Source organism: Nicotiana tabacum, chromosome 8 (assembly GCF_000715075.1).
Source record: "Nicotiana tabacum cultivar K326 chromosome 8, ASM71507v2, whole genome shotgun sequence".
Taxonomy (NCBI): domain Eukaryota; kingdom Viridiplantae; phylum Streptophyta; class Magnoliopsida; order Solanales; family Solanaceae; genus Nicotiana; species Nicotiana tabacum.
In genome coordinates this window covers 149,602,896-149,674,984 of record NC_134087.1, presented here as the reverse complement: position 1 = coordinate 149,674,984, position 72,089 = coordinate 149,602,896, and the positions used below count along the sequence as shown (strand labels likewise).

Here is a 72,089-nt window from a genome sequence, read left to right as displayed (position 1 = left end):
CTTAAACACAATCAAAAGGATATTAAACATATCATAGGAAGTATATACAATTCAAACCCTAAGATTAAATTAGCTCACCATCATCCTTATCCACCTCACAACACCATAGAGAGGTAATTCTTCACCTTTGGCTATTTTTGATATTGGATTATAGTGTATATTTTTTGGAATTTGCTTGGAACCATGGGGGAACTATTTGGGAGAGATTGGAGAGTGTTAGGATGGAATACGGAGGAAAAAGGAGAAAATCTCATCCCAAAAACGATATAAAAATAGGTGAAGGTTGGCCACCATAGGGGCTGCCTGCGTAGTCTCGGGAAAATACGAATATCTCTCTACTCTTATGTCATATCGACGAACAATTTAATACATCCTAAAATAGACTCGTATCAATTTAGTGGGTGGATCACCCCTCAAAGTACACTGGGAAGAAAATCTTAGTGACATTAGACCCAAATTTTAGTAGAATTATGAACATAACTTGCGATAACTTTCGCCTGTTTTTATTTTACAACTTATTTTACTTATAAACGTAACATACGAATATTATATGACTAAAATACCTCATAAAATAAACTTCTTATCATTTTAAGCACCATAGTCTCACCCTAAAAGTACAGGTTATAACATTCCCAACTTGTCGACTTTTGACGAAACTTATTTTGTTCAATTCATTTAGATTCTAAACCTTCCAACCCTCTTGGTACTTGTGTTCATGATCTTAAATATTTTTTACCTCTAAGGTAACATGATTGTGTTACTTTATACACTTTCAAAGATGATCTCATTTCCGAGCTTACATCAATTGACTTACGACGTACTTTTAAGCATGAAAACATGGGATATAACAGGTTGTTATTAGGGGTTTGTTGATTAGAGAGAGGTGGAGAGAGAGGGGAGGAATGAGAGGCAGCGGTTCAGTGGGTAAATAAGGGATTAGAGTTTGGGTCTTAGATAAAAAGGGTTTTAATGGTCGGGTGAAAGGAATTCGTTGATCATTTTTTATCAACAATTGAGGTTTTCTGGAAAAGAATATATATAGATTTTGATATGTGAGATTAATTTAGGGACGTTGAATAATTTTGATCCAACAGTTGGGATTAAGTATGAAGGAAAGGGGGTAAGAGGATCGATCAGGACCGTCCGATGGAGTTAATCAACAAACCTTCCAACCCTCTTGGTACTTGTGTTCATCATCTTAAATATTTTTTACCTCCAAGGTAACATGATTAACTTACTTTATATACTTTCAAAGATGATCTCATTTTTGAGCTTATATAGGTTGACTTACGACATACTTTTACGCAGGAAAACATGGGGTGTAATAGGTCGATATCAGGGTTTGTTGGTTAGAGAGTGGGGGAACGAGAGGCAGAGATTTGGTGGGTAAATAAGGGATTAGGATTTGGATATTAGATAAAAAGAGTCTAATGACCGGGTGAAAGGAGATCCGTTGATCATTTTTTATCAACGATTGAGGTTTTATGGTGAAAAATATATATAGATTTTGATATGTGAGATTAATTGAGGGAAGTTGGATCATTTTGATCCAACAATTGGGATTAAGTTTGAAGGAAAGGGGGTAAGCGGATTGATTCGGACCGTCCGATGGAGTAAATCAACAGTCCCAATGAAGTATATTTTCTTTCTGAAAGGCTGATATATTATTTCTTTGACAGAGATTGATGCAATGAAGACCTTGATTGGTAGAGAGTGAGACACCATGATTGCTAAGTGGGATTGGGGATCGGGTTTCGGACCGGGTCAGGGGTTTGGATCGATTTTCTTTGGGCCTTTTTTGGCTGAAATTTGAATTTAAGATTTGGCCTTTTACTTGAACAATTGAAGCATTTGCTGGGATAGCCCATTTCGTGATTAGCCCCTTCTAATATAATTAGTTTAATTAACTTTCTCAATCTTAATAATTTGAAATAAATTATACTATTATTTTGTAAACATAAAATTAGTAATTTACTATTTATGCAATTATTTATTGTAATGACCTGGCCGGTCGTTTCATAAATTACCGCTCCGTTTCCCCCATTTCTGCTTCTTTATGTCTTGTTCAGCTGTATTATGTGGTATCGGGTTGGTTGGTTCGGGTTCGGAGTGGTTTTGTAGAGAAATGAGACACTTAGTCTCTTTTGAGTAAGCATGAGTTGGAAAAGTCAATCAGATATTGACTTATGTGAAAAAGGTCTCGGATGTGAATTCCAATGGTTCGGATAGATTCGTTAGGTGATTTGGGACTTAAGAGCGTGATCAGAATGTATTTTGGAGGCCTATGGTAGATTTAGGCTTGAATTGGCGAAATATGAAATTTTGGCGCTTTCCGGTTGGTAGTTGAAATTTTGATATATGGGTCGAAATGGAATTCTAAAAATTGGAGTAGGTCTGTTGCGTCATTTGTGACATGTGTGCAAAATTTTAGGTCATTCTGACAAGGTTTGATAGACTTTTTGATCAAAAGCGGAATTTGGAGGTTTTGGAAACCTTAGGCTTGAATCCGAGGGTGTTTTGATGATTCGGTGTTGTTTTGAGTGTTCTGAATGTTGGTAAAAGTTTGAATAGTGTTATGTGACTTGTTCGTACTTTTGGTGGAGGTACGGGGGGCCTTGGGATGAATTCAAAAGATTTTCAGAAAGTTGGCTTTGGAAATGAGCAGCTAAAGTTGCTGCCCCTGTCATAACCGCACCTGCGGATTGGGGACCGCAGGTGCGTGATCGCAAAAGCATTGGGGAAACCGTAGAAGCAGCCAGCGGCTAGAGGACCAGAAGTCGCAGGTGCGAGAGCTTGAGCGCACCTGCGAGACCGCAGGTGCGGAAGGAGAGGCGCAGATGCGGTCCCTAGAACTTAAGTGAAAACTGCATAAGCGGTTGGTTTGACCGCAGAAGCGTAAAGAGGACCGCAAGTGCGAAATCCCTGGGTCAGAAAGTATATAAGGTTTCCTTCACGAATTTTTGCTAAGTTCTCCATTTTTCAAGACGGGAAGTGAGCTAGGGCAGTGATTTTCAAGGGAAAATCGAGGATTATCAGTTGGGTAAGCTACCTAAGCTTCATTACTTATGTTTATGACCATTTTTCCATTGTTTAATCATGGTGTTAGTGGAAATTAAGGAAGAAAAGTGAGGGATTAGGGCTTGATATTGGAGAGCTTTGAGTGGGGATTTGAGGGGCCATTTGAGGTCCGATTTTGATGCTTTTGGTATGAATAGACTCGTGGGAGGATAAGGATTCTATGATGTGATTTTTTATCGGATTCCAAAACGTGGGCTTGGGGGTTGGGTTGGACCAATTTCGGGATTTTTGATATAATTTGATTATTTTCGCATGGGCCTCGTTCCCTTAGCATATATTGACGTTATGATTCTGATTTTGGATAGATTCGACGCGAGTTGAGGCTGGGTCGAGAGGCAAGGGTGTCGCGGAGTAGTATTTCATCCGGTTTAAGGTAAGTAACCATTGTAAATCTGGACCTGAGGGTATGAAACCCTAGTATTTTTTATTGTTTTGATAAATGAGGTGACACACATGCTAGGTGATGAGTGTGTGGGCATGCACCGGTAGAGATTGTGACTTGGTTCGTCTCGTAGCTAATATTAAACCGTGTATTTGAATTGAAATCCTATGATATCCCACATTTTAGAGATTTATGCTATATATTGGGTTGTACGCAATGTTTGGGCCCTTATGCCGACCTGTTTATACCCTTAGGGGTGTTTTTACTACTTTCCTCACTCTATTTGATTTGAAAGCATATCCTCAGTCATGTTTTACCTGTTTATTGTTTGAATCTGGTTTCATTACCCTACTTCTTAATACATGAAAACTGTTTGGGCTGAGTTTTCCTGATTTTTCACTGATATGCCCTAGTGGTCATGAGGTTGATGATTGAGAGAGGTTGAGGACCTAATGGTGAGGATTATATATATATACTATGGATCTAGCTATTAGCCGCATCGATATTATATACATATAGATTGGGTTGCATGCCACAGTGATATACATATGGATCGGACTGCACGCCGCAGTAATATATATTGGATTGGGCTGCATGCCTCAGCAATATAACGCTTGTGTTGTAGGAGGCCCTCCGGATTATTATTATTATGAGATATTATTGAGCCTGAGTGCTGAGTGCGAGTGATGTTTGACGAGAGTTGAGTCACGAGTGACTAAGAGGCCATACTTATGAGTGATACCTTACCCGAGGGGCTTGTTTATGACTTTTGTTGCTTTCACTCTTTCTTTTTACTGAGCCTCTGTTGAAAATGCTGAATAAATGTATTTCAAAGGTTTTGAATTGAAACTGGCTATCAAACTGTTGATTTTGACTTGGTATTTCTGTTGAAAATTCTTATATGATTTTAATTGCTCGTCACCATACTCAGACCTTATTTACTTTAGTTACTTACTGAGTTGGCGTACTCACGTTACTTCCTTCACCTTCTGTGCAGATCCAGGTGCCCGAGCATCAGAGTGAGAGCTTCCAGCCCCCTCAGAGCTTTACCGGAGATCGCAAGGTAGCTGCACGGCGTTCGCATCCCTGTTTTCCTCCTTTCTATCTTAGTATTGTGTCTTTTAGACTTATTTTGTATTATTTTGACAGTGTTTTGGTTGTATTTAGAGGCTCATGACTAGTGACATCAGACTCGGGCTGTGGTAGTGTATTCCATACTGCTTAACCAGTTTTAGAAAATGATTTTTAAAAGGAATTCGATGTGATAAGTGTTGGTTTGGCTTGCCTAGTACTGTGATAGGAGCCATCACGACCGGGGTATTTGGGGTCGTGACAAGTTAGTATCAGAGCCTAGGTTACATAGGTCTCACGGGTCATGAGCCGGTTTAGTAGAGTCTCGCGGATCGGTACGGAGACGTCTGTACTTATCCTTGGGAGGCTACAGAACCTTTAGGAAAAACTTCACATTCTTAAAATTCCTGTCGTGCGGATCTGTTGATTCTGATACTAAACTTTTGTATTCTATTCTCTCATAGATGGTGAGGACACGTGTTACCGGTCAGGACGGACGATCACCAGTACCACTAGTTAGGGCCACTAGAGGCTGAGGTCACAGTCGAGGTCGTGGTAGAGGCAAGGGTGTTACCCGCACAGCAGCTAGGGAAGCACATGTAGATCCACCAGCTGCCCCAGTTCAGGATTAGGTCCTAGTTGCGGACGCTCCAGCAGCACCAGCTTAGGCACCGGCTGTGCCTATTGTGATTTCAGGCCTTTAGGAGGCTCTAGCTAAGATTTTGTCAGTGTGCACTAGCTTGGCTCAGGTAGTCTTAGTTACTATGGCTGCAGCTACTTCTCAGGCCGGGGGAGGCACTCAGACTCCCGTTGCTCGCACACCTGAGTAGGTTGTGTAGGGACATCAGACACCGGGGGCACCTCCAGCCCAGCCGGTTGCACCAACTTAGGATTATGTGGTACCAGTTATGCCTGATGACGAGCAACGTCGATTGGAGAGGTTTGGTAGATTTCAGCCTCCGACTTTTAGTGGTATAGAGGGCGAGGATGCCCAGGGTTTCTTGGACAAGTATCAGAGGATTCTTCGTACAACGGGTATTCTGGAGACCAGCGGGGTAGAATTTACTACTTTTCAGTTCTCTGGAGCTGCCTTTACTTGGTGGGATGCTTATGAGAGGCGTAGGCCTGTTAATGCATCGCCCCTTACCTGGCAGCAGTTCTCCATTCTCTTTTTGGAGAAGTATGTGCCACAGTCTTGCAAAGAGGAGCTACGTAGGTAGTTCGAGCAGTTACATCAGGGAGATATGACTGTGATGCAGTATGAGATGAGGTTCTCGGAGTTAGCTCATCATGCTATTTTGTTGGCTCCTATGGATAGAAAGAGGATTCGGAGGTTTATTGATGGCCTCACGTATTAGCTTCGGATTCTCATGACCAGGGAGAGGGTGTCAGGTGCTACTTTTGGGGAGGTGGTTGACATTGCCCACGAGATTGAGTTAGTTCATTGTCAGGAGCGAGATAAGAGGGAGGACAAGAGGCCTCGGGGATCTGGTAGTTTTGGTCGTGCTCTTTCGAGATGTCAGTTTCAGCACGGTAGAGGCCATCCATTCAGGCATGCTTAGTCAGCTCGCCCAGTTCATCGTGGGGCATCATTGGGCCATGGTTCTCACAGCGCACATCAGGGCTATTCATCACTCAGTGCCCTACCAGCCTAAAGTTCGTCTCGTGCTCCATCGGTTTAGGGTTCTTCCATGTCAGGTCCTTCTGTTGGTCATTCCGATGCCAGGGGTTCCCTTTAGTCCCCGTTTCCTGCACCAAGGAGTTGTTACGAGTGTAGAGAGTTTGGACATATGAGGAGGCAGTGCCCTTGTCTTCTTGAGAGCCCATCTCAGTAGAGGAGTCAACCCTCGACTTCAGCTCCAGTTACTTTACCACCCGCTCAGGCAGCTCGGGGTGAAGGTCAGTCAGCTAGGGGTTGCCCTAGAGGGGGAGGTCGATCAGGTGGTGGTCAGACCCGTTTCTATGCACTCCCAACCAGACCATATGTTATTGCTTCAGATACTGTGATTACATGTATTGTCTTAGTCTGCCATAGATATGCCTCAATATTATTTGATCCTAGTTCCATTTTTTCATATGTGTCACCATGCTTTGCTCATTATTTGGATATGCCCCGTGAGTCTCTTGTTTCATCTATTCGTGTATCTACTCCGATGGGTGATACTATAGTTGTGGACCGTGTATACCGGTCATGTGTGCTGACTATTGGGGGTCTGGAGACCCGAGTGGACCTATTGTTACTTTGTATGGTGGACTTTGATATGATATTGGGCATGGATTGGTTATCTCCGTATCATGCTATATTGGACTGTCATGCTAAGACAGTGACATTGGCTATGCCTGGTGTGCCACGGATTGAGTGGCGAGGTTCGACTAATTTTGTCCCTAGTAGGGTGATTTCATTTCTGAAGGCCCAGTGGATGGTTGGGAAGGGTTGTCTTTCATACTTAGCCTTTGTGAAGGATGTCAGTGTAGAGACTTCTAGTATTGATTATGTTCCTGTTGTGAGGGATTTTCCCGATTTGTTTCCTACAAACCTACCGGGATCGGACATGGATATTTATTTTGGTATTGATTTGGTGCCGGCACTCAACCCATTTCCATTCCATCGTATCGTATGGCACTGACAGAGTTGAAAGAGTTGAAGGAGCAGCTTCACGAACTCCTTAATAAAGGGTTTATGCGGCCTAGTGTGTCACCGTGGGGTGCGTCCGTTCTATTTGTAAAGAAAAAAGATGGCACGATGAGGATGTGCATTGACTACAGGCAGTTGAACAAAGTTACAATCAAGAACAAGTATCTTTTTCCCTGTATTGATGATTTATTTGACCATCTTCAGGGAGCAAGAGTGTTCTCCAAGATTGATCTCCGTTCAGGGTATCACCAGTTGAAGATTAGGGACTCGGATATTCTTAAGACGACTTTCAGGACCCGTTATGGTCATTATGAGTTCCTTGTGATGTCTTTTGGGTTGACCAATGCCCTAGCAGTGTTCATGCATTTGATGAACAACATGCTTCGGCCTTATCTCGACTCGTTCGTGATTGTTTTCATTGATGATATTCTGGTGTACTCGCGTAGTCAAGAGGAGCATGCGAAGCATTTGAGAGTTATCTTGCAGAGATTGAAGGAGGAGAAGCTTTATGCAAAGTTCTCCAAGTGTGAGTTTTGGGCTCAGTTCAGTAGCATTCTTGGGCATGTGGTTTACAGTGAGGGTATTCAGGTTGATCCGAAGAAGATATAGGCGGTTCAGGGTTGGCCCAGGCCATCCTCAGCCACATAGATTCGCAGCTTTCTTGGTTTAGCGGGCTATTACTGTCGGTTCGTTCAGGGATTTTCATCTATTGCATCATCCTTGACCAAATTGACTCAAAAGGGTGCTTTATTCAGGTGGTCGGATGAGTGCGAGGCAAGCTTTTAGAAGCTCAAGACTGCCTTGACCACAACTCCAGTATTAGTTCTGCCATCAGCTTCAGGTTCATATACAGTGTATTGTGATGCTTCAAGAGTTGGTATTGGGTGTGTTGATGCAGAAGTGTAGATTTATTGCTTACGCTTCTTGTCAGTTGAAGCCCCACGAGAAGAACTACCCCGTTCATGATCTAGAGTTGGCTTCCACTGTTCACACGTTGAAGATTTGGAGGCATTATTTGTATGGTGTGTCTTGTAATGTGTATACTGATCATTGTAGCCTCCATCACTTGTTCAAATAGAAGGATCTCAATTTGAGGCAGCGGAGATGGTTGGAGCTGCTAAAGAATTATGATATTACTATCTTGTACCATCTGGGAAAGACCAATGTGGTGGTCGATACCTTGAGTAGGAAGGCGGTAAGTATGGGGAGTTTGGCGTATATTCATGTTGGGTAGAGACCTATTGCAGTTGATGTTCAGGCCTTGGCCAATCAGTTTGTGAGGTTGGATATTTCGGAGCCAGTCGGGTATTGGCTTGTGTGATTTCTTGGTCTTCTTTATTTGATCGCATCAAAGAGTGCCAGTATGATGATCCTTATTTGCTTGTCCTTAAGGACAAAATTCAGCACGATGATGCCAGAGATGTGACTATTGGTGATGATGGGGTATTGAGGATGCATGGCCAGATATGTGTGGCCAATATAGATGGGCTTCGGGAGATGATCTTAGAGGAGGCCCATAGCTCGTAGTATTCCATCCATTCAGGGTGCCGCCAAGATGTATCAGGATTTGAGACAACATTATTGGTGGAGGAGAATGAAGAAGGACATTGTGGGATTTGTAGCTCGGTGTCTCAATTGTTAGCAGGTGAAATATGAGCATCAGAGACCGGGTGGCTTGCTTCAGCAGATGGATATTCTAGAGTGGAAGTGGGAGCGGATCACCATGGACTTTGTAGTTGGGCTCCCACGGACTTTGAAGAAGTTCGATGCTATTTGGGTGATTATGGATCAGCTGACCAAGTCCGCGCACTTCATTCCTGTGTGTACTGCCTATTCCTCAGAATGGTTAGTAGAGATTTATATCCGAGATGTTGTTCGCCTGCATGGGGTTCCAGTTTCCATCATTTCAGACAGAGGTACTCAGTTTACTTCACAGTTTTGGCGGGCCGTGCAGCGAGAGTTGGGTACTCAGGTTGAGTTGAGCACAACTTTTCACCCTCAGACAGACAGGCAGTTCGAGCGCACTATTCAGATATTGGAGGACATGTTGCGCGCTTATGTCATTGATTTTGGAGGGTCATGGGATCAGTTTCTACTGCTCGCGGAGTTTGCTTACAACAACAATTATCGGTCGAGTATTCAGATGGCTCCATATGAGGCTTTATATGAGAGACGGTGTAGATCTCCAGTTAGTTGGTTTGAGTCGGGAGAGGCTAGGCTTTTGGGTATAGTCTTGGTGTAGGATGCTTTAGACAAGGTGAAGGTGATTCACGAGCGGCTTCGTACAGCGCAGTCGAGACAAAAGAGTTATGCCAACAGGAAGGTCCGTGATGTGTCTTACATGGTTGGGGAGAAGGTTCTACTGAAGGTTTCACCCATGAAGGGTGTTATGAGATTTGGGAAGAAGGTAAATTGAGTCCTCGGTTCATTGGGCCTTTTGAGGTGCTTCGGAGGATAGGGGAGATGGCTTATGAGCTTGCTTTGCCACCTAGCTTGTCGAGTGTGCATCCGGTATTTCATGTTGCTATGCTCCGGAAGTATATTGGCGATCCGTCTCATGTTTTGGATTTCAGCACGGTTCAGTTAGAGGGAGATTTGACTTATGATGTGGAGCTAGTGGCTATTTTGGAGCATCAGGTTCAAAAGTTGAGATCAAAGGATATAGTTTCAGTGAAAGTGCAGTGGAGAGGTCGGCCCGTGGAGGAGGCTAACTGGGAGACCGGACGGGAGATGCAGAGCAGATATCCTCACCTATTTGAGGCTTTAGGTATGTTTCTTGACTCGTTCGAGGACAAATGTTTGTTTAAAAAGGGGAGGATGTAACGATCCGGCCGGTCGTTTCATGAACTACCGCTCTGTTTCCCCCATTTTTGCTTCTTTATGCCTTGTTCAGCTATATTATATAGTATCGGGTTGGTTGGTTTGGGTTCGGAGTGGTTTTGTAGAGAAATGAGACACTTAGTCTCTTTTAAGTAAGCTTGAGTTGGAAAAGTCAACTAGATATTGACTTATGTGAAAAAAGTCTCGGATGTGAATTCTGATGGTTCGGATAGCTTCGTTAGGTGATTTGGTACTTAGGAGCGTGATCGGAATATATTTTGGAGGCATGTGGTTGATTTAGGCTTGAATTGGCGATATATTGACGTTATGATTCTGATTTTGGATAGATTCGACGTGAGTTGAGGCCGAGTCGATTGGCAAGGGCGTCGCTGAGTAGCATTTCATTCGGTTTTGAGGTAAGAAACCATTGTAAATCTGGACCTGAGGGTATGAAACCCTGGTATTTAGTATTGTTTTGATAAATGAGGTGATGCACATGCTAGGTGACGAGCATGTGGGCGTGCACCGGTAGGGATTGTGACTTGGTCCATTCTGTAGCGACTATTAAACCGTGTATTTGAATTGAAATCCTATGATATCCCACATTTTAGAGATTTATACTATATTTTGGGTTGTACGCCATGTTTGGGGCCTTGTGCCGACCTGTTTAGACCCTTAGGGGTGTTTTTACTACTTTCCTCACTCTATTTGATTTGAAAGCATATCCTCAGTCATGTTTTACCTGTTTAATGTTTGAATCCGGTTTCATTACTCTACTTCTTAATACATGAAAACTGTTTGGGCTGAGTTTCCCTGGTTTTTCACTGATATGCCCCAGTGGCCGTGAGGTTGATGACTGAGAGAGGTTGAGGATATATATATTATGGATCGGGTTGCACGTCACAGAGATATTATATACATATGGATCGGGCTGCACGCCGCAACAATATGACGCTCGGGTTGTAGGAGCCCCTCCGGAGTCTGCACACACTCAGTGAGCGTAGTCGACTATAAAGTATGGATCGGACTGCACGCTGCAGCAGTTATTATGATTATTATTATTATGAGATATTATTGAGCTGGAGTGCTGAGTGTGAGTACTTGTTTGACGAGAGCTGAGTCATGAGTGACTGAGAGGCTTGCCCGAGAGGCCATACTTATGAGTGATACCTTGTCCGATGGGCTTGTTTATGACTTTTGTTGCTTTCACTCTTCCTTTATACTAAGCCTCTATTGAAAAATGCTGAATAAATGTTTTTCAAAGGTATTGAATTGAAACTGGCTATCGAACTGCTGATTTTGACTTGGTATTTCTGTTGAAAATTCTTATATGATTTTAATTGCTCGTCACTGCGCTCAGACCTTATTTATTTTAGTTACTTACTTAGTTGGCGTACTCACGTTATTCCCTGCATCTTGTGTGCAGATCCAGGTACCCAAGCATCAGAGTGAGAGCTTTACCGGAGATCGCAAGGTAGCTGCACGACGTTCGCAGCCCTGCTTTCCTCCTTTCTATCTTAGTATTGTGTCTTTCAGACTTATTTTGTATTATTCTGACAGTGTTTTGGTTGCATTTAGAGACTCATGACTAGTGACACCGGATTCGGGCTGTGTTAGTGTATTCCATACTGTTTTCCGCATATTTCTGTTGATTTTTATTCTACTTATGAAAGCTTTGAGACTTAACCGGTTTTAGAAAATGATTTTTAAAAGGAATTCGATGTGATAAGTGTTGGGTTGGCTTGCCTAGTACTGTGATAGGTGCCATCGCGACCGGAGTATTTGGTATCGTGACATTTATGGACGAACTTTATAACCTTAATAGAATTAATGATATAAATGTATTAAAATTGCCAAATGAGTAATTATTTAAAAAATAATGGTGATATAACCATATTTACCAAATCTTATCTTGAATAATTTTTTAATATTAATATCAGTACTTTTTGAAAAAAATACAATGATCTTCTTTTACATATTTATTAAAAATAGGTTACATATAATTTATTAAATTATTATCAACTAGGAAGCATAATAAATTAGTTGAGAAAAGGGAGGACTAAAATTGATCGTCAACAACATGGAAGCTGGAATCTTCAAGATTCAAAAGCTTGGTTTGAGACTTGATTTTTAGTTGTGGTATTTTTCTTTGTATTTTGAGTATTTGGATAAATTCATAGGGGATATTTAGACTAGTTGGGATAGCTTGGAGGAGTCTTGAGGCCTTGAGTGAGGTTTAGGTTTTACATGGTTAATTTTGGGAAAAAGATGTACCAGATAAAAGCTGGGCGCATCTCGGTTAGGAAGGCACTAGACCGAGTGTGCTTGGAGGTGCGACGCATCTCGGGTCGCGCCTGGCCTATGTGATGTATCAGTCGCAGCGCACCTGGATGTTACAATGTGAATTTTGACCTGTCCTATATGTATATACCCATGTGAAGATATAAGTGCTATGCATAATGATTTTGAGTAAGAATATGTTAATTCTATGTCCAAAAGTGACTTACAAGACATTTGAGGACTAAATGTTTCTAATTGAGGGAGAATGCAATGATCCAAAGGAATTTCACAAACTTTTAAGTCATTAAGTATGCTAAACGGTTTTGGATACATTATTTGTACAAAAACAATGGCTATGGATGAGAATGATATTATTTGAATAAATGAATATGGTTATAACATGGTTTGGAAGGTCATAAGGATACTAAACTGTGTGGAGTAATAGCTTGGAGTGGTTTGGAAAGAGGTAAAGGAAATGAATGTTCAAATAAAACAAGACCTGCTTTTAGAGGAGTATTGCTCCCAACCTTAAGGAATTTGGATGTGGTATTAGGATGAAAGTTGTAGTTTTTGATTCGAATTTTCATCAGTTTAAATCGTTCATCATTTGAATATTTGAACAAGGACTTACAACATTATGGATTACCTATATATGTTAGATCATATGATTTTATGGATTAGTCATACACCGTTCATATGTATACTCTCCTACAAATATAATTCACATTGATATGTGTCGTTTGGCATGTGAGTTGTCTGTATGAATTCAGATATACGTTTTGATTTGTCCAAGTTTTGATGATTGAGCTTAAGGCTCCGATATGGTGTGTGGATTAAATATGCCTCTCATGATTCACTATTACCCGATTATCACAACCATTGTACGTGTAGGTTTATGATGTTGCGATTGCTGATTTATGGTTAAAGTTTGAATCATTATCATGCATTTGATTTATGTATTCTTGTCGATACATTTTATATAAATAATGTACTTATGCATATTTAAATATGTTGTTTCTACGCTTTTGTTACTATTATTGTCATATAAATATTGCACAACTTTATGCAAGTAAGTATTTTCAATACAACATTCTCCACTACTTTGTAAAAAACGATCAATGGAACTTACTGGGCACTTCCCGTACTCACGCCATATTTCTATATTGTGTGTACAGATTCGGACCCGAATACCAATGTTCCTCGCAAAGGATTTTAGGAAATCGTCTACTGGTAAGCTGCTTACTTAACTCATAGTAGCTTGGAGACTCTTTTATCCTTTATTATTATACTTCATTCAAAATAATGATGTATTATTTTAAGACAATTGTATTAATTCTTTCTTAGTTCACTCATAACTTGTATCACCAAATCATATGATAGTGTTGCCTTTAGACTTTCACAATATGTTAGATATTTTATTACAATTTACGATATTGCCTTACTAGACTTGATATCTTTTTGGCTTTTGAGGATTAATGATTTATAGTCGGTTTGTTTAATAAGTATTTGGGTGCCATCACGGCCTTATGTGATCTGGATCGTGACGGAGCTCATTAGAAAAACTACAATTGAAGGGACCAAGTTAAGTACATCGTCCAAAAGAAACTATGGACAGCATGCTCCTTGATTTGGACAAGTCAAGGATGCAAAATACAAAATCATGTAATTTAACTTTAACAATAAATAATTAGAGTGAGAATACATATCACTTTTATGCTTAAGTATTCAATATACATGTATTGCCAATGGCAAACCTATGTTATAGGTTATGAGTGCTCAAGCACATATTATTTTGGGAGCCAAATCTTATTATTTATAATAAAAAATAGTAATTCGTGCAAATATATTAACTGAGCATGCAATCTTGGTAATAACTTAACAATAATAGTAATTAATCACCCATAATTTAGGTCCATCATTATATCTTGTATTTATTCGTTTGATTTTAAAAATCAAGGTAATAAATTTTTATCCCCTCCCTAGGCTCTTCAATTGGCAAGTCAAAGTCACATTGATTGTAATATTGATTAACAACTACTTGTTTAGAAAAAAGAAAAATGAAAAAAAGAAAAAAACTAAATGACACAATCACAAAGAAAAAATTTGGGGGTGTGTTTGGTATGAAGGAAAATATTTTCATCATGGAACATAAGCGGTTTTATCACTTATTTTTCCTTGTTTGGTTGGTGAGTGAAAAATATTTTTCGGAAAAGGAGTTTTGAAAAATATTTTCCCTTTTCTTGATACGGAAAATATTTTTCTCCAATTAAAGGAAAATAAGTTTATGAGAAAAATATTGAAAATTAAAAAATATTTTTTTTCCTTCGTACCAAACACACCCTTAATTTTTAAAAAAGTAAATATCTAGGCAAGTGATTTATTTATTTTTCGGAAACTTTTCTTGATTATCAGTTTTATTTTGCCTGCTTTGTTTGTCACTCAAGGGGGGGAAAAAGAGTACTTGCAAAGATTAAAGAAGAGAAGGCCGAGTAGAGACTTCAGTGTGTGCGACTCCCAGTGAGAGAGAAACAAGAGGATGTTAGGAAAAGAAGAATCGAACACGGTGTTGACGTTGCTCAAAGCCGGAGATCATCGGCCCTTCGATCAGATCGTCGCCGACTTCGCCTCCAGCTTCCCTCCCCCTCGCCAATTTTCTGCTTGCATCTCTCTCGCCTTAATCCTTGACGTAAATCTCCCTCTCTCTCTATGTGCGTGTGTGTTTCTCTATCTATATATCTTTCTAAATGACTAGAAGAGCAGTTCAATTGAAAAATTAGGGTTTTGAATATGCTAGACTAGGTTTTTTGCTGCCCATTTTAGGGTTTTTTCATAGTTGGTGTATGTGGTGAGTATATTTTGACATCCCCATTTCTGTAAAGTTGAATATAACAATTCATGCATTTCGAGCTAAGAATGGGTTTTCGATTTGGAGAAGAGGAGGCAATAAATTTTTGACCTTCAGAGCAATTCAGTTTTTCAATTACCAATTACAAGTTTTGAATTTGCTTGAATCTAGCTGCTCTTTTCTTGAAACAGAAAGGAAAAAGAGCAAAAATAATATTACTATTAGATTTGTGGTTTATCAAAATAAAAGGGCTGCTATTCTGATAGATTTGTGTGATTTGCAAGGTTTTTAAAAGCAAAAATAATTAATTTTTCTTAGATTTGTGTAAGGAATTTAAGTATTCAACTTTTTGAAGAAATTGCCATCACGATCCCCCCGACGGGTGACCTAGTGGTCGAGAGTTAAAATAACAACCTTTGAATCCTAGCAGAAGCTAAAGTACATGAATCCATCCCATATGCCTAAGCGCTGGTGGAGAGAGTTTTCTGGTATCTGTGCTAGCAAAAAGTAGTAGGTAACTAGTGGATTAGTCGAGATGCCCACAAGCTGCCTTGTACAATGTACACCAGTGTGCAAGGCAAGGGGTTTGACTTGGATATAGGATTTCCGAAAAGACATTGCAATCAAGGTTTTTCTTGTTGGAGGGAATTGTCTTCCATTCTTTGGAACCTGGAAAAAGCAAGGGGTTTGATTCGGATATAGGATTTCCTATGGTCCTTGTTTTCCACATTCAGAAAAAGTTACTTCATACTTTTTTTTTGGGTTCTTGAAGTGATAATCAAAAGTTGCTTTGAGTATCTTTGTATTTCCTCTGTAACTTATCAACAAAAAAAAAAAAAGAAAAAGAAAATCCGTGTAGTTCCTTGTACCTTAGTCTCTCTCATCACACCTAGAAGTTTTCTTATATTGGACATCTATATCTCGTAGATGAGAAAAGTTTCGCAACTTGCAGCTATTAACAGCCCGGTATACCATCTTCTCTGCAGGGAAAACTTCTTAAACCAGCACAGAGATTAGTTGCTTTTGCAATTCTTCAGCAGGTTTATTCCTCGCAGGAGCCTTCATCAAACCCGTTCATTTCGTTGCTAGTAAATGTAAGTGCAGGTTATTAATGTTCATCATGATTCCATTTGCTATTATTTTGTGTCCTGCAAATTGAATGGCTGTGAAGTCCTGTAACATGCAAAATGTATTCAATGCAATATTAAAATATGTTCTCTGAAAAATTTTTCAATTTCAAAAAAAAAAATGTTCTCTGAAAGATTTGTGCTAAGATTTCTCCTTTTTTCTTGTGGAATTTAATAAATTATAGAACTGTACTCATGCTCGACTTTGTAATGTTAGGATGTCCAACAGTGTATAGTGTCTCATGCATTTACTTCTTCAGCACTTTTGGTTGCTGCTCGTGGTTCTTTTTCTTAATTAAGCAGAACTATAGTAGAAACTGCTTTCTAGTTTCTGCAAACTAAGGTTTGTACATCATGGTGATGGAAGGTATCGAGTTGAAAAAAATAGGTAGTTGCAGGTCGGAAGAAATTTAGAGGTTCCCTTACTTTTAGGTATATCTTGAGGGAGGTGCATGATGGGGCTACAAAGTTATTTATAGACATTACTAAGAGATGGCAGAAAGGCATTCATGAAGAAAAGGAACTAAAGGGAAGTGTAGTGAACGTGAAATAAGTTGAAAAGTAAAGTGCAGCAAGTAGAAATGGTGAGGATGGCAAAGAGAGTGCAAGTGAAAGGGAAAGCCGTTGTAACTTCCGACTCTAGCTTCTGATCTGGATTTAAATAGAATAATACTCCTTTTGCCTCTTGTTTTTTGTAGCCTCTATAACTGTCTAAATCCTAGAAAACCAACTCTAGCATGATGCTTTCCAGCAAAAAAAGAAAATCTGCAATAAGCTGATGCTTTCAACCTTTAGCGCAAGAAAGTGATGGAAGAAAACCCAAGAATTATTGCAGCGCTGTAAAACATATAAGATCTATCATGCATACAGGTAGAGTGCATCATTAATGCTTAGCTGAGTGTAAAGAAAACCTTTTTATGTGTGTATCCATATGTAGACTATCTGCGATAGACAATTGGGAAGTTCTCAATGTTCTTCGAACACATAAAAGCAGACATAAAAACTCTTAAGGCAGATTGAGACAGTTATGGAGACTTTATGGTAAAAGCAGGATCAGTTTATGAATTTCGAGAAAATTAGCGGGATCAGTACCTTAGATTGTTGGACGAACAAAATGGTTAATCAAGCGTAGTTGCTGGTGAGATAGTACAAAGAGAGGTATATGCTTAGAAGCTGAGCAGATTCAGGATTTTTATTCTAACCAGCCTTTGGACTCATTAAATTTTTTATTATGATTTGGATTAGGTGCATGCAACTTGTTAACAGTGTTCAAGGGAAGGGGTAGTATAAATAGTTATATGTGGGGGTAAATTTTAATTGTAAGACTGGAAATTTTAAGTCTCCTGACTTGAAAAAAAGCAAAAATAACACGACTTTCTGTGAGCTGTGCACGAGTACAGAGAGACTTATACTGCTTTGGTAGCTGATCTTTTGTAGTATTCACGAACTATCTATCTCATATTACTCTCTCCCTTCACATGCACCTCAAACCACACACTTAATGTTCAATGAGCTTTCATTCACTATGAATTTAGTATATCACGTTCTTTACCTTTAAGTGATAAGCTCTTAAAAGTGATTTATATGACACATTCTACTTAAATTCCTTGATAGTTGTGATTAGATGACCTTTATGTCTTCACTATGATTATTTGTTTTGCTTATTTGCAGGCAGCCTGTGACGAAGAAGCTGAACCATGTGAAAGAGCTTTTATTCTTCAGTTGTTGGGCTCAGCCAGCTCAACCAGTAGCAGAGAGGTTTAACTATTGGTTTCCTGTGTGTGTATAATGGTCATGTTTAGAGGGTAAAAAGGCCCTGGTTTTGTGCTCTTGCTTCTGACGTTTAAAGCTTAAAGCAAACCGTATTTTGTGTAAGATCAGTTGTAAATTAAGGGCTATAGTTGTCTGTGATGGACTTACTCAATCACAAGACAATATAATACTAACTATTTCAACTTGTTATGATGATAAAATTTGTTATTTACTTTTTTTAAAAAGAGAATAGGTCCATTGCTGCAGAATAACTGTTCATCCACCCAGATGGCTTACTGGGTATTGTGGTCACCTGTATGATAGATTGCTAAATAGAGTTTATTGTGTAGGCGAAGTAGAGCTTTTTGTCATGGTCCTTTGAGTAGTACAACAGCTGCATTGCTCTGATGGAAATGTTTCATCATTGAGATGGGGGAAAGACAGAATAGCCAAACCTTACTATACCTGCAGTATTAAAGTGCAATTCCGTTCTAAGATGTAAAAGACACTTTGAATATGCTATATCAACATAATTTTTCTGTCTTCGCATCTTTCCAATTTTAAGCTTGTCAGAAGTCAGGAATGCATTCTATGCCCTGTCCCGCTCAACCCCCAGACCAGGAAAGGGAAAAAAGTATATTAAGTCTGGGCAGGGTTATTTGGTTTATAATTCTGCTCAGTATGTTTTAAAGCATCTTAGTTTGTAACTCTAGTCAAAATTATTTGGTTTCCTTTACCCCGAGTGCTTATTTTTGAAGTTATGCCATATTAGAACTGTTTCAGAAGTAATGCCTCATTGCAGGTTCTTAAGCAATCAGCAACAGATTACATGAAAATGTTTGATCCTTCACAACATGTAAGTGACCAATATTCTCATATCATCTTTTTCATTACTGGTGGTTACATGTACGTAAACTTATCCTCTTTCATCTCAATTTTGAACTTCACTAGTCTTTCCCCCAACGAGAGCAGTTGCAACAGCAATATGGTAGCAAAGCTCTACCAGAACAGCTTCATTGCTTGTTCAGGAACAATTACGTGAAAAATAGCATTCCTGACCCTGATGTACCTCGTGGCTGTGATAGCAATTCATCAGAGTATGACTCCATGCTTTTATTTCTTGGTATTCTGTTTAGGTTACTACTTTATCACCAAAAAGTCCAGTTCCCCTTCTTTGTTTCCCCTTCACAGACCCACCATTGGAGAAGTTTTTTTTTTCCTGTGAATTTTCCATCCTGGTATCTTAGTCTTGCATTGATAACTCAAGTTGGTCAATGATTTCTTATTCTTGGACATTATTTAATATTTAGCATTGGCAAATTTCAGGTTTGATCTCCCTGGATCTAAACCTAAGATTGGATCTGGGGATGTTGATGAGACGATAACTGGATTGTTATCAAATTTGTCATTGGAAGGATTAGGACCTCAATGGATCAGGCCTTATCCTCCCAGGCTTCCTGTATTAGATGGAGAGGTAAGGACTATGTGCTGTTATGTCAAGGGAATAAATTGATCAATTTCTGGAGTATGTTAGATAACCCTCATATCTGCTGCAGCTAGTGTGGCTAAACCCTGATTACAATTATGAGCTTCTATGGGATCATGGGATGTGTGCCGATACTAGCAGAGGAGCTGCAGTCAGGGATTTGATTGCAAAAGCCCTAAAAGGTCCACTTGCACCTGCTCAACAAGAGGTGCATATGCTTCCTGTTGGATATTCCACTACATACTTGCTCAAGTTCTATTGTTATTATTATCTAAATGACTGATTCACAAAATAAAGGCTTTTTTCCTGATAAATAGGTCAATCTTGGCCTTTTTTCTTGGATTTCTATGGCCATTCCTTGTGGATATAATTTCATGATGGACCTTTATGAGAAAAATGTAGGGTTGCATGCCAATGGAAAAAGTGACAAGGTGGAACATATCCAAAGAAGGTCAAGTTTGCCTATTCGTATTTATTGAACCTCGGTTTTCTGGTTCTACTTCTCCACGTAACCCAAAAAAAAACAAACAAAGAAAAAAAGATTTGGTGGTTCAACTATATACCTGGTGGAATGTTGTCTAGACTATGTTAGTTTTGCAATTGACCATGCCGACTTTGAATGTTGGCAACGCCGGGCAAATAGCTGCTCTAGTAGATCCTAAGTAGGATAGATAATATTATCTTTTTTTGTCATTAAATGTAAATTTTAGTTATAAAGACCGGTACTAAGTTGGAGCTGCAGTATATAATTCTCTAAGGAACTGATGAAGTCTCATAGATGTTCAGCCTAATCTACATGCTCATCCTACACCAGAAAGTAAGCAAAAGTATACTAGTGCATTTGATCTTCAAATTGAGTCAGCTTTATGTTCAAAAACGTATGTAATTCTTTTCTTCTGTAATGTCCACCAGATGCATGCTGGGATAGTATTCCATATTCTTCTTTGGTTTCACTCAGACCTTTCCTGTTCTAGCTCCTAGGTGGTTCTTGGCATGACCAATCTGAGACCCAAAAGTTTTAGACAATACGCCATAACTGGGATTCTGGGCCAACACAAAATAAGAATAGGGCTGTTCCCTTCAGCCTCTTCCCTATGTGTGTAGCTTCTGCTGCAGATTTGCAATCCTTGTTCAGAAGATTGTCTTGTCAAACAGGTTTCATAAGCCATTGCGAAGAGTTAAACCATCTTATATGGTGCTTTTTTAGAGATTCGCTTTTCAGCTCTAGGATGAGAGATTTCTGACCATATCCTGCTAGCAAGAAGAGAGTTGTAGCAAGATTCACAGTGAAGACCCTATTGCTCTGGGCTGTCCAATTCAGCCTGTCTGCTTTGAGGCGAGACCGTGAAAGCCAGTAAATTGAGAAACTATACTATCCTTCCAATTCTCAATCACTCCTGAAGACAATGTTCCTGCCATTTTTACTTCTGCAATAGCCAACTCTATTTCTGTATTCTGGAAAACGGTCAAAGGATCACTGAATCGTTGTTTGAGCTCCAGTTATCATGCCAGAAGGTATCCTGCAGCATCACCTGCCTTGCAGCAGATTCTGTCAACTAAACCGTTCCCATTTCCTTGATATGTTTACATACCCCTAACTGATGAGGAGTTGTCACTCCAAGCATTCTGCATCCCATACTTTTCTTTCATTACTTTCTTCAATATGGCCTATTTAAAGACTATCTCCCGACAACCACTTTCTGGGAGCCTTGGGCTATTCCTTCTCATTGGCTGTGACAGAGCTCCACCTCATCAGCTGATATGTCCTCTTGTTCCTTACTAGAACCAGATGTCTCCTAAGGTTATCCAGTCTCCTCTATTTTTTGCTGGCATAAGGAACAAGAACATGACATATGTTGGCAGGTAGTCTAGTACACTGTTGATAAGGATCAGTCGACCCACCAAAGAAAAGTATTGCCTCTTCCAACATGCCAGCTTCCTTTCACATTTCTGCCCCATCTCTTGCCATATGCCTCCAGATTTGTGCTTTTATCCCGAAGGGAGGCCTAAAGATGTTGCAGGTGAGCTTCCTTACAAGTTACAACCAAGTACTTTAGCCAGGTCCCTAATGTTTGGGAGTATCATTAGCTGATTATGTTATGCTCTTTATCCAGCTGTTTTTAGTATGCATCGTACCTAAAAACAACTAATATCAACCTTAGATATCTCAGCTGCTCTACTATAACACATAGAATCAATGTGTTGAAATGGCTAAGGTGTCCTGCCCATCACAAGTAGGTTTAAAAATCTTATCTTCATGCAGTACCAGTTTGATCATTCTTCTAAATCTTGCATAACAAATATGAACAAGAAAGGAAATACAGGTTTCCCCTGTCTCTGTCCCTTTATGAAGAAAGAAAAAAAACCCTTTAGGTCACTCATTAGTAAAGAAAGAGAATGACATTGTGATGATATAGAAACTTATCCAATTAATCCGCGTTTCGTCAATTCCCATATCTCAGCATATTCATAAAAAACTCCAAATTTACATGACCATATGCTTTTTGTATGTGTAGCTAGGAAATAGGCCAAATTTTTTCTCCTTCTGTCAAGACATTCGTTTGCTACTAAAATTGCATTCATGATTTCTATCTCCCTTCTGTATGCAATTTCTGTTTTAGTTTCTAATTTATTGACAACCCTTTTTAACCTCTGTGTGTGTTGCTTTAATTGATATTGTAAAGCTCTCAACCTAGCTTTTTGATCTGAAATTCTTTTAAAATCCATGGAAATATGAGATGCATTTAAGCTTTTCTCGAGAACCTCACGAAGATGGAAATCATTTATGGCCTCGTTATGTCATCCTTCAACACTTTCTAGCAACTCTAAACGAAACTCATTTAGTACCCATCTGGACTAGGAGTTCCTTCATCAGTTTCTTAGCAATATTTATATTATGAAGCAGTACGAAAAGAAAAAGATTTTTTCCTTATATGATTGGATTAAAAAGTAACTTTGGGATTGTTGAATCACGGAGAAAAAAGAAAGAGAAAAATAAACATATAACGCAATGAAACCGTCAATTGTATTTTTTTTAACTACTCCGAAAGGAAGGATGGCAATTTGATCCTTTACCCATTTGTGTAATTTTGATGATTTTAAGAAAAGAAGAACTTGTATTTCTATGCGTCTATTTATATCTCAAGAACAAGCTGCTTATACAAGGTTCCTATGACCTATTCAAATCAAGTAAAGATCTAATCTATGGCTTATTCAAATGTATAAGTCAAGCTGTTACAGATAACAGAAAACAAGGAAACAATATATAGCTTATTCAAAGCTGTAAATATATGACCTATTTGGGAAACATTATTCCTAAAAGTTCTCCTACAATCAACATTCCTCCTAAAGTTGGTGCAAAGATGTCACACATGGCCAACTTGCAAACTAGTGTTTGAAAGGATTTTTTGTTGACCCCTTTCGTAAACAGATCTGCTAGTTGTTTCTTTGATGACACATGAAGCAAGTCAAGACACCACTTTTGATCTATCAATTTCAACATGTCTCATCTAGTCTATGTTGAACAGGATTATGAGTTATATTGATTGTAGTCTTGTTATTATAATACAAAGAAAAGTTTACCTTTTTTAGACAATCTCAATTCCTTTAGTAGCTTTGTAACCACAGAAGTTCATAAATACCCTGGGCCAAAGCTCTATATTCTGCCTTTCCACTTAATCTAGCAACTAAACTTTGCTTCTCCAAGCAAGTAAGTTCTCTCCTACGAGTGTATAGTAACCAGATGTAGATTTTTCGTCAGTTAGAGATCCATCCTAGTCCGCATCTGAATAGGTTTCTACTTGGAGGTGGCCATGTTTGGAGAAAAGGAGACCTTTGCCTAGAGCAGATTTCAAACCGTAAAATGTGAAAACATCTTGCATATGAGAATCCCGAGATCATGCATTAACTGATTCACCAAGCTGACTGAATAAGCTATATTTGGTCTAGTGTGGGAGAGATAATGAGTCTTCCAACCAATCTTTGAGATCTCTCTTTATTAACCGACTCTCCAGTTCTGCTTTGTAACTTCTGATTGCTTCCAATGGGCGGTTTTGCCAGTTTGCAACATGTCGTACCAGTTTCTTTCAAGAGATCTAAAATATATTTCCTTTGAGAAATAAAGGTTCCTCTTTTTTATCTAGCAACCTCAATTCCCAGGAAGTACTGCAATTATACTAGATACTTATTTTAAATTCTTGTGCCAACGGCTTCTTTAATCGGGTCATCTCCTCTTTGTCATCTCGTCATTACTATGTTATCAACATAAACTATGAGGAGTGAGTTTACCCTTTTGATGTCTTATAAAGAGGGTGTGATCAACATTGCTTTGTTTGTTGCCGAAGGAGATCATTCCTTTGTAGAATCTGTCAAACCAAGCTCTAGGGGATTGCTTCAGTTCATACACGGCTTTCTTCCGTTTGCGTACCCTTCCTTGACTTTGTTCAACATCAAATCCAAGAGGAATCTCCATATACACCTCTTCTTCTACATCAAACTGTTGTAAGTCCCAGTCAAGATTAGCTGCACAAGAGAAAAGAATTTTGATACCGTTCATTTTAGCAACATGGGCAAATGTCTCTTGATAATCCACTCCACAAGCAATCTTGCTTTGAATCTTTCGATTGAGCCATCGTCTTTGTGTTTCACATTGAAGATCCATTTGCAGCCAACTAACTTCTTGTCTGGTGGTGAAGTGATAAGTTCCCAAATTGTATTTTTTGACGAGGCCTTCATTTCTTGAATCATAGCTTGCTTTCATTTAGGATTTGCAAAAGCTTCCTACCAATTCTAGGGAAGAGACACAAAAGAAATAGACAACGTAAAGGCCCTATAGGAGGAAGCAGAATTATAGGAGACTAAATTAGATAAAGGGTGTTTAGTGATGCAAGATCTGACTCCTTTTCTGTTAGCAATGGGAAAATCCGATTCATTAAGAAATGTAAATAACTAACCAATATAAGAAGGTTCAGCTTCGGTAGATCGCATGATGGTTTCTTTTTATTTCTCTGAGTAAGGTTTCAAATCAGGCTTATCCACAACGTATCCTAGGAAGAATCTCCCAGAAAAAATTACCGAAATGTGGTCTAGTCGCCGACGCGTGAGGCTGACGGTTGCCGGAGTTGGACTTATGGAGGCGCATGAGGCCGTCTTTGCCGAAGCTGCTTGTTGGGGTTTTGTTGCCGTAGAGAGAGAGAGGGGGAGCCTGTGGTGGTATTAGTTTCCCCACAGGCCACAACACAATAGAAAGCTTGAAAATTATTGTGATGGTAGGCGATGGAGAGAAACTCGACCTCTTTTTTCAAAAAAATAGAACCCTAGTGCTGCAAGGGAGAAAAACTCACCTCAAAAGGCAACAATGGCTCTGATATCATGAAGATTTTAAGAAAAGAAAAAGAACTTGTAGTTCTGGTGTCTATTTACATCTCAAGAACAAGCTACTTAAACAAGGTCCAACTGACCTATTCAAATCAAGTAAAAATCTAATCTAATGCTTATTCAAATGAATAAGTCGAAGCTGTTACAAATAACAGGCAACAAGGAAACACTATAGGACTCTGTTAATCTATGACTTATGCAGGAAACAATATTCCTATAAATCCTCCTACAATTAACAAATTTTGCCTCGAAGGGTTTTTGAAGTTGTTCGCTTTCATCTTCAGTTATCTTTGGAGTGTCTTCTATATAAATATACAGTCTCCACTTTGATTCTGTTTGTATATAGTTCTGTAGAATTCTACTATCGTCTGTCTTAATGTCATCTTGATCCTCCTTAATTATTTGATTCACTTGTAACTTTTGTTTATCATCTGTCTTAATGTTTATTACTCATCCTTAGATATAATTTAGGTTTTTTCCTTTCTAATGAAAGATATGTAGAAGTTTGTCTCTGCGAATTGGCTTTCTCGCACTTGGCAATCTCCTTCAATCTATCTGCAGATTTGGCTTTGGCTTTAGGAGTTATTTGTCTGCAAGTTCTCTTTTCTTCTTTACTTTATCTAGATTTAGGATTTGTCGTATTAGGTCTGATTTTCTCTTTTCTCAGTTGCAAAGGGACGTGTGCTCCATTCCTTCAGCTTGAGAAGCATTTTAATTTTTTTTCTTTTTTCTTTTTTGCCTGAACATAATCTGGTATCCTTGGTTCCCTTCTACCTCAAAAATGCTCTGCCAACTTTGGACCATGTGTATGAAACTCTAAACCTTCATTCACAGGTTTACCAACTTGAATTAGGAGCTAATGTTTTCCTGGTGATAACAGTGAGCATAGGGGCAGTGTGATCTGATGATAGTCCGATGGAGCTGATTTTTTAATTTAAATTCATCATCCCACTTAGTGGAAAAAGAAATCTGTCAATCCTTGACGCTACTCTTGCATTGTCTCCTTTTTGTTAGGTAAATTTTCCACCAGATAAAGAAGGGTCAATCAATTCCATTCTTCTACCATTTAGAGAATTCAGCCATTGTGCTGTATGTCCTATTGTTGTTGTTTCTTTCCGTTGCCTACTTGGTGGTATTATTACTGAGGTCCAACACAACCCCTGGCATTTGACATCTCAAATAAAAAATCCACCCTCTTTTTTCTAATAATATTAGAAGGTAGAACTATATACTCTAGTGTCAACATTCTGGAAAAAGCTCGACAACATAACACTAATGCTTCAGTGGCCACTTGCCATAATTTCACCTGCGTATTCTATTTTATGCCATAAAAAAATTTAACATCTCGGCCTACTTGATGCACCAAGATTACATGCCCCACCCATTTGCATGCGAATTTGTCTAGCTGCTATCTCAGTAGATCTTCAAGTTTCCTTTTTCACAAGCAGCATATGTCTTGCTCTCCACTTATGGCCAAACAATTTTCTCTGTCTATGTTTTCCCTTACTGTTCAAGCCCCTTATATTCCAAGTTATGATCCTCGACTTCATTTTCGTCCATCCATCGACAGTCTTGGCCTGCTCAGTCTCCTGGTTGACTTAGAATTCTTGGTTTTTGAGCTCTCTTTATCCGTTTTACCTTAGAGTCGCTTGAATTGCTTGCGGTGACAACACCCTTTTCTTGGTGGTATATATCAATAACAAGAAAAAAGTTCAGTGCTTTGTCCTCAGTTTAGAAAATCGATCTTGGGTCTAATTCAACCCCGAAAGCTAACTCGAGATGAGGATTGTCCAAGATCATACAAGGAGGTAATATCTCATTCCCTTAGCCAGTGTGAAACACTTAAACACACACTGCATGCCCATGGCTAAACATTTAATGCAGGGACAGTATAAGGGCCCCATATCAGTAAACGAAGAATTGGAATGAGTTGAAAATGGACTTTGGGCCTAACACAACTCCAAAATTTTAGCTCGTGAGGTGAGGGTTCCCAAGACCACCTAAGGAAAACAACATTACATTTCCTCTACCAATATGGGAAGTTTAACATCCTCAAAGCCTTCAAAGTTAGCACCTAGCTGCTTGCGTAGTCTATGGTATTCTCAAATCCAAGATGATGTTTCCATCTCCATTGGGTGTTTCTAGAAAACGTGGTTGACCTTTGTCCCTTGATAATGCTAGTAATGGGACTTTGTCACATGTCTCAATTGTGGAAGACTTCCTCTGGGAGCAATTTCTCCATTCTAAGGCTTCTTTCTCACTTTAATGACCATTAATCCCCTGAATTTGATTCCTCTGTTTCATGCTGCCCAAGGTACCTTGTCGGTTTTGCCATTTGGCTTTCCTCCTCTCCTTTTATTAGGTCAAAGTATTTCGAGATTTTAGTCGGTTAGTAAGATATGACCAAAACTTTAATTATTACTAAATTGAACATCAATGTTTCTATTGGCCGCTTTGAGGCCCACCTATGAGGACCTATAAATGAAATTCTCTGGCTTCACTTTGTGTTTTGCACCTTCTTAGACCGTCCTCCTTGTGTGCTTGCTGTAGGCCCATTATTCTTGTCGATCATGTCTTCATGTCCACCTTACATTTGCCGAGTCCTTGACCATTTTCTCCTTTTCCATGTGAGTACCTCTCATTTGAATGACCAAATCTGAATTATGGAACTTCCCAGAACAGGTGTGCTATCTCCTTGTTGCCTCAACTAATTATATCAACCTGTAATTCATCCCCAACGACTCCTTTTTGACCAATCCAAAGATATATACATTGTCCGTCACTGTATGACGGGAAGGAACCCGAAATTGAAGCACTCACAAAGTTCTTAAAACCTTCTTTTTCAATATGGCTAAAAGGTTGCTCATTAAGAATTATCATTTTAGCTAAAGCCCTTCTGCAAAGTTTTTTATCAAATTTCCAAGAGACGGGCATTCCCATATCCTTTTTACCACCTGAAATTGGTTGAAAGCCTATCAAACTTTGATTTGTTTCAACATTATAGGGAAATTTCACACACTTGCTCATATGACCTTTCAATCCCGACGTTCCATTTTTGATATTAAAATCTTCTTTCGTAAAATCACAGTATTTACATTTTACAATTGTTACCCCATTAGGACCATCAACCAGCTTTTGAAAGTGTTCCTACACAACATATCTTTCTTGAATGCCTTTCCTTTTATTGCTTAAAACTGAATCAACTTCACTTGTAGCCGTGGTTTCATTTGAACCCCCCATTTTCACCTATTTTACTTTTTGGTATATCATTCCTCAGTCTTTTGTCTAGTCTATGTTTCTATTTTGATTCTTGTGTTGGTCTGTGCCTAAATGGAAACTTTACTCCAGCTCCTCTAAGACGTCTTGTGAATTTCTAAATAGTGTCTTGATCACTTGGACGAGTCCATCGGAGTTGGTTTTCAAACTAGTTGCTTAGTCTATCTCCAACCAACCACTGCTCTCACTGACTGTCGCCCATAGATTTGTCTCCAGCCGCAAATATAGCGCAACCCAAACAGTCTTATCCATACTCGTTTTAGTTTATAGATATGTTGGGAAACAGCCAGCTGCCACTGTCCACCATTTCAATATCATTTCTTTCCGGACCATTCCCTAATTTAATTTTGTCTCTTTTCTCAATTCCCTGATTTTTAATTTAATTTTTCTGGACCATTCCCTGATTTGTAGTCCATTCATTTCATAAACTTGGCCCTTGCTGTGTGCTGTCACCATCTGTTTGCTCAGAATCCACCTTTGAATATTAGAGCTTAATGGATCTAGCTTCAATTCTTCTGACTAGCCTAGTCGTCTGCTGTCGTAACTCGGAAGTCTTTTCTCGATCATTCTTTGCCTATTAATCCATCCCCCGATCCATTACTCATCTTCTCTGTTTTACCATCTCAGTAACTATATGTTACTGAGAATCTCAGAAAAGTTTTTCTTATGCGTTGGCTTTTTCTACAATTTTTTTGGACTTTTATAGCTGTCTTTCCTGAGGTGTTGTCCGTAATTTCTGGCTTAATAATAACATCACTTATAGCCCTCAGTTGCAACTATGCCTACATACCTCCCATAGATGTTAAAGTTTTGCAAGATAATATTCCCACCTCAGTCTGGACAAGTTTTCAGTTCCTTCTGATTCTCTAGGTGAAGTATGTTACAATAAGATCAATCTGCTACCAATTGTGTTGCGGCTAATGAAGTTTCTGCTCCTTGCCACCTATTAGTACTTTTGAAAGAATTAAACTTGCAACTCAAAACCCAAGACAATGGATTGGATTACCCAAAAACCTGATCTCTTGTATAGGGATGACAAACGGGCGGTGCGGGTTTGGGGCGGTGCGGGGCGGGTTAAAATACTTTTCATAGAAATTGATGCGGGGCGGGTTGCGGGTCTATGCAGGTTTATGCGGGTGAAGAATTTATGGGGTCATTTTGCCTTTTAAGTCTTGATCTCCAATAGGTAATGCTGATCAGACCCTGTATCCTTATTTAGTAACAACAAGCTCTTTGATTCTGTTGGTGTGTGGAGTGGACGAGATGAATCAGGAACATTCGTGACTCGTTTTGTCCGTAGGAATAGTGGTAATAATTTTAAACTACTTTATAATTCAATTTTGTAGATTATCGTTTCAGTTTTAAAAACTAAAACTGGATGTACTATGTTGACATTTTCCAGTGTCACTTTCAAGAGAAATTAAGAAGCTAAACATAAAAAATTGTTGTTTTAAGATACTGCTGCGTCATACTTCTTGTTGTTGTGTTAATTAGAGGCCTTCGGTTAAGTAGAAGTGCATTGTATCCTTTAGAGGGCAAAAACAAAGGCAGAAACAAAGAAGGCAAGAGAAACACATAATGTTAATTACAACCAATTTTGCTTTTGAAAGTTTGATCATATTCGTTTGCCATTTAATCTAATCTTCTTTGCTGAGGAAACAGACTGATTGGTTAACAAGAAAGTAAAATAAGTAAACAAAATGAAAAAAAAAACTTATGCGGGTGCGGGGCGGGGCGGGTGGACGCGGGTCAGTGTGGGGGTGGGTGGACGCGGGTGAAAATGCTATGCGGGGCAGGGCGGGTTGAGATCTTCGCGGGTGTATGTGGGTTTGCCCTGCAACCGCACCGCACCACTTGCCATCCCTACTCTTGTAAAATCTTATATATTCCATGTTGGACAACCATATAGCTCAACATCCTGGTTTTGGGATTCACATCTGATTACGTATGGAGTGACATCGTCATTTATTTTTATTTTGTGTAATATTGTCCTGAGCTTAAATAGAATGACATTGCCGATGTGAATTCATATAGCCAGCTTCTAACTTGTTTGGGATTGAGGCATAGTTGCTTTACTTGTGATGACGATCTTACTAGTGAGAATGAGCTTAAAAATGTCTGCTTTGATACCATGGGGAAGAATTTGAGCATCGAACAAAAATCTTAACGTAAATGGTAGAGTAGCTAAGATCTTGGAAGTTCTCATTTAACCAGGTGGGACAAATATAGCCTGTGATGTTTTCATAGTGATAGCGTATGATTTTTACCAGAAAATGGTAGGTTTTCCTTTCCATTCCCCAACTGAAATATAAATCAACTTATCACTTTTCACATCACCTTATTGTAGCCTTAAGTTACCATGTTCGGTTCGAAAATGGATGGTTTTGTTGTAGTTGTTTGATAGTTGCTCGCTGTTTGAATCAATTTTCGAGAGAGAATGGAGAAGCTTTGCACCCTAGGTTCATCATTGGTTGGATAGTATTCCTTCAAATTTTCATTACAAGTTGTTTATTCCTGCTTCTTCAAAATAATTCTTTAATAGGAAGCTTTAGTTTAGCAAAGCAAATTCATTATTTCTTATGACTACCGAGAGAGTAATGATCGAGAAAGCTCATTCACTTATTCTTTTCATCTTGTGACTTTTGGTGTATTCATTAGCAACTTCTTGAAAGTGTTTCTCTTACTCTTGACCAGCAAGTACTATTGGAGTTGGCAAATGACCCAAAGCTTGTCTACCATTGTGGGTTGACACCAAGGAAGCTTCCAGTATGAGTTCTGCAACCCTTTGTATTATGAGTTCCTACTAACTAACGGCTTTCCTGATTCTGAAGATATTATGTTCTCTTTTCAGGAACTTGTGGAGAACAATCCTATTATTGCAGTTGAAGTTCTGGTTAAGCTGGTCAATTCACCAGAGATTGCAGAGTATGTCCTTGTTCCTTGATCCCTTGTTTATTGATTAACATTCGTGATGCCCTTTTGTTCATGATTTCAAAGCCTTATATGCTAATTCCGAGATTGCAAGTGTCAGTTAAGTGGTTTAGTTGAACTGTCTTTCTTTATTGAAGGTTGTAGAACTACCATTCCGTATTTTGTATGGACGTTGCACTGAATTTCATCACACATTCTGAGATTCTGCAGTTTATATCTTGTTGCAGATATTTTACCGTTCTTGTTAATATGGAGATGAGTCTTCATTCAATGGAAGTTGTTAACAGGCTCACTCAAGCAGTTGAATTGCCAACCGAATTCATACATATGTACATCACCAATTGTATATCTTCCTGCGAGAACATCAAGGTCCTCTATCTGCACAACTTCTTTTCTATTAGTTGAACTTTCCATTGACTTGAAGCGGCTCAATTTATTGAACCGGGCAATTATTAGGTTACTCGGAGTGTGACTTATTCAAACTCTTAACTGACCAGGAGGCAGGAGTTACTTGGGTTACCATGCTATTCTTGAATTGGTTTGTCACCCATTTATCGTCCCAATTTCAGATTGGTGTTGTGATGGAGGAAACTTGGTATTTCTGTAGGTTCCTTGATGATGTTCCTTATCATAAAGCATGTGGGGTGAAATACTATTAATTTGGGAAAACAGTGTTACTTGCCTGCAACTATCCTGCTTCTGGAGATTATAAGACCTTTGCATCTCATTCTATTTCGATCATGTAGTTCTTTTCGGTTACATTTTTTGTTATAGCTGGTAAAGAATAGATGTCACAAGTTAGTGAATCAGTGAACTGATACTTAGTATAATAACGGAAAGGGTGTGAATCTGTTTCACTTGGAAGTGGGCTCCAAATCTCTAATGTAGGAAGGAAAGGGTCTGTGACATATGAATTGTGTGTCATAAACGCTCATTGATTTCCTTTTGCTGACATTCCTAGAATCTACAATGTTATTCTCATTTGTTGCGTGGTTAACATACTTCTTTTCCAAAATTTCAGGATAGATATATGCAAAACCGACTTGTAAGACTTGTCTGTGTTTTCCTACAGAGCTTGATCCGGAATAAGATCATAAATGGTAAGTGTCTATTATCATCGTTTTAGTGTATTCCATTAATTAAATAGCATGCAATACAACATATATTCATACATCTTATGATGAGTATTTTGAGAATTCAACAAGAAACAAGCAGCTAGATGGAGCGCAAGTGCCAATTTATCTGTGGGGTTGGGACAGAGGAAGAATGAGAGAATAATAACGAGACTAGATGCATTAAACCAAGATGCACACCTTTAATGCTCGGGTTGATGTTTGCTTATCTGTCACTGAAATTTTGGTATTTCAGCTTGCAGTAACTTTCTGAGCCTAGTCTTGGCAAATGCTGTTAAGTGCATAATGTGTGGACTATATGGCCTACCCTTGCTTTTAAGTTAGTACCATGCATTGATGTACGTCTGTATTTCTTAATTAAAAATGTACGTCTGCATTTTATTGGGGAGTGGTTACTGGTTGTTCTTTGTTCGATTTGTGAGAAAACCACAAAAGACATCTGTGGGATACCAGGATGCTAAAAGATATACTTGTTGACTGAATACTTGGTGTTTCTTTTGTTCTCTGCAGTCCATGATCTCTTCATTGAAGTACAAGCATTTTGTATTGAGTTCTCAAGGATTAGAGAGGCCGCAGGGCTGTTTAGGCTTCTGAAGACTTTGGAGTAGAAGCTTGCCTTATTCACCCAATTCCTTAGATAAAGTTTTATTTGATGTAACATGTGTACATGTGTTTTGATTTTTTTTTTTCTCTTGTTTCTATTCCGTTCTTCCTGAATAGTTAGCACCCAAATGTGGGTCATTGTATCCTTGGATCAGAAAAGTTATCATTATAAAGTTTATTTCGCATTTAGCACATTCATTTTTCCCAAATTTAAAAATGAAAAAGAGTAATCCCTTGTTTTCATTGTGGTTCCTGGAAAGAAACGTTTTGATTGCTGATTAGTCACTACCATGGACCGTTCTTTGATGGCTATTCTGATAGTACAAAGTAATATTAGAGTTGCCTACAAATTGCCCAGTGGAAAAAACGGATACCATAATTGGTAAAACGGGTTGTAAAAAAAAAAAAGGAAAACATAATAATTTGGTTAAAGCATGAAAAGAAAGAGCGTTATGCTGAAGACTGGCAAAGATTGCCCAATGTTTTATGTAGTGACTAGTATCACTTATGGAAATCAATAAGAAGTCAAATTAAAATTAAAAGTCGAACTAAAAGTAAAATTGTAAAGTTGGCAATTCCTTATGCTTCAAGTTGGGATTCGGAAAGTTGGCAAGTTTGCAACTCCTTATACTTAACGTTTTCCCATCATTCAAGATTTCACTTAATGTTTTTTTTTTGTTTAACCATTGCGTATTCGGAACTCAGTGGTTTGACTATTTTGGATTCGGGTTGAGTGAACCCATTAAGGAGTGATATATCAAAAAGTTCTCCATTCTTGAGCTTGAGCCTGAAATTGTTATTTGGGATCAAACAATTTAAAAGGATATAGATCGGAATGATTACAAAAGGGCTGGTGTTTAAATAGTGCCTCCGTTTTTTAAAGTATTTAGAAAATGATGTCCCACACACACTTATTGCTTGTCAGAGATATTTTTTACCGGATTAATAGATTTTGTGTCATATTTACTCCACGTATATTAATCATTCTTCACAAGTTTTACTCGGTTGGCGTGACTTTATGATTGTTCAATTGTTCACCAAACTCTCATATTGTCATTACTTTGTGTTAACCGCATTTGGCCTATTTGTAAGATTGTTCACAAATTCGACCTAGTTGGCATAATTTTGTGCTTGATCAATTATTCACCAAATCGTACCAAATTGGAATGACTTTATGTTATCTACAACTGACCTATCTGCTAAATTGTTCAAACACTACAGTTGACCTCTCAGTGTATAAACTAAAAATTTACGCACAAATTATCAACATTCAAACAAGGCAGAATACCTAGACGGCTACCTAAACTTGGCTCACTCTTTCAATTTGCTACCTCAATTTGGCTCTGTACCTATTGACTACCTGTCTTTATTGACTTATGTGTCTATTAAATACTGCTCACTTACCTGGCATAAAACGTGAGTGCCACCTATATTGAGCGCGTGAACTTTTCATTTTTAGGCTAACATGGCTTTTCAATGGTACAAAACAATAATTTTATCTCAACCCCTTTTATAAACCCACCAACATATAATCCTAAATTCATTTTTTCTCTTTCTTTTCTCTTCGAACATTGCTAAAGAAAGAGCCCTAACTTATCTCATATTCTCTTTTTATAAATCTGTCATAGTAGACCTATTCCCGGCATAAAGTCTTGTTCTTTCCCTATCAAAGCCCTAATTTTTCTCATCTTGTACTCTCTTCTTAGACAACAATTATAGAGCTCAAATCCTACAATCAGATTGGTAAAAAATGGTGTATTTCTGTCGATGTGGGCGTGTTGCATTGTTTTAAACATCATGGACTGATAAAAACCCAGGTCGTAGGTTCTATTGCGGCCAATTAGGCAAAGTAAGTGTATTTTGTCTATTTTTATGATAGCCTAAATCTTCAGACCCTCCTCAAATTGCAATGCGAATCTATTCTTTTGATAACCTAAATCTATTCTTTATTGCAGGCTCCTGGTGCATGCGAATTCTTTAGGTGGCACGATGATCAAATGCTGGAGCAAATAAGGAGATTGATTTCTGGTCTTTTGAGGAAAGTTAATACATATGAAAAAGAGAGGGTTCAGTCAAAGTGGATAATTGTTGTACTTGTTGTTTACATAATCTGGACTTGGTTTAGGGATTCTATTTAGTTTATTATAGAGTATTGGTATGTATTATGGAATGGTGCTAAGGCAATGTACTTAGGGTCAATGTAATATGCAATTTTACCTTCAATTGTGTACTGCTTAAATGCATCATTAATATGAATATTCGGGTTAAATTTTATGCTCTATTTTGACAGAAGTTTTCAGCTTGTATTGGCTTTGTAATTTTTGATAGCGATAACCTCCAATAACAATGATAATGAATCATGACGAATACCAATCACAATTACTCAATGACAAATGCAGTAGATATATAGCTCATTATAATGAGCTCCCAAGTTAAACTAGTCAGCCAAGGCAGAATACATAGACACAAAAAACTAGTCAGCCAAGTATGTTACATAGACAAAATAAAAGTTTAATTGGCCTACTAAGTCCGGCTATTTTAAACACCTAACAACATCCAAAATATTGACTAAAACAAAGAATTTCCTATACAAACTACTTGTCACTTGTTCTTTCATGAAGGTGTTGTTGTGTTGCTTCTTCTAGTTGACATTCTCATCTGTTGTAGCTGGGCAGTTGTTATTGCCTTTCTTCCCTTCCATTTCAGGCCATGTGGTTTAAAGCCAATGTCAATATTGGTACCAGATGCACTCGTAAAAGAAGTTCCACCCATGATAAGTCTTTCACCACTTGTACCAGGCTGAAATTACCCAAATAATTATACTTAATCAATACCAATTGTAAGCATCACATTCTCGTAAATTAAAAAGGTCATGGTTTACTTACATTGAGTATTGTCCTTGATGTTTCATAGTCTACATATAACCTAAATCCAGTTTGATTTTTTTGTCCTCTAACTCCTCCTCCAACATCAGTTGGTTCTGTTGGTTCTCTTACTGGAATACATGGCCCCCTGTATCCATCTTCAGAAGCACTTTCCCTTCCTCTCTTTATTCTAGCAGTAGTACCCCTCCCTATTCCTCTACCTCTTCCTCCAGCAGTAGTACCCCTCCCCATTCCCCTACCTCTTCCTCTAACAGTAGTATCCCTCTCCTATTCCCCTGCCTATTCCTCCAGTTGTAGTACTACCCCTCTTTGTTCCCCTGCCTCTTCCTTTCGCATTTCTTCTTACTGCTGATGTGTCATGGCATACAGATGTTGGGACAGTATTTGAAGCACGTTGGCTTGATTGAGTTTGTTGGCTTGACTGATCTTGTTGGCTTTTGTACAAATTATATATATATATATATATATATATATATATATATATATATATATATATATATATATATATATATGTACATATAATAATTATGGCGTAACAAAGCATAAGTGTACTTACCACTCCTGGACAATGAGTTTTGTTATGTCCTTGTTGTTGACATTTCGAGCAAGTAATTTTTACTCCTTTCTTGGACCACTTTCCCCACTTCTTTTTAGGTTCATCTTTAAATTTTCTTCTATAACTTTTTAGTTTTCTTGGCATCACCTTTGGAACTAGAGGTTTAATTTTGATATTACTAGTAACATGCCACATGTTCATGCTGGTATTGGTTGAATAACATACTTATAGGCCCTGAGAAAATAATCCTTTCTATACCAATTTCTACATGCTCGCCAGGTTCTTCATTTATATATCTATAAGAACATACAACATGGGGACATGATATTCCTCTCAACATCCAAGATCTACATGTACATGTTTTATTTACTGTGTCAACAATGAATGTGAGATTTTCCTCCCCAATCTCAAACATTGTATCACCATTAAATAGAACATAGCATCTTCTTGAAAGTTCTTTACTGTCTTCTAATAGTAGTCTAGCCATTGGTGAGATATCTGAAATCCATGTAATAGCAAAATTTCTCATATCTACATGCCTTGTAATAATCTTATGTCTAATCTCTTCCAATATGCTAATGATTGATTTGTGTCTAAGCCCTAGTATTCAAGAATTGAATGTCTCACACGTATTATTCTCAACTACATCACACTTAGCATGCTCACTAAAATATGCCCTACACCAATAATCCTTGTTATAGCACAATAAATCTTCACATATTCTTTCCCCAGCCTGCATAATGAAGCTAACTCTGATTTAAATTTTACCTCAGAAGATGACTTTGCACATCTCCAAAATTATTTTCTTCTTTCCTCTCCTTTTCACTTCTTAGACCAATTTGACCAAATATGCCTGACACACATTTTGTGTTCAGCACAAGGGAGCAGCTCACTAATGCTTGGTACAAGTCCCTGCAAAATAGTATATGCAAAAGCAATTAAAAGCAAGAACAAAATAAATAAAACCAGTAGAAACACAAAAAGAGTATATGTGGATTCCTTCAGCATATTTGACATGACAGTTAATCCTTCTCCATTGCCTAACTCTAGATCTGTAATCAAATGGTCAATGAACCAACTCCAAGAATGCTTAGTTTCTGTGTCTACAACAACCCAAGTTATTGGATATATCTGTTAGTTGCCATTCTTCCCAATTGCAACCAACAATTATCCTTTACAAGCTCCTTTCAAGAAGCAACCATCAAATCTTATTATTCTCCTGCACCCCTCAAGCTATCCCTTTTTTAAAGCATCAAAGCATACATAAAAGTACACAAACAGATTCTTCCAAAGTTCTGTTTTCCTATCAGTCCTAATCCAACACGAGCTTCTAGGATTTGTTTGTTTAATCATTTCAGCATAATCACATAGTCTTGATAATTCCTCTTTCTAATTACCCATAAATTGTCTAATAACTCTCATTTTAGCAGATCTTCTAGCATAAAACCCCAATTTATCCCTCACTAAATTCTGAATTTCCAGTATTGAAATTCTAGGGTGGGATGTGATTCTGTCCTTAAATTTATTGGAAATAAATTCGAAAGTGCACAACTTGTTCTTACTATATATGGGGCACTTATGAACAGGGTAATAGTTCTTGACAATAAAATAACCAGAAGTAGAATCAATACTAGCAAACAATAACCATTTACATTTCTTGCCTTACACTTTACCCTAATTCTTCTTGAATCTTTAGGCCTTAATTTTAACTACACTTTATATTCAACTGTGTATTTGGCTACAACTTTTCTAAATACATCTGCATTTTCAAATACCATGCCAAGTTCAAATATGGCAACTTCACAGTTTGGATCATACCTTACCTTGTTTCTTTTCCTTCTTTTAGGAAAATAAACATCTTCCTCAGCATTTGGATCTAATTCATCTTGGCTATCATCACTACCTATGTCTGAACTATCAATGTGTTCTTCATCCCCTCCTAATTTACCAACATACCTGGCAGCTTTGTTCTTTCCAATGTCCTAAAATCTTCTATCTATTCCAGCTTCCCCCAAAATAACCTCTTCAACATCTGCAATTTTCTTTCTTCTTTGCTCATCATTCTTGGCATCCTTTCTCTTCTCATTAAATTGGGTATTCTTGGCAGTCTTTTTAGATCTTCTTTCATCTCTAAAAGTCCTCAATTCATCATTAGCATCAGTGTCATCCTCTTCAGGAAGAGCCTCCAATTGTGAGTCACTTTCAAGATCAAAATCAGTCCATTCTATATTTAGATCTTCAAAGGTATCAACAGGAAGTTCCTGAAGTTATGCCCCATATATGTCTGCCCCTTCCACTATTCCAACATCTTCTAGGTATCCCAAATCCCACCTTGGACCACTTTCTATATAAAAGGGCTCACTAGTTGTCACGACCCTAAACCCAGACCTGATCGTGATGACGCCTCTCATGAAGACAAGGCCAGCCGACATACTCCCAGTTCATTTTTAAGTAATTAAATAATAAAATCTAATTCTTAAACATAATAATAAAAATCCCAAAATAAGGTGAATACTACAGTTGCAGAATAGACATAGCCCGACATCGAGGTGTCACCAGTCATGAACATCTTTCATAAAAACTACAAGTCTGAAAGAGTCTACACAACTATTACATAACTAAAACAGAAGAAAATAAGATAGAGGGAGAAGCACTGGGCTGCGAAAGCCGGGAAGCTACCTAGTAAATCTCCGGAATCTGCGGGAAGCTCTCTCAACCCTCGCAAGCAGGACCTGAAACGCCTGAATCTGCACACGGGGTACAGGGAGTAAAGTGAGTACTCTAACTCAGTAAGTAATAATAATAAATGAAGACTGAGCGATAAGAAATCACATAAAGGCACATCAACAGGCTATAAAGAAGCAGTAAGATCCCGTAAAAATAATGAAACAGTGGAAACATGTAAAAACACTTAGTTCAGAAGAAGCTTCTTTAAAACACCATTTTAATAGTTAAATAGTTAAAGAGGAAGCAGCTAGAACAGATAAACACAAAAAAATCCGCCCCTCGGGCACACTGTCAACAGAATCCGCCCCTTGGGCAATATCATGGAACAACACCAGCCCCTCGGGCTATATTACATATCACAATGGGTACCCGCGCTCACTGGAGGTGTACAGACTCTGGGAGGGACCCCTTACGGCCCAAGCACAATATCAAGCCATCTCGTGACATAATAAGTAGGCTCTCGGCCTCATATCATCAAGCCAACTCGTGGCGTACAAATCTCAGGCCCTCGGCCTCATAATCATGAATCGGTGTATCCTCACAACACAGGCCCTCGACTTTACTTAGTCAGAATCTCATAAGCCACTCGGGCAACGGTAAAACATGATGCTCAACTCAAATTATCATTTAGAATATCATTTAATGTCTTAAAATAGAGTAAACATGGCTGAGTTATGAAAATAATAGAATATAGCATGACTAAGTATAAGTATAAAGTCAAAATAGTGAGGAAATATCAGTAAAAATCCCCTAAGGGTTCAAATAGTTGGCACGAGGCCCAAATATGGCTTTTAGCCCAAAACATGATGATATAAAACAGTTTTCAGTCAAATACGCGGTAAAACAGTCATTCGGGATGGACTAAGTCACAATCCCCAACGGTGCATGACCCCACGCTCGTCATCTAGAGTGTACATCACCTCAATATAGTACAACGATGTGCAATTCGGGGTTTCATACCCTCAGGACAACTTTTACAATCATTACTCACCTCAATCCGGTCCAAATCTCTAGCTCGCGATGCCTTTGCCCCTCGAATCAGCCTCCGGATGCTCCAAATCTAACCAAAATCAGTGCAAAACCATCAAAATATGCTAAGGGAATAAAGCTCACTCGAAAGAAATCAAATTACAACACAAATCCCAAAATTGGCCAAACCCGATCCCCGGGCCCACATCTCGGATTCCGATAAAAATTACATCAATAGACTCCTTATCACTCCCCAAGTTCATTCATATCAAAAGCATCAAAATCCAACCACAAACGACCCCTCAAATCCCAAATTCTAGGTCTCCAATTACAAGCCCTACTTCTTAAATATTAGGCTTAAATTCCATGATTAATTAGGTAGAAATCATATAAGAATCGAGTATTAAGTCCATAAATCTTACCTCCAAGTGTTTTCCCTTGAATCCCTCTTTAATCCTCTTCAAAAAGCTCCAAAATCGCCCAAAAATGGTGGAAGTTAACCCCAAAATCGCGGACAAATGGCTATTTAAACATTCTGCCCAGGCATCCAATCCTTCTTCGCGAACGCGGTCAACGCCTCGCGTTCGCGAAGCACAAACTGACTTTGACCAAATTTCCTTCATTGCGATCGCGACTCCAAGCTCTCGAATGTGAAGACCTAGCTCCCTTACTCACCGCGAACGTGACTCCCCTTCCGCAAACGCGAAGAACAAATCCACCTGAACCCAACTGCTCAACTTTCCTCTACGCGAACGCGATGCACAAGACCCCAGCCCTTCGCGAACGTGGAGCCTCCTTCGCGAACGTGAAGGCTAATTCCTCAGCCTCACCTGCTAATCCTTCGCGAACGCGAAGGTCAATTTTTCTGCAACACTTCAGCAGATTTTCTGCAATTCTCAACATCTAGAAATGATCTGATTGACCACCCGTAACTCACCCGAGGCCCCTGGGACCTCAACTAAACATGCCAACATATCGCATAACATCATTCAAACTTGTTCCAACATTCGGAACGTTCAAAACAACATCAAAGCACCAAATCCGCATCGGATTCAAGCCTAAGACACAACGGAACTACTACAACTTCCGGAATTCCATTCTGACCCCTATATCAAAATCACACCTATCAACCGGAAAACACCAAAATTCCAATTTCGCCAATTCAAGCCTAAATCTACTCCGGACCTCCAAAATACATTCTGATCACGCTCCTAAGTCCTAAATCACCTCCTGAAGCTATCTAAACCATCAAAACTCACATCCGAGCCCTTTAACACCTAAGTCAACATCCAGTTGACTTTTCCAACTTAAACTTCCTCAAAAGAGACTAAGTGTCTCAAACCTTACCAAAACCTCTCCGAACCCGAACCAACCAACCCGACAATACAAAATACAGCTGAACAAGGTAATAAGAAGCAGAAATGGGGAAAACAGAGCGGTAACTCATGAGACGACTGGCCGGGTCGTCACATCCTCTCCCTCTTAAACAAACGTTCATCCTCGAACGAGTCAATAAACATACCTGAAGCCTCAAACAGGTGAGGATATCTGCTCCGCATCTCCCGCTCGGTCTCCCAGGTAGCCTCCTCCACGGGACGACCTCTCCACTGTACTTTTACTGAAGCTATATCCTTTGATCTCAACTTTCGAACTTGACGCTACAAAATAGATGCTGGCTCCACATCATAAGTCAAATCATCATCTAACTGAACCGTGCTGAAATCCAGAACATGAGACGGATCCCCAATATACTTTTGGAGCATAGAAATATGAAATACCGGATGCATACTAGACAAGTTGGGTGGCAAAGCAAGCTCATAAGCCACCTCCCCAATCCTCCGAAGCACCTCAAAAGGCCCAATGAATCGAGGACTCAATTTACCCTTCTTCCCAAATCTCATAACACCCTTCATGGGCGAAACCTTTAACAGAACCTTCTCACCAACCATATAGGACACATCTCGAACCTTTCTGTCAGCATAACTCTTTTGTCTCGACTGCATTGTAGCCTAGCCTCACCCGGGTCAAACCATCCAACTGGAGATCTAGCAAACCATGTAGGACACATCTCGAACCTTCCTGCACCAAGTCTGTCCCCAATATCCTACACCGCCTCCCATACAAAGCCTCATATGGAGCCATCTGAATACTCGACTGGTAGCTGTTGTTATAAGCAAACTCTACAAGCGGTAGAAACTGATCCCATGACCCTCCCGAAATCAATAACACAAGCACACAACATGTCCTCCAATATCTGAATAGTGCGCTCGGACTATCCGTCTGTCTGAGGGTGAAAATCTGTGCTCAACTCAACCTGAGTACCCAACTCTCGCTGCACAGACCTCCAAAACTGCAAAGTAAACTGAGTGCCCCTATCTGAAATGATGGAAACTGGGACACCATGCAAATGAACAATCTCCCGGATATAGATCTCTGCCAACTGCTCTGAAGAATAGGTAGTACACACAGGAATGAAGTGCGCGGACTTGGTTAGCCGATCCACAATCACCCAAATAGCATCGAACTTCTTCATAGTCCGTGGGAGCCCAACTACGAAGTCCATGGTGATCCGCTCCCACTTCCACTATGGAATATCCATCTGCTGAAGCAAGCCACCCGGTCTCTGATGCTCATATTTCACCTACTGACAATTGAGACATCGAGCTACAAATCCCACAATGTCCTTCTTCATTCTCCTCTACCAATAATGCTGTCTCAGATCCTGATACATCTTCGTGGCACCCGGATGAATGGAATACCATGAGCTATGGGCCTCCTCCAGAATCAACTCCCAAAGCCCATCTACATTGGACACACATACTCGGCCCTACATCCTCAACACCCCATCTTCACCATTATTCACATCTCTAGCATCATCATGTTGAACTCTGTCCTTAAGGAAAATCAAGTGAGGATCATCATACTGGCGCTCTCTGATGCGATCATATAAGGAAGACCGAGAAATAACACAAGCCAAAACCCGATTGGGCTCCAAAATATCTAACCTCACGAACCGATTGGCCAAGGCCTAAACATCAACTGCAAGAGGTCTCTCCCCAACTGGAATATATGCCAAACTCCCCATACTCACCGCCTTTAGGCTCAAAGAATTGGCCACCACATTGGCCTTCCCCGGATGATACAATATAGTAATATCATAATCCTTTAGCAACTCCAACCACCTCCGTTGCCTCAAATTGAGATCCTTCCGCTTGAACAGGTGTTGGATGCTGCGATGATCAGTAAACACCTCATAAGACACACCATACAAGTAATGCCTCCAAACCTTCAACGCGTGAACAATGGCAGCCAACTCCAAATCATGAACAAGGTAGTTCTTCTCATGGGGCTTCAACTGACGAGAATCATAAGCAATAACTCTACCCTCCTGCATCAATACACACCCAATACCAACTCTCGAAGCATCACAATACACGGTATAAGGACCTGAAGCTAATGGCAAAACTAACACTGGAGCTATGGTCAAGGCTGTCTTGAGCTTTTGAAAGCTCTCCCCACACTCATCCGACCATACAAATGAAGCACCCTTCTGAGTCAACTTGGTCAAGAGCGATGCGATAGATGAGAATCCCTGAACAAACCGACGATAATAACCCGCCAAACCAAGAAAGCTGCGAATCTCTATGGCTGAGGATGGTCTGAGCCAGCTCTGAGATAAAACTCACACTTGGAGAATTTTGCATAAAACCTCTCCTCCCTCAATCTCTGCAACATAACTCTCAAATGCTCCGCGTGCTTCTCCTGACTATGTGAATACACCAGGATATCATCAATGAAAACTATGACAAATGAGTCGAGATAAGGTTGGAAAACACTGTTCATCAAATGCATGAATGATGCTGGGGCATTGGTCAGCCCAAAAGACATCACCAAGAACTCATGTGACCATATCGGGTCCTAAAAGCTATCTTAAGAATATTCGAGTCCCTGATCTTCAACTGGTGATAACCTGAACGGAGATCAATCTTGGATAACACTCCCGCTCCCTAAAGCTGGTCAAATAAATCATCAATGCGAGGCAAGGATACTTGTTCTTAATCATTACCTTATTCAACTGTCCATCCTTCTTCTTCACAAATAGAACCGGCGCACCCCAAGACGACACACTAGGCCAAATGAACCCCTTATCGAGGAGTTCCTGAAGCTACTCCTTTAACTCCTTCAACTCCTTTGGTACCATACGATAGGGTAGAATAGAAATGGGCTGAGTGCCCGGCACCAGGTCAATACCAAAATCAATATCCCTGTCTGGTGGCATACCCGACAGGTCTGCAGGAAACACATCAGGAAACTCCCTCACAACTGGGACAAAATCAATACTCGGAGTCTCTGCACCGACATCCCTCACAAAGGCTAGATACGAAAGACAATCCTTCCCAACCATACACTGGGCCTTCAAGAATGAGATTACCCTACTGGGAACATAATCAGTCAAACCTCGCCACTCAATCCGTGGCACACCCGGTATAGCCAATGTCACTGTCTTAGCATGACAGTCTAGAATAGTACGATATGGAGATAGCCAATCCATGCCCAAAATAACATCAAAATTCACCATACATAATAATAAAAGATCCACTCGGGTCTCCAGACCCCCAATTGTCACCACACACGATAGGTACACATGGTCTACAATAACAATATCGCCCACCGGAGTAGATACATGAACATGCGAAATAAGAGACTCACGGGGCATATCCAAATAACAAGCAAAGTATGATGACATATAAGAAAAGGTGGAACCGGGATCAAATAATACAGAAGCATCTCTGTGGCAGACTGAGACAATACTTGTAATAACAACATCGAAAACAATAACATCGGGTCTAGCTGGAAGTGCATAAAAACGGGCCTGACCGTCACCAGATCGACCTCCCCCTCTAGGGCGACCCCTAGCTGACTGGCCTCTACCCCTAGCTGGGTGGGTGGGTGGTGGTGAAGTAACTGGTGCTGAACCCGATGGCTGACTCCTCTACAGAGATGAACCCGCAAGACGACGAGGAAACTGCCTCCACATATGACCCATTTCTCCACACTCATAGCAACTCCCGAGTGCTAGAGATGGGGACTGAAGGGAACCCCGAGCACCGGAATGACTAGCAGATGCGCCTGGAATAGAAGAGCCCTAAACTGATGGAGCACGGGGCAAACTCCGAGCTGGAAGGGCACTAAGTGATGACTGGACCTGATGAGAACTGTGAGAACCATGACCCGTTGATGCCCCACGATAACTTGGGCGAGCTGGCAGAGCATACCTGAATGGACGGCCTCTGCCGTGCTAAAACAAACCTCTCGAAGGAGCACCACCATAACTACCAGATCCTCGAGGCCTCTTGGCCTCCCTCTCATCTAACTCCTGGAGACGAACTGACTCAATCTCACGAGCAATGTCCACAACCTACTCAAAAGTAGCACTAGACACCCTCTCCCTGGTCATGAGAATACGAAACTGATAAGTAAGGCCATCTACAAACCTCTTAATCCTCTCTCTATCTGTCGGAACCAACCAAATAGCATGATGAGCTAACTCGGAGAACCTCATCTCATACTGCGTCACAGTCATCTCCCCCTGATGTAACCACTCAAACTGCCTGCACAATTCCTCTCTACGAGACTGCGGCACATACTTCTCCAGAAAGAGAACGAAGAACTGCTGCCAGGTAAGGGGTGCTACGCCAACAGGCCTACGCCTCTCATACGCCTTCCACCAAGTGAAGGCAGCTCCAAAAAACTAAAAAGTAGTGAAAGCGACCCCGCTGGTCTCCAGAATACCCGCTATGCGAAGAATCCGCTGAAACTTATCCAAGAAACCTTGGGCATCCTCGCCCTCTACACCACTGAAAGTCGGAGGTTGAAGTCTACCAAACCTCTCCAACCTACGCTGCTCGTCCTCTAGCATGGCAGGAGCTACATAGTCCTGAGTAGCTACAACCGGCTGGGTTGGGTGTGCCCCAGTTGTCTGAAGTCCCTGCACGACCTGCTCAGGGGTGCAAGCGCGAGAGTCTGAGTGCCTCCCCCGGCCTGAGAAGTAGCTGCAGTAAATGAAACCGCCTGAGCTAGGCTAGTGCATACTAATAGAATCTGAGCCATGGCCTCATGAAGACCCAGAATCACAATGGGCACAGCTGGTGCCTGAGCTGGTGCTGCTGGAGCGTCCACAACTAGGACCTGATCCTGAACTGGGGCGAGTGGTAGATCTGTAGGTGCTTCCCTAGCTGCTGTACGGGTCACACCCCTGCCCCTACCGTAACCACGACCGCATCCTTGACCTCTAGTGGCCACAACTGATGGTACTTGTGGTCGTCCATCCTGACCGGTAGCGCGTGTCCTCACCATCTATGAGAGAATAGAATAATAAAAGTTTAGTACTTGGATCAACAAATTCGCACAACAAGAATTTCAAGAATATGAAGTTTTTCCTAAAGGTTCTGCAGCCTCTCGAGGATAAATACAGACGTCTCCATACCGATCTGCGAGACTCTACTAAACCTGCTTATGACTCGTGAGACCTATGTAACCTAGGCTCTGATACTAACTTGTCACGACCCTAAACCCAGACCCGATTGTGTTGGCACCTCTCATGAAGACAAGGCCAACCGACACACTCCCAATTCATTTTTAAGCAATTAAATAATAAAATCTAATTCTTAAACATAATAATAAAAATCCCAAAATAAGGTAAATACTATAGTTGCGGAATAGACATAGCCCGACATCGGGGTGCCACCAGTCATGAGCATCTATCATAAAAACTACAAGTCCGAAAGAGTCTACACAACTATTACATAACTAAAACAGAAGAAAATAAGATAGAGGGAGAAACACTGGGCTGCGAACGCTGGGCAACTACCTAGTGAATCTCCAGAATCTGCTGAAAGCTCTCTCAACCCTCGCAAGCAGGACCTGAAGCGCCTGAATCTGCACATGGGGTGCAGGGAGTAAAGTGAGTACTCCAACTCAGTGAGTAATAATAATAAATTAAGACTGAGCGATAAGAAAATCACATAAAGGCGCATCAACAGGCTATACAGAAGCAGTAAGATCCAGTAAAAGCAATGAAACAATAGAAACATGTAAAAACACTTAGTTCAAAAGAAGCTTCTTTAAAACACCTTTTTAACAGTTAAACAATTAAAGGAGAAGCAGCTAGAATAGATAAACACATAAAAATCCGCCCCTCGAGCACAATGTCAACAAAATCTGCCCTTCGGGCAATATCATGGAACAACACCAGCCCCTCGGGATATATCTCATATCACAATGGGTACCCGCGCTCACTGGGGGTGTACAGACTCTGGGAGGGGCCCCTTACGACCCAAGTGCAATATCAAGCCATCTCGTGGCATAATCAATAGGCTCTCGGCCTCATATAATCAAGCCACCTCGTGGCATACAAATCTTAGGCCCTCGGTATCATAATCATAAATCAGTGTATCCTCACAATATAGGCCCTCGGCCTTACTCAGTCAGAATCTCATAAGCCACTCGAGCAATGGTAAAATATGATGCTCAGCTCAAATTATCATTTAAAATATCATTTAATGTCTTAAAATAGAGTAAACATGGCTGAGTTATGAAAATAGTAGAATATAGCATGACTGAGTACAAGTATAAAGTCAAAACAGTGAGGAAATATTAGTAAAAATCCCCTAAGGGTTCAAATAATTGGCACGAGGCCCAAATATGGCTTTCAGCCCAAAACATGATGATAGGAAATCGTTTTTAGTCAAATATGCGGTAAAACAATCATTCGGGATGGACTAAGTCACAATCCCCAATGGTGCACGACCCCACGCTCATCATCTAGCGTGTGCGTCACCTCAATATAGCACAACAATGTGCAATCTGGGGCTTCATACCCTCAGGACAACTTTTACAATCATTACTCACCTCAATCCGGTCCAAATCTCTAGCTCGCGATGCCTTTGCCCCTCAAATCAGCCTCCAGATGCTCTAAATCTAACCAAAATCAGTGCAAACCCATCAAAATATGCTAAGGTAACAAAGCCCACTCGAAAGAAATCAAATTACAATACAAATCCCGAAATTGGCCAAACCCGACCCCCGGGCCCACATCTCGGATTTTGATAAAATTACATTAATAGACTCCTTATCACTCCCCGAGTTCATTCATATCAAAAGCATCAAAATCCAACCACAAACACCCCTCAATCCCAAATTCTAGGTCTCCAATTACAAGCCCTAGTTCTTCAATATTAGGCTTAAATTCCATGATTAATTAGGTAGAAATCACATAAGAATCGAGTATTAAGTCCATAAATCTTACCTCCAAGTATTTCCCCTTGAATCCCTCTTCAAAAAGCTCCAAAATCGCTCAAAAATAGTAGAAGTTAACCCCAAAATCGCGGACAAATGACTATTTAAACATTCTGCCCAGGTATCCAATCCTTCTTCGCGAACGCGGTCAACGCCTCGCGTTCGCGAAGCACAAACTGACTTTAACCCTATAAATATTTACGCTTGAACTAACCAACATATGTTTATATTAAATTTTAACAAGCCAAGCATCTTTCTATGTTATTGTTTTTTACCTTTTTCACCGAGCCACCGCAAATTCTTCTTCATTTTTCATTCTCCATCTTTCAGATTCATATAACATGATGTATAACAATGTATGTATACTTTTATATACTATTATATATTGGAAATACATCCTTATACATTATATATACATGCTATAATCAGTGGCAGATGTAGTGTAGTATCACCAGGTTCAACTGAACCCATAACTTTTGACGCCGAGTAAATATTTATGTATAAAAATTTGTTAAAATTACAGAAACAGTAGATATGAACCCACAACTTTAAAAATCTAATGGGTCATATGCTAAAATTTTAAAAGTTAAACCATAAGATTTAAATCCTGGATCTGCCTTTGGCTATAATTAATATATATGTATACGGTCAAAACCGGGCTTGCCCTTTGTATGAATAATCAAGACTAGAATATGATTGTCCAAGGTTCATCCTCGTGTTATATCGAACCATGGTGCAAAGTTATATCGCCGAGCTTGTGACCCAGAGACCAATCAAGATCGAGATCAGCCAAGATCGAGACCAAGTAAGATAGAGATCTGTCACACCTCCTTTTTACCTACACCCGGGAAGGGTGTATAGGGAGTTTTTCCAATTAAAGGACAATCGAAACGAGATTTATTTTATTAAAATTCAGAGTCGCCACTTGGGAGATTTATAGTGTCCCAAGCCACCGGTTGAATTCCGAATCGAGGAAGACTTGACTCTGCTTAATAGTCCGCGAACCAGAAATCCGAGTAAGGAATTCTGTTAACCCGGGAGGAGGTGTTAGGCATTCCCGAATTCCGTGGTTCTAGCACGGTCGCTCAACTGTCATATTCGGCTTAATTATCTAATTTTAATCAATTATGAACTTATGTGCCGATGTTAGCTTTTTAGCCTCTTTTACTTATTTTAAGGAAGATTTCAACATCATCTGAAACACGTCTTTGGACCACGGCACATGAAATGCACCCGCAGTCCGAGACACATTTTATTTAACGTTGTTGATATTTGGATTTGGGTTACATGAAATGCACACCCGCGTTTAGGAAGGTAAGTTATTAAAATAACGCGCCTAAAGCAACTACGCATTCGCAACTTTATGAGGGCCATGGAAAATTCACTAAATGGCACGCCTCGAACTCTCAAGATAAAATATTACTTGATCGATGGCCATGCTTTTAAAGTTTTATTTGGCGCGACACACCTCGATTCATTCTAACCAAAAGGTTTCTAAACTAACTAAAGAAGGCTTAAAAACTATAATTACTCCTAAGTTAATGCTCAAACTCGGATTAGTAATCCCAGGGCCAGCACTAAGCAAGGTCTAATCTAAATTGTGGTTCAATTTTCATCTTGCTAATCATAAACCCAAGTGTGATGGAAACAAACATTTTAATCACGCGAGACGGATCGAGCCAACTATAGTCCCAATGTTATTTGGATATTTTCAAAGGAAAGCGCAGAGTGGCCAGGCCCGGTCCCAAAACACATGTGTAGTTGCCCCTTACTACTGATTATGCGTGAGAGGTAACTAGGCTCAAAGGGAAGCCCATCTGGGTAGCCTAGTTACGAAACGAAAGGCAATTGTAATTGGCCAATGATGGTGGCCCAAAACATTATTCAACAAATATACTTGAAGCCAATTATCATTCAAGGAAATCCTGGATTTGGACGAGTGCTAACAATCCTTAAACCAAATATAAAACATGTTCATAACTTAGTACATGAATAGAAGCAGGATTACATGATAAGTCATACAATCTTGGATCCAGACCTCAAACTATACAAGAACAAACTTAAACAAGATTGAAAGAGAGCACAACCTGTACCAAATTTGTTAGAACAAAGTCTAGATTGACTTACATTCAAGCCATGGCTGTGACAAAACACAATCAAATAGCCAGACTATTGTTGCTAATTAAATTAGACCATAGTCTTTAATTAATACACATTAAGAGACCTAAATAACTTTAAATCAACTACATTTAAACAAACTAGATCCAAGCCTTAAAACAAAACGAAATGCACATAAGAAGCTAAACTAAAACATAAATGACAACAGGGTAGAATTTAACTCAACAGGGACTGATATTTTCATTTAAAACCAACTGGATCGCAGATCTTTATACAAAGCTCAATCAGGTTTCAGTTCCATCCAAATTTCAAGAGCATACTTGGAAATTGAAAGAGAAAAAGAGGTGAAGAAACAATAGACAACAGTAGAACAAAAGCACAGTAGTAGCAATGCAACAGTGACCTCACAACAGCTTGAACCCAGAAAAAACCAAAAATCAAACCATCTCCCAACCCAGGTGCAAGATGTGAAACTTTCAGAGATTTTAATTAATGAAGAAGATCAGAAATCCCCAGCTGATACAGAATTTGATCAGTTTTTATCAAAGAAATACGCTAGAAATCAGTGCAGTTTCAGAATTCTCAGCCATTTTTGTTTTTTTCAGAATTTTTATCTCTTTCAAGTCTCTTGGGTCTGCCTTGAAAGGCAAGTTTTGGGTGTCTTTATAGGCAAGGGACTAGGGCAGACCTTACCAATCAGTTTTTGCATTTTGCCCCTTTTGAAATTTTCATTATAGCTTAGATATCCCTAGTTAAAAACCAGAAATTCACAACTAACCCCGACCCTAGCTTCCTGGAAGCTTCCCTAGGTAATTATTTAGAGATTCTTTACCTAGAATACCCAAAATAACCTCCAAATCCTTTGTTATTAATGCAGGACAAAGTCCAAATTCTAAAACTGGGCTTGTCAATCCCGGCTTAAATCCCCACACTGGATTTTGATCTTTCACAGCCCAACTCACAATCTGAGATTCATAATTTCAAAAGCCACAAATTTAAAAACTAATCAAACTTCCCCCAAAAGGAGGCCCGAAAACCTTAAAAATGCAATCAAAATAACAAAAGAAAGTGGATGAACTAATTAACCTAGACATGCAACAGGAATTTAACTAAAATATAGGCTTAATTGACTAGGTGACTAACTAGAACAATAATCATGCTATTTAATCAGAAGAAACTGAGCAAATCAATTAGGACCAGAGATCAGGCTTGGGAAAACAAAAAGAACTAGCGAAGACCAGACGGACAAACCTCAAACTCGGCCAAAACTTCGGCCAAACTTCAAATAAGGAAAGAAAGAAAAGAAAGAAAGAAGAGAGGGACACCAAGTGAAACATGAAAACAGAAACAGACCTAAAAATGAGAGGAAACTCACTGGCTAAACTCGAAGTAACACTTGATAACTTGATTCACGCAAAACTGATGCCAATAGCTTTTCTCTGTCAAGAAAGAACGAATGGCATCAATCTTGTAGTGAGTCGGCCTTCCAAATGAGAGAAAAGCCAATCCAAGTCGATCCATGCCACCAGATTCGATCGAAAATGATTTTAGACCTTTAGGGTTCGAACTCAGATGTAAGATTCGAGAAGTTTTGGACATATTCGAGGGCAAAGGGTTATGGATTTGGTATGAGGGGGGTGAGAGGATTCTGAGGTGTTAAAATGGGGGTGAACGGAGGTGGTCGCCGCCACCTTGAGGCGGTGGAAATGGAGTCGGCGTCGTTAGGGTTTGAGGGTTGGAGTCCCTGTGAAAGAGACGATGAGGGAGTAGGAGGGTGTGCTTGGACACTTTTATATCAAGCCACCCCCACTTCCTGGCTGTCTGATCCCATAACCTCGATGGCCCAGATCAAAACTAACTTAAACGGGGTCGTTTGGGTTGAGGAGGGAGGTGGACCGGGTCAGTGTGACTTTGGGCCGGGTATTGGGGCAATTTGGACGAGTTTCAGGGGTGTAGGGGTTTGGGCTTGGAGATAAATCAATTATTTTTGGCCCAAATTCCCTTTCCTTTATTTTAATTTTTCCAATTTTTCTAATTTCTTCTAAATTAAAATTAAAATTAAAATAAACCTAAATTGATTTCTAGTCAAATTATCCTACCAAATTAAATTAACATACTCTAAATAATAATTACCACAACTAATTAAATACCAAATTAAATAAAAACCACCAAAATTCGAAATTAAAATTTAAAAGTGCAAAATAAACTATTTTTGTGATTTTTTCCTTTTTTATAAAACACTAAATTACTAATTAATTCAAGAATGCAAAATTAGATCCTAAATGCAAATGCATTGTATTTTTGTATTTTCATGAATTAAATGAAATAAACATGCATTGACAAATGCAAACAATTATCAGAAAATGCCATAAAATCCACAAAAATTGTAAATAATGAAAAGAAGTTATTTTGTTTTGAATTTATAAGAGTAATTCATATAGGGTAAAAATCACGTGCTCATAGCTGCCCCTCTTTGTCCGGAAACATGAAGAGTTTTCGTGCAAAGATAAAGTGAGCGGATACGAGCGATTTTTGCCCGTTTGAATACTCCGTGGGAAGCATTTTTGAAAGATTTGACCGCACCTTGCTTCCGAGGTTGCCTACATATCCTTGGCTAAAAAGGAATCAGGTCAGTGTAGTTCAGGAATGTTTGGTAGCTGGGACTACCATGAAGCTGTGATTTCGCTATTGCTGCTGCTGCTACTGCTTACTGCATCCCTTATTACACCATGTCAAAAATAAAAGAAGCTAGACTAGACTATGATCTATGCTTTACGAAATCCTATCTAGATCTTCAAACTTGCTCTTGTGTTTCTTGTTGCCTTGTTGTCCTCTATTCTCTCGGTGACATCCATTTGTTGCCACCTAGAATTGTAAGCTGAGATGTTTTCCCCTTCTTCAGGTGGATGCCTGACTGCTGAACTTGATATGTATTCCCATGCTCTCCAGGCGGGCTCCTGACTTCAAAATGTGAATGTATTCCCATGCTATCTAGGCGGGCTCCTGACTTCAGCAAAATAGACAAAAACAAAGAAAATTTTCTGCCCCAGTTTGGGTATGTGGGCCCATGTGTAAGTGTAAAACGAATCACATTACTGAATATCAATAAAAATTTTGAAAACCAAAACTTGAATTGTACTCCCTTGTTCTCCAAGCGGGCTCCTGATTACTAAACTTGAAAGTATTCCCTGCTTTCCAGGCGGGCTCCTGACTTCAACTTGAAAGTACTTCCTGCTATCCAGGCGGGCTCCTGACTTCAAAATAGACAAAACAAAGAATTTGAAAGCTAAAACTTAAATTGTACTCCCTTGTTCTCCAGGCGAGCTCCTGATTGCTACGTTTGAATGTATTCCCTGCTCTCCAGGCGGGCTCTTGACTTCAACTTGAAATGTGTTCCCTGCTTTCCAAGCGAATTGTACTCCCTTGTTCTCCAGGCGGGCTCCTGACTGCTACGCTTGAATGTATTCCCTGCTCTCCAGGCGGGCTCCTGACTTCAACTTGAAATGTGTTCCCTGCTCTCCAGGCGGGCTCCTGACTTCAACTTGAAATGTATTCCCTACTCTCCAGGCGGACTCCTGACTTCAAAATAGAAAAAACAAAGAATTTGAATGCTAAAACTTGAATTGTACTCCCTTGTTCTCCAGGCGGGCTTCTGACTGCTGCGCTTGAACGTATTCCCTACTCTCCAAGCGGGCTCCTAACTTCAACTTGAAATGTATTCCCTGCTCTCCAGGCGGGCTCCTAACTTCAACGAAATTGACAAAACAAAGAATGTTTCCTACCCCAGTTTGGTGGCTGGGCACAAGTGTGAGTGTAAAACTACATCATGTTATCAAATATTACTAAGAATTTGGAAGTTGGGTTCCATTATCCAGGAGGGTCCTGAAAACTCCTAGTTAAATGACAATTAAAAATCTAAGTTATATCTTCTAAAGTGTGACTTCTGCTAAATCTTGTTATCTAAGAGGGTCTTTAAACTACTCCCCATTATCCAGGAGGGTCCTGAAAATCAAAGGTCAAATTTTATCTTAAGAGTGACAACTTTCATGGCTGAATTATACTACCCTACAACAGAGTTTAAGCTAAATGTTGTTATCTAATCAAAATCTTAAAGCTAAATCCCATTATTCAGGAGGGTCCTGAAAACTCCTAATTGAATCCTATCTCGAACATGCAAACTTCTAAGCCAACTTATATTCCTTTGGGATACATTTATGCTAGATTATGCTATTTCTGAACTTTAAACTAGGTCCCATTTTCCAGGAGGGTCCTGAAAGTTTACGGTCAAACCTGGTTTGATCCTTGCTCTTTTCCCTACAGAGAGTTTCTCCGAAACAAACGAATTTTCTTCCTCTGTTTCACTCAAAGAAAATTTTGTCAGTTTAAAGTGGTGGTTAGCTGATGACATTCTTGCTGAAGATCTTTCCACTGCATTGTTTTGTTCTGAATGGCTTTCCCGAGCTGGCCCTGTACCGTTTTGACTTTCTGACTGACTTTCAAATCCCATGACCTTTGACAAACCAAGTGTTCTATACCCATGTTGTTGTTTCACATCTCTGACCCCTTTATCTGAACCTTTTCATCTCCCATGACATTACCAAATCATTCCACCGGTGAAACTTCTGGTGATCCCCTGTATCCCACCTTACATTATGCTATCTTTAGTATGCTCTGACCACGTTGTGATTTGCAATTTTGGAAGTTGGTAGTGAGCTTTGAAATTCTTTTCCACTTACTTGGGACAAGACAGACATTAAAACATCTTAGACAAATAGACCCAAAAGAAAATGAGAAGCAATGACTTTGCAGGTTAAGGATAAGAAGAATCCTGTAACATCTCGCATTTTCATACGTTAAAAGTTTCGTCTTCGGTCAATTGATGTAGAATCGGGGATGAGATCATCTTAACGTTAACGTATTAACAAGCAATAAATAAGTGCCATGAAGGATAAAGGATGCACGAATTATAGAAAATGAGTTTCGTTGAAAATGGCCAAGTTGGGATAAACTACGGATCAAGTAATAATACCCGATAATTAACTAGTACCATGCAAAGTACCATATGACCACGGTAGTGTAATATACAAAATATATATGAAGTATTTTGAAAATAAATAGAATTTTAAGTAATTTGTGATAATTCTTAAATTATGCGGGTAATAAATTAATTACCAGGTAACGAAATATTTCCCGGTTAACTAAAATGGGGATAAAATTTTTTTAATAAAATAATCCACCCTACTCCCCATGTGGAAGTGTGCCATCATTAAACATATGACTCTTGGTCATATGTATATCACGTGTAAATCCCTCCATAACCCATTAAAATGAGTCATTTTGTAGAAAGACTCATTGACTTAACATAAGTCGTGAATGATATAGAATTTAGGATCCATTGGATACTTCCTGAAAATAGAAAAACGAGAATCAGAAGAGTCAATTCACTCTTTGAATTGAAATCAATAATTTGGAAATAGTAGCTTAAAAAAAAACGTAAGAACAAGAATCCTTTTGTCCAAACATTTCAAAACCAAGCCAAGATCGCTCCAAAATTCTAAGGATATCCAGTGTATATTTTGCAAGAAGCAGATTCAGTTAAATAATTCAAGAAACAGGTATGTTAAGGCCCTCCCTTCTTTCTTTTGGCATGGTCTAGATTATACGAAAGAAACGAGCAAATACACGGTTTCTATAAATTATTCTATTCATAGAAATAGTAGGGGTGTCTATATTCTTGACTTCCCATGAGAATTATTATTTTCTTCTGTTCATGGGTCTCAAAATAATACGCAGTTGGAAACATTTATCCGGAAGGAATATTGAGATTATTACGTATTTTTCATGCATTTCGTACATGTGCATTGACCCATGACCAGATGGCGTTATATACACGTATATATGTAAATATATGTATATGGGATATGGGAAAAGGTTACGGCGTTATATATGCATCACCACCTGATCAGTTGGTATATGATGATGATATTGCCCATAGTGGCTAAAATATGATTTAAACGGCGTTATATACGCGTATATATGTATGTATTCAAACGGCGTTATATATGCGTATATATGTATGTATATATATATACACGCGTATATATGTATATGAGATATGGAAAAGGTTATGGCGTTATATACGCACCACCACCTGATCAGCTGGTATATGTTGACGATATTGCCCATAGTGGCCAAGATGATATGATGGGATGCCCCCAGTGGCTTGATGATATTATGTACACCATACCTATGCATGGCATGACATTTACACGCACATGCATGACATTATAAACGTTCAGTATTTACAAAGTTATTCATATTTAAAAATGTGTTTCAGTATTCCATGTTTCATCTATGTCTTTTACGTACTAATTTCCATGCCTTACATACTTAGTACATTTTTCGTACTGACACCCTGTTTCACGGGGCCTGCGTTTCATGCCCGCAGGTGCAGGTAGGCAAGCTAACGGTCCCCATTCTTAGGATCCCTGATCAACGAGAGTTGGCGTGCTCCATTTGATCCGGAGCTGCTTTTGATATTGGTACGATACGTTTGTACATATATATGTATATGAGTATGATGTGGCTCAGTACCATCTTTGTACAACTATGTTTCTATTAGAGGTCTGTAGACAGTATGTCTAGTTGGGTTGTATGTGGCCTTGTCGGCTTTCAGTTTTTGATTTATAGTTGTCTATAGCAGCCTTGCCGGCTCGCCCACTGTATTCTGCCTGTATAAGTACATATGCCTTGATGGCAGGCTTCTTTCACGTATGTTAATTTTGTAATGCAGCAGATGTTATTCAGGTTCATATTTTAGACGCATGCTTAGGGGTGTTTGACAGGTAAGACTCAGGCGCCCGTCGCGGCCCATCGGTTTGGGTCGTGACAAAAGTGGTATCAGAGCAGTTTTATCCTAGGGATGTCTACAGACTGTGTCTAGTAGAGTCTTGTTTATGGGTGTGTCGTGCGCCACACTTATAGACAGGAGGCTACAGGACATATAGGATGTTATCCTCTTTTCTTATCTTAGATCGTGCAATATAAGCATTTGTGTTCCTAACGATGTGTTACATTTTTAGCGATGCCTCCGAAGACTACAGTCGCTAGCACGGGTCAGAAGGCTACAAAGGTGCCAGAAAGAGAGATAAGTTATACTATAGATTCAGACCCATCAGAGATCATGGGTTCTATTGAGGAGGATCCATATGAGCCATCCGTTAGAGTTGTTTCAACCACCCCGGTAGTAGATGGGGTGAGAGGAGTTCCGACCTCACCAAGGCCCTTAGTTTCACAGCCCGTTGATCAGGGTATGAGGGGAGTAGTGCATGGATTGGCACAGCTGGGATTCCCTCAGAATCAAAACTATGTCAAGGTATTTGAGGACACCAGCTCTTCTGAGGTTCCGGATAGGCCACAGTCTTGGGAGTCTGTCAATCAAGGTTCTTCAGTGTATGTTATGGGATACGCAGAGGAAGAAGATAGTAGTCGGGGCAAAAGAAGGAAGGTAACTGATAAGGACATGAAGATTCCGCTTTGAAGTGTGTCTGATCGAGGTTCTTATGTAGGACGAGGCAAGGACCCTCTACTGTAGGCTTCCTACAAGTGTCAGTTTTTAGTTGGTGGGTTCCACCTCTTCTTAGAATATTACCATGTCAGGGTTTTAAAGGTGTTTGGTTGTTTTATGAGGATGTAGGGAGCCCCGTCCTGACTTGTATATATATTGGTTATGCCTACTTAGAGGCTTTGCAGATAGTATCATGTATATAGTTTTGGGTATGATATGTCTACGGCCTAGTCGACCCCTATGTATATAAACCTTTTTCTAAATTAGTTATGCGAGTTAAGTCCTAATGTTGTTATATATATATGGATGTTTCCGTAATGACCCATGATAGATTTGAGAACAAACAAGGATAAGGTACGTGGTGCTTGGTTAGGTAGGACTTGATATTATAGTTGATATGGATTGATTGGCCTTTTGTTATGCTAACATCAAGTATAGACCAAAGGTGGGTTGATTTCAGTTTCCAGGAAAGCTTGTTTTAGAATGGAAAGATAATACCGCATCACCAAGAGGTAAATTTATCTCCCATCTCAAGGCAAGGAAGATAATCAGAAAGGACTACATTTATCACTAAGTTCGGGTTTGGGATACGGAAGTAGAGTTACCAACCATTTAGTCCATCCCTATGGTGAATAAGTTTCCCGATGTTTTTCTTGATAAGCTTCCGAGTCTTCCGTCAAGCAAGAAATTGAGTTTGCTATTGTCCTACTACCAGATACTCACTCAATATCTATTCCTTCCTATCGAATGGCCCCAGCAGAGCTAAACGAGTTAAAGGAACAACTAAGGGGCTTGCTTGAAAAAGATTTTATCAGGTCTAGTATGTCACCATGGGGAGCACCTGTGTTGTTTATGAGAAAGGAGGATGGTCCCTTACGAATGTGTATTAATTATAGGCAGTTGAATAAGGTGACGATCAAGAATAAGTATCCGCTCCCGAGGATTGAGGATTTATTTGATCATTTACAAGGGGCCAAGTGTTTTTAAAAGATAGGCTTGAGGATCGGGTACCATCAGGTAAGGGTTAAGGAGGAAGATATTCCGAAGACAACATTCAGGACCGGATACGAGCACTTTTTGTTTCATATTATGTCGTTCGATTTGACCAATGCCCCAGCAGTATTCATGGATTCGATGAATCGTGTTTTCAGGCCCTTTTTAAGATCTGTTCATAATCATATTTATCGGCGATATATATTGGTATATTCTCGTTCAGAGGCTGAGCATGCACATCATCTGCATATTGTGCTCAGAGTTCTACAAGAAGGGAAGTTGTGTGCAAAATTTTCTAACTATGAACTCTGGTTGAACTCCATAACTTTCCTTGGGCATATTATTTCGGGTAAAGACAACCAAGTGGATACACAAGAGACTGAGGCAGTGAAGACTTTGCCTAGACCCACAACACCGATGAAGGTTCGTAGCTTCTCCATTTGGCAGGATATTATAGGAAATTTGTAATTGTCTCGTTTAATGTTCCAGAATAACATAAAGAAATCTATGATTCAAGTAAGATGAAGAAAAATTACGAATAAGTATATATAGATATATGTAGGTCGCAAGCTAAAAAGTATGGTAGAGCGACAAGGTTTTAGAAATATACGAGGAAGGATAAGAAAGGATGAGTGAAAAGGTAACGAGAATGGGTAAGTCCTTGGGGTTAAGCTCATAAGAGAGCTGATGGTTTCCCTAAGTTATAGGAGGCTCATTATAGCTCGAATGAACTCAAAGGAGTCTAAGACTAGTAACGTTTAAATAGATGAAATGTTGCCCTAATAGTGGGATAAGGGCGCAATTGTGAGGGATAAAAGATGAAGCTTGGGTCTCCGAAGAGGGGAATTTCCTGAATTGTGCAAGATTAGGAAAACTATGCAAGTTAACTCAGAAGGGAACTAGATTTCAATGGACCGACACTTGTGAACGAAGTTTTCCAGGCCTTAGAGGACAGATTAACTTCAGCACTGATTCTAACACTTCCAAAAGTGACCGATCGTTGCGCTATCTATTGTGACGCTTCAAGTATTGGATTGGGTTGTGTGCTGATGCAACATGGTAAGGTTGTGGCTATGCTTCTAGACAACTAAGAAATCACGAGAAGAACTACCCGACCCATGATTTAGAGTTAGCCATGGTAATTCATTCACTAAAGATGTGGAGGCACTACTTGTATGGCATTCATGTTGATATCTATACAGATCATAAGAGCCTCCAGTACATCTTCAAGCAAAAGAAATTGAATCTTTGTCAAAGGAGATGGTTGGAGCTACTTAAAGACTATGACGTTTATATTTATACCATCCGGGGAAGGCAAACGTAGTTGCCGATTCTCTTAGCTGTATATCTATGGGTAGCCTGTCATATTTGCAGCCAGAAAAGAGGGGAATAGCCCATGAGGTTCATTAGCTAGCTAGTCTTGAAGTTCGGTTGCTGGGCTCAGGTGACATTGGAATTACTCTTCAGGATACATCAACATCATCTTTAGTAACTGAGGTAAAGGAACGCCAGTACAAGGATCCTGTGCTAATTCATTATAGAGATAACAATCTTCAGAAGGAGAAGACACCCTTTGAAATTACCAAAGATGGGGTTCTCAGATATCAAGGGCGATTATGTGTGCCTATGTTGTAGGGCTGCGTCGGCAGGTTATGGGAGAAACTCACTATTCTCGTTATTCTATCCATCCAGGAGCAACAAAGATGTATCATGACATCAGGAAAATATATTGGTGGGACGGAGTGAAAAAGGATATAGCAGAATTTATTGCTTAGTGCCCTAACTGTCAGCAAGTTAAGATTGAGCACCAAAAACCCGGTGGATTATTGCAGGCTATGGAGATTCCAACTTGGAAATGGGAAGTAATCAATATGGACTTCATCGTAGGCTTACCTCGTACCCAGCGTAAGTTCGATTCAATATAGGTGATTGTTGATAGGCTCACAAAGTTAGCCCATTTTTTTGCCCGTTAAAACTACGTATTCCTCAGAAGATTATGCGAGGCTTTATATTAAGGAGATAGTACGACTGCATGGTGTACCTGTATCTATTATCTCAGATAGAGGAGCTCAATTTACAGCTAACTTTTGGAGGTCCTTCCAAAAGGGATTGGGGACTCAAGTAAGTCTTAGTACAGTATTTCATCCCCAGACAGACGGACAGGCTGAGCGTACTATTCAAACACTGGAGGATATGTTGCGAGCTTGTGTAATAAACTTCAAAGGTAGCTGGGATGGTCATCTGCCGCTTATTGAGTTTGCATATAATAATAGCTACCATTCCAGCATTCAGATGGCTCCATACGAAGCTCTTTACGGACGAAAGTGTAGGTTGCATATAGGGTGGTTCCACATTGGAGAATCTGGATTACATAGCCAGACCTGGTTCAGCAAGCCATAGAGAAAGTAAAGTTGATTCGGGATTGACTATTTACAGCTCATAGTCGTCAAAAGTCATATTCTGACGTGCAGCGTCGAGATTTAGAGTTCGGGGTTGATGACTGGGTATTCTTAAAGGTGTCACCTATGAAGGATGTGATGAGGTTTGGAAAGAAAGGCAAACTTAGCCCACGGTATATTGGGCCTTATAGGATTATTTTGAGAGTGGGCCGAGTAGCTAATGAGTTAGAATTGCCCTTAGAATTGGAGTCTGTCCATCCATTTTTTCACGTATCTATGTTACGAAAGTGCATTGGCAATCCTACCCGAGTAGTGCCCACGAATGATGTACAGATTACAGAGGACTTGTCATACGAGGAAATTCCGGTTGCCATTCAAGACCGACAAGTCCGCAAGCTGCGGAATAAGGAGGTAGCCTCAGTGAAAGTGCTTTGGAGGAACAACAATGTAGAAGAAATGACTTGGGAGGCCGAGGAAGACATGAAGTCTAGATATCCCTACCTATTTCCTCTTCCAGAGAAGGGTCTAACTGAGACGTCATAACCTCAAGGTGCGTGTATAAATTCTGCTATTGATTATTGTCGTTGTCCTGTGTGTCGTTGAATTATTAAGCTTCTACGGGGAAAGTTGGTAGTAGTATTGTTACAAAAGGTGACCTTGCCAAAGTTATATGGATCACGGAGAGTGGAATATTCGAGGACGAGTGTTTCTAAGGGGGGAAAGATGTTACATCTCGCATTTTCGTACGTTAAAAGTTTCGTCTTCGGTCAACTGACGTAGAATCGGGGATGAGATCATCTTGACGTTAACATATTAACAAGCAATAAATAAGTGCCATGAAGGATAAAGGATGCACGAATTATAGAAAATGAGTTTCGTTGAAAATGGCCAAGTTGGGATAAACTACGGATCAAGTAATAATACCCGATAATTACAAACTAGTACCATGCAAAGTACCATATGACCACGGTAGTGTAATATATAAAATATATATGAAATATTTTGAAAATAAATAGAATTTTAAGTAATTTGTGATAATTCTTAAATTATGCGGGTAATAAATTAATTACCAGGTAACGAAATATTTCCCGGTTAACTAAAAAGGGGATAAATTTTTTTTAATAAAATAATCCACCCTACTCCCTACGTGGCAGTGTGCCATCATTAAACATATGACTCTTGGTCATATGTATATCACGTGTAAATCCCTCCATAACCCATTAAAATGAGTCATTTTGTAGAAAGACTCATTGACTTAACATAAGTCTTGAATGATATAGAATTTAGGATCCATTGGATACTTCCTGAAAATAGAAAAACGAGAATCAGAAGATTCAATTCACTCTTTGAATTGAAATCAATAATTTGGAAACAATAGCTTAAAAAAAAACGTAAGAACAAGAATCCTTTCGTCCAAACATTTCAAAACCAAGCCAAGATCGCTCCAAAATTCTAAGGATATCCAGTGTAAATTTCGCAAGAAGCAGATTCAGTTAAATAATTCAAGAAACAGGTATGTTAAGGCCCTCCCTTCTTTCTTTTGGCATGGTCTAGATTATACGAAAGAAACGAGCAAATACACAGTTTCTATAAATTATTCTATTCATAGAAATAGTAGGGGTGTCTATATTCTTGACTTCCCATGAGAATTATTATTTTCTTCTGCTCATGGGTATCAAAATAATACGCAGTTGGGAAAATTTATCCTGAATGAATATTGAGATTATTACGTATTTTTCATGCATTTCGTACATGTGCATTGACCCATGACCAGATGGCGTTATATACACGTATATGTGTAAATATATGTATATGGGATATGGGAAAAGGTTACGGCGTTATATACGCCTCACCACCTGATCAGTTGGTATATGATGATGATATTGCCCATAGTGGCTAAAATATGATTCAAATGGCGTTATATACGCGTATATGTGTATGTATTCAAATGGCGTTATATACGCGTATATATGTATATGAGATATGGAAAAGGTTATGGCGTTATATACGCACCACCACCTGATCAGCTGGTATATGTTGATGATATTGCCCATAGTGGCCAAGATGATATGATGGGATGCCCCCAGTGGCTTGATGATATTATGTACACCATACCTATGCATGGCATGACATTTACATGCACGTGCATGACATTATAAATGTTTAGTATTTACAAAGTTATTCAAATTTAAAAATGTGTTTCAGTATTCCATGTTTCATCTATGTCTTTTACGTACTAATTTCCATGCCTTACATACTCAGTACATTTTTCGTACTGACACCCTGTTTCACGGAGCCTGCGTTTCATGCCCGCAGGTGCAGGTAGGCAAGCTAACGGTCCCCATTCTTAGGATTCCTGATCAACGAGAGTTGGCGTGCTCCATTTGATCCGGAGCTGCTTTTGATATTGGTACGATACGTTTGTACATATATATGTATATGAGTATGACGTGGCTCAGTCCCGTCTTTGTACAACTATGTTTCTGTTAGAGGTCTGTAGACAGTATGTCTAGTTGGGTTGTATGTGGCCTTGTCGGCTTTCAGTTTTTGATGTATAGTTGTCTATAGCAGCCTTGCCGGCTCGCCCACTGTATTCTGCCTGTATAAGTACATATGCCTTGATGGTAGGCTTGTTTCACGTATGTTAATTTTGTAATGCAGCAGATGTTATTCAGGTTCATATTTTAGATGCATGCTTAGGGGTGTTTGACAGGTAAGACTCAGGTGCCCGTCGCGGCCCATCGGTTTGGGTCGTGACAAATCCAAAACCAGATGAATGCTATAAAGGGAAAAAGAAAAAGAAACTTATCTAAGTGGAACAACTGGTACCAATGATCATGACATGCATTTCGGATTAATCGGCCCAATCTGTCCAACCAATCAACTTTCAGTTGCCGTACTTTGTTGCCTCAGAATTTCCATGACCTGATTACTTTACTCAAACCTTGATCTTGTTCATACTATGGTGCCTTGAAACAGTTTTCCACCAACAGACCTTTCTCACTTGTTGACTTTTCAACTCACTTTCGCCTCAAGGTGCCTATGAGGGTTTTCACCAATAAGACTCTCTCATTTTAATTTTTTTCAACTCCCGTCGCCTTACGGTGCCTGTGAAGGTTTTCACCAATAAGACTCTCCCATTTTATTTCTCTCAACTCCCGTCGCCTTACGGTGCTTGTGAAGGTTTTCGCCAATAAGACTCTCTCATTTTTATTTTTCATGCTTGAACCAGAGTGTTGCCCCTGATATGAGTTACCTTTACATGCTTCTCAAAGACTGATCAGAAGGTCTTTCTCTGGATTGTAATGTGGACTTTTGGATAGGGTTGGAAAGAAAAGGTATAAAATGCTCAAAACAATTCAAATGGGTTAGAATTACAACTTTCGGAATCTGGCTTCTCACAACAACCACAACTTCTGCCCCAGTTTCTTGCTTGGGGACTTTTGGATTTTGTTTGATGAGACAGAACCGTGAGGCTGCCTACGTATCCTTAAAAGAAATCAGGTCGAACGTAGTTCACGTCGTAGAAATTACTTTGTTGTTGTGATTTTTTCTTTTTCTCTTTCTTCTTTTTTTTTTCTTTGCTTTTCTCTCTCTCTTTTTCTTTTATTGTTTTTCTTCTTCTTTTCTCTTTTCTTCTTCTTTTTTTTTCATTCTTTTCTTTCTCTTTCTTCTCTCCTTTTCATTTTTCTTCTCCTTTTCTTATCTTTCACGTATGTGTTGCTGATATTCACTACTGATTCTGGAAGAGGGGTATGAAAGAATATAAATAAGGCTCAAAAGGGGTGACGAGGGATAAAGTGTTTAGATAGCAGAACAAAATGCCTTCGTCATTTCAATCTTCAAAATATGCCAAATACAAACAAATACAATCAAACAAAGAAATCATACATAGTATCTCTTGACTGCATTGGAATTGATAGCCATTTCTACACATTTCCCTTCGACATCTGTCAAATATAACGTGCCATTAGACAACACTCTAGTTACAACAAATGGCCCCTGCCAGTTTGGGGTGAACTTTCCTTTTGCTTTAGCCTGATGAGGCAAGATACGTCTCAACACTAACTGACCCACTTCAAACTTCCGTGGACGGACCTTCTTGTTATATGCTCTTGCCATTCTCTGTTGGCACAATTGGCCGTGACATACTGCTGCCAATCTCTTTTCATCAATCAGACTTAATTGCTCTAAGCGGGTTTTGACCCATTTAACGTCATCAATTTCTGCCTCAACGATAATCCGAAGGGATGGGATTTCAATTTCCGCAGGTGTTACTGCCTCCGTGCCATACACCAACAAATAATGAGTGGCCCCTACTAAAGTGCGAACAGTAGTGCGATAACCCAACAATGCGAAAGATAACTTCTTATGCCATTGTCTGGACCCTTCCACCATTTTCTGAAGTATCTTCTTTATGTTCTTATTGGCTGCCTCGACTGCTCCATTCGCTTTAGGGTGATATGGGGTAGAATTGCGATGTATAATCTTAAACTGCTGACAGGTCTCCGTCATCAGATGACTGTTGAGATTAGCGCCATTGTCCGTGATGATTACCTTCGGAATCCCAAACCGACAGATGATATTTGAATGCACAACATCGACCACCGCTTTCTTGGTCACAGATTTGAAAGTTTTCGCTTCAACCCACTTGGTGAAATAATCAATGGCTACCAGAATAAACCTGTGTCCGTTTAATGCTGCTGGCTCGATTGGCCCAATGACATCCATGCCCCAAGCAACAAAGGGCCATGGTGCCGACATTGTATGCAATTCAGATGGTGGGGAATGAATCAAATCTCCGTGCACCTGGCACTGATGACACTTGCACACAAAACTGATGCAATCTCGCTCCATAGTGAGACAATAATAACATGCTCGGAGAATCTTCTTTGCCAAATCGTACCCACTCAAGATTTCTATCTTAGGAGAAAATTCATCGGACTAAGATTTGACCTGTCTGGCATCTATGCATCTTAGCAATCCAAGATCTGGAGTTCTTTTCTATAACACCCCTCTACTGAAGAAAAATCCACTTTCCAATCGTCGAATTGTTCTTTTCTGTTCACCTGTGGACTGTACCGGATATACCCCCATCCTGATGTATTCTTTGATATCATGGAACCATGGCTCCCCATTAAGTTCTTCTTCCACCATATTACAGTAAGCATACTGATCACGGACCTGAATCTGCAAAGGGTCCACATAAGCCTTATCTGGATGATGTAACATTGATGCTAGAGTAGCCAAAGCATCGACGACTTCATTATGTATTCTCAGGATATGCCTGAACTCTATTGACTGAAACCGTTGACAAAGGTCATGCAAACATTGTCTGTACGATATGAGTTTCAAATCCCGTATTTCCCATTCTCCCTGAATCTGGTGTACCAGCAGGTCCGAGTCACCCAAGACCAAGACTTCTTGGACACCCATATCCACAGCTAACCTCAAACCCAGAATGCATGCCTCGTACTTAGCCATGTTGTTGGTACAGTAAAAATGAAGCTGAGCCATAATAGGGTAGTGCTGTCCTGTTTTAGAAATAAGTACTGCTCCTATCCCCACGCCCTTCATGTTTGCAGCCCCATCAAAGAAAAGTTTCCATCCCGGCTTCACGAATTGTTCCAAATCATCAATGTGCATCACCTCTTCATCAGGGAAATAAGTTTTCAAAGGTTCATAATCTTCATCAACCGGGTTCTCAGCCAAATGGTTCGCCAAGGCCTGTGCTTTCATTGTAGTTCGAGTCACGTAGACAATGTCAAACTCTGTGAGCAGGATCTGCCACTTTGCAAGCCTTCCCGTGGGCATAGGCTTCTGGAAGATATACTTCAACGGGTCCAAGCGAGAGATGCGGTAAGTAGTATAAGAGGACAAATAATGTTTCAGCTTCTGTGCCACCCAAGTTAGGGCGCAACATGTCCTTTCAAGATGAGTATACTTAACCTCGTACGACGTGAATTTCTTGCTGAGGTAATAGATGATCTGCTCCTTCCTGCCAGTGATATCATGTTGACCCAATACACAGCCGAATGAATTGTCCAAAACCGTCAAATATAGAATCAAAGGTCGCTCTGGTTCTGGCGGGACCAACACGGGTGGATTTGACAAATACCCCTTTATCTTATCAAACGCTTCCTGACATTCATCTGTCCATTTGACCGCAACGTCTTTCTTTAACAGTTTGAAGATAGGCTCGCAAGTTGTCGTGAGCTGCGCGATGAACCTGCTGATATAATTCAATCTCCCCAACAAACTCATCACCTCGGTCTTGTTCCTCGGAGGTGGAAATTCCTGGATGGCCTTGACTTTTGATGGATCCAGTTCAATGCCCCGACAGCTGACTACGAACCCCAACAACTTTCCAGATGGCACCCCAAAAGCACACTTTGCGGGATTAAGCTTGAGATTGTACTTGCGAAGTCTTTGGAAGAACTTCCTCAGATCCCTGACATGGTTAGACTGCTTTCTAGACTTCACGATCACATCATCCACGTACACCTCGATTTCCTGGTGTATCATATTATGGAATATTGTTGTCATTGCCCTCATGTAGGTTGCCCCAGCATTCTTCAAGCCAAATGGCATAACCCGATAGCAGTACGTTCCCTACGGCATGATGAATGCCGTCTTTTCTGCATCTTCCTCGTCCATTAAGATCTGATGATAACCCGCGTAACAATCCACAAAAGAACCAATCTCATGTTTGGCGCAATTATCAATCAAGATATGGATGTTCGGAAACGGGAAATTGTCTTTGAGATCCCGATAATCAACACACACCCTGGTCTTGCCATCCTTCTTCGGCACAGGCACAACATTGGCTAACCAGGTGGGATACCGGGTGACCCGAATGACTTTGGCATCGAACTGCTTGGTGACCTCTTCTTTGATCTTTACACTCATATCCATTTTGAACTTTCTCAACTTCTGTTTGATAGGAGGAATGCCGGGTCAGTGGGCAACTTGTGAACCACTAAATCAGTGCTTAGACCCGGCATGTCATCATAGGACCATGCAATAACATCTTTGTATTCGAACATTGCTTTAATTATCTCCTCCCTGAGTTGAGGTTCCAGATGTACACTTATTTTAATTTCACGGACATTATCTTGGTCCCCTAGAATAACTGCTTCTGTATCATTCCAATTAGGTTTGGGCTTTTCCTCAAAATGACCTAGTTCTCTACTAATTTCTTCATAGGCCTCATCATCAAATTCCAACTCGTCATCATACTCAATTTTTTGTATTATTATTTCAGAGTTAGATTGGCTTTTAAAACTGGGCCGAAGATTCCTCATGCATGTCATGTCATTGATATCAGCATAAAAAGAACTATACAAAAGAAGAAAACAAAAATAAAATTAGAAGAAATGAAGGGAAAGGAACAATTGCATTTCATTGAATTTAAAGATACCAGGTTTTAACACATCCAACTGAACGGAACATAATATCTGAATTACAGACCCTAGAATAATCCCGACAACTAAAGAAAAATCAAAACCCACTACCAAGACTCCCTCCGAATAGGAAGAGGAGTAGCTTCCCAGTTGTTGACTTTTACACGTGGTCCCACAAATTACATATCTGCCTTGCTGGACCCTTCCCCAGCCTCAACCATGTTAACCTCGGCGAATAACCTTTCGAACCCCTTTTTCCAAGTCTCCATCAGCACCAATCAATGATCCAGGAACCTTTGACAACAATTGCTTTCTGATACCCGGCCTGACGAATGATCTGGACAGGCGCGGGATTGGCCTTGGCAATGCCCATGCTTTCTGTTTCATTTTGCGGGCTCGTCTCACATCTGCAACTGTAGGCTTGAACCCCAGACCAAAAGTATCCAGATTCTTTAGAAGAGAAACTGGCTGCACAATACCTTGCAGAGATGCACCCAAACCCTTGCCCGGTACAAAACCATTTTTCAACATTTCAACGGCTACCATGACTGATGCAGTAGCTAACTTTGGAGTTGGAACGCACTTCCCTTCTGGAATTTTCTCTACCGATACTGTGTCGAAAACCTGATAAACCCATGGCCTCTTATCGTCTTCAACCTCTATGAGCATAACAATGGCATCATTGGGTACACACAAATTATCCTCGCCGTGTACGACAATTTCCTATCGATCCCATTCAAACTTGACAATTTGATGCAGAGTAGATGGGACCGCTTTGGCAGTATGAATCCAAGGTCGTACCAACAACATATTATAAGAAACAGCCACATCGAATACCTGGAATTCCATAGTAAATTCAACCGGCCCTATTGTGAGCTCAAGCACTATGTCCCCGACTGAATCTTTCCCCCCACCGTCGAATCCCCGAACGCAAATACTGTTCTTGTGAATTCTTTCATCCTCCACTTTCAGCTTGTTCAATGTGGAGAGAGGACAAATGTTCGCGCTAGACCCATTGTCAACCAGTACTCGAGTAACCACGGAATCTTCGCATTTCACCGTCAGATAAAGGGCTCTATTGTGCTCGATACCCTCCACGGGCAACTCATCATCAGAAAAAGTGACTCTTTTTAACTCAAATATCTTGCTAGCTATCTTTTCCAAGTGGTTTACTGAGATTTTGTCAGGAACGTGGGCTTCGTTCAATATTTTCATCAAAGCCCGACGATGTTCGTCTGAATGGATCAATAATGACAAGAGCGAGATCTGAGCTGGTGTCTTCCTTAACTGCTCCACATTGGAATAGTCCTGCACTTTCATCTTTCTCAAGAACTCCTCTGCTTCTTCCTCGGTCACAGCTTTCTTCACCAACACTGGGTTATCTTTTGAAGTCTTAGCTTTTCTCAACTCTTAGGGGGCAAAGCATCTCCCCAATGGAGTCAAACCATGGGCCTCACACACTTCTACTCTAACCTCTTTCCCCTTGTAAGTCACTATCACTCGTTCATACTCCATGGGACTGCCTTCCTGTTAACTATCGATAATTGAGTTACCGGTTTGATAACGACAGGATCTGTGGGGGCGCCCTTCACAATTACCACATGCTTGTTCATCACTCCTGGTACAACCACTTTTGCTTTTTTATGTTTTCCTGCAACGTCACTTGAGGACCCCTTCTTGACCTCCACAGATGGTTCATTATTTGCCCTGTTCAACTTGGTCACAGACTTCTCACTTGTTGACTTTTCAAATGGCCTGGCTTCACTAGCCCGAATCATCATGACGGTTTGCGAAGTCTCCCCTCCCTTATGCATTATCTCAATCATATTTGTTTCATGATAGGCTGGCAAGGGATTCTGATTGATATTGGGCGCCTCCGGAGCTTGGACCTCAATCCGATTGGTGTCAATGAGTTCTTGAATAACTGTTTTTAATTTCCAGCATTTCTCTGTGTCCTGTCCCGGGGCCCCTGAACAATACTCACAACTCACCGAGCGGTCAAGATTTCTGGGAGGGGGATTCGGCAATTTAGCGTCGATCAGATTTAACATACCCAACTGTCTTAGTCTGTGGAATAGACTAGCATATGATTCTCCTAATGGAGTAAAAGTTTTTTGCTTCTGCAACCTCTCATTCTTAAAGGCTTGGTTGGGTCGAAAATCGGTTCCAGGAGGATTTCTATAGGCTTTTGGGGGTGGATAGTTATTTTGTGGAGCTGGGTACGGATTTTGTAGAGCTGGCGCATGCCATTGTGAGTGAGCGGGAGGTTGGGTATAGGTTTGGGCGTGATGGACAGAAAAATGGGGATCCGACGGTGGGTAATAGTGTTGTGGTGGGTTATGGAGTATGGGGGTAAGTTTGGGGATAGGGTCGTGGCTCGTTGTAGTAATGGGAAAGGTTCCTGAATCCAACCCAAGCTCCCGACTCAATTGTCGCAACATCCTCCTTCTTCTTCTTCCCGAGCACACCCCCAGTACCGTTTTGAATGGCTTGGGTGGTCGCCTTAATTGCTGAATAACTCATGATCTTGTTGGACTTGAGTCCCTATTCAACCATGCCTCCCATTTTCACAACTTCATTAAAGGACTTGCCTACTACTGACACCAAGTGACCGAAATAAGTGGGTTCCAAAGCTTGCAAGAAATAGTCAACCATCTCGCTTTCTTTCATCGGAGGGTCAACCCTCGCTGCTTGCTCTCTAAAACGGAATCCATATTCCCTGAAGCTCTCACCGGGCTTCTTCTCAAGCTTTGTTAACGACAAACGATCTGGGATAATTTAGAGGTTGTACTGAAAATGGCAAGCAAAGGCTTGGGCCAAATCATCCCATGTGTACCACCTGTTGTGATCTTGTCTGGTATACCATTCTAAGGCCGATCCACTTAAACTTTGGTTGAAATATGCCATCAACAATTCATCTCTTCCACCTGCTCCTCTCATTTTGCTACAAAATCCTCTTAAGTGTGCTACCGGGTCACCATGCCCATCGTACAGATCAAACTTGGGCATTTTGAACCCTGCTGGAAACTGAACATCTGGGAATAGACATAAATCCTTATAGGCCACACTTACTTGACCTCCCAACCCCCTCATATCTCGGAACGACTGTTCTAAGCTTTTGACCTTTCTGATCATCTCTTCATGCTCGGGATTTTTGGGTGGTTTCTCGGTCTCTGCTGGGAGATCAAGATGAGGGGTGTAAGGATATGGTTCTGGAACTTTGAAGGTGGGTTCAGGGGGATAGTACTGGTTATCGTGAGTTTGGAACAGGGGTTCACTGGAAGATCGGTATAATGTAGTAGGTGGAGGTGCCACAAAAATAGGTGTAATTGGTGGGGGAGGGTATGGGACTTGTTTGGGTGGTGGAGCTTGAGAAGTA

At 40.0% G+C, this 72,089-nt stretch overlaps 1 protein-coding gene across 3 annotated transcripts; it reads left to right on the top strand.

Moving 5' to 3' along the window:
• The first annotated feature begins 14,656 nt into the window (after window positions 1-14,656).
• On the top strand, window positions 14,657-32,987 carry LOC107778760 (uncharacterized). 3 transcript variants are annotated; one of them, XR_001646475.2, is made up of 13 exons: window positions 14,657-14,952; window positions 16,098-16,205; window positions 17,910-17,996; window positions 18,793-18,846; window positions 18,942-19,087; window positions 19,317-19,464; window positions 19,547-19,684; window positions 30,823-30,894; window positions 30,980-31,053; window positions 31,287-31,428; window positions 31,557-31,654; window positions 32,081-32,159; window positions 32,703-32,987. XR_001646475.2 is itself a non-coding variant. In XM_016599060.2 (12 exons), the coding sequence occupies exons 1-12, from the start codon at window positions 14,803-14,805 to the stop codon at window positions 32,798-32,800; spliced, it is 1,296 nt and encodes a 431-aa protein (XP_016454546.1). In that variant the 5' UTR covers window positions 14,657-14,802; the 3' UTR covers window positions 32,801-32,987. The 3 variants fall into 3 exon arrangements, 1 of the variants encoding a protein (XP_016454546.1); XR_012694273.1 differs by having other exon boundaries at window positions 31,557-31,662; XM_016599060.2 differs by lacking the exon at window positions 31,557-31,654.
• Window positions 32,988-72,089: the final 39,102 nt, after the last annotated feature.

Excerpts from the sequence above, each read along its gene's own strand:
- LOC107778760 (XM_016599060.2), top strand. The coding sequence starts at position 14,803 with ATGTTAGGAAAAGAAGAATCGAACACGGTGTTGACGTTGCTCAAAGCC. Across the intron at positions 18,847-18,941 it reads TGTTTGATCCTTCACAACAT|TCTTTCCCCCAACGAGAGCA; the intron begins GTAAGTGACCAA and ends GAACTTCACTAG. Across the intron at positions 31,054-31,286 it reads AATTCACCAGAGATTGCAGA|ATATTTTACCGTTCTTGTTA; the intron begins GTATGTCCTTGT and ends ATCTTGTTGCAG.